General features: G+C 39.9%; 4 protein-coding genes across 8 annotated transcripts in view; 3 read left to right on the top strand and 1 right to left on the bottom strand.

Moving 5' to 3' along the window:
* LOC148846569 (membrane magnesium transporter-like protein) overlaps nt 1-6,250 on the top strand; it is a 10,891-nt gene extending 4,641 nt beyond the window's left edge. The window contains exon 4 of the mRNA XM_088953483.1: nt 5,860-6,250. Coding sequence (XP_088809609.1) covers nt 5,860-5,953 — 94 coding nt within the window. The 3' untranslated portion in view covers nt 5,954-6,250. The remainder of the gene's footprint in view (nt 1-5,859) is intronic.
* Nucleotides 6,251-10,015: 3,765 nt separating this feature from the next.
* LOC148846568 (Pectin lyase-like superfamily protein) lies at nt 10,016-13,252 on the top strand. The gene is made up of 3 exons (XM_088955804.1): nt 10,016-10,534; nt 10,630-10,857; nt 12,172-13,252. Exons 1-3 carry the CDS (start codon nt 10,340-10,342, stop codon nt 13,213-13,215), a joined length of 1,467 nt encoding a protein of 488 aa, XP_088811930.1. The 5' UTR covers nt 10,016-10,339; the 3' UTR covers nt 13,216-13,252.
* A 6,587-nt stretch (nt 13,253-19,839) lies between these two features.
* On the top strand, nt 19,840-21,028 carry LOC148846567 (putative E3 ubiquitin-protein ligase ATL45). The gene has a single exon (XM_088955043.1). The coding sequence runs from the start codon at nt 20,331-20,333 to the stop codon at nt 20,883-20,885; it is 555 nt and encodes a 184-aa protein (XP_088811169.1). The 5' UTR covers nt 19,840-20,330; the 3' UTR covers nt 20,886-21,028.
* Nucleotides 21,029-26,426: 5,398 nt separating this feature from the next.
* Nucleotides 26,427-71,511, bottom strand: LOC148846566 (ribonuclease H2 subunit B). Of its 5 annotated transcripts, none has more exons than XM_088953478.1 (13): nt 71,020-71,449; nt 59,296-59,343; nt 59,127-59,158; nt 58,309-58,364; nt 55,328-55,396; nt 54,859-54,960; nt 54,527-54,603; nt 49,161-49,284; nt 30,283-30,347; nt 29,161-29,230; nt 28,455-28,527; nt 28,275-28,362; nt 26,427-27,163 (listed from the first exon to the last, which is right to left on the bottom strand). In XM_088953478.1, the coding sequence occupies exons 4-13, from the start codon at nt 58,355-58,357 to the stop codon at nt 27,041-27,043; spliced, it is 840 nt and encodes a 279-aa protein (XP_088809604.1). In that variant the 5' UTR covers nt 58,358-58,364; nt 59,127-59,158; nt 59,296-59,343; nt 71,020-71,449; the 3' UTR covers nt 26,427-27,040. The 5 variants fall into 5 exon arrangements, with proteins under 5 accessions (XP_088809604.1, XP_088809608.1, XP_088809603.1 ...); XM_088953482.1 differs by having other exon boundaries at nt 59,127-59,192; nt 71,020-71,184; XM_088953477.1 differs by lacking the exons at nt 59,127-59,158; nt 59,296-59,343 and having other exon boundaries at nt 71,020-71,511.
* Nucleotides 71,512-71,861: the final 350 nt, after the last annotated feature.

Below are 71,861 nucleotides of genomic sequence, written 5' to 3'. Positions count from 1 at the left end.
TAGAGGATCTGGTCATTTTGTGGGAAAGGGGTCTTCAGAATATAGGTGTAACTGGGTGAGGTTCTGGGGTCTTCTTGAACTTCAGTTTGTATTGTTAAGTTTTTTGTGTAAATTTATCTATTTGGGTGTCATCTTGACACCCTCACAGGATGTACTTTATCTTCTTTTTTTTTTAATGAAATCTTTCTCTTTACTCTTCAGAAAATATAAAAGCATGCCATATATGAATGAGACCATTTCTATTTGAGAGATATGAACTACTGATGATTATCCTTTAATCCAGCTCCCTTTTTCTTAGGGTGTCATCCAGAACTCCTATTCTATGTTGCCCAGGCTTTCTTTATGTTCAGTTGAGAGAACGCTAACTTTTGCCATTTGTAATGAATGTCCTTCACATACTTATTAATTGCAAGTAACATATCCATACTTATTTCTTTTTGGTACAGGTTCTCCTTGATGGAGATATGGGCAACTCTAAAACTTTCTTCTCTTTGAGAAGACTCAAGCAATGATTGTATTCACTCTTTCCACCTGGAAGCTAAATGATTGCTAGATTAAACTATCCAGGTCAGGACAAGTAGGGTCCACGCCTTTCCCAAGGCTTAGTAATTTGGCTTGGCTAGGAGATTTTAACCGGCTTAGGATTATTTTTACAATATCTTGAGGAAAAACGTGTTTCTCTGTTTTTGATCAGGGCATTGACTCTTGTTTCCAAGGCTCACCTTTGTTTTCTACTGGTAGTTCATGCCCATTGCTGGATGGAGTGGTGGGTTTGGGGGCCTCTTGGATCTGTCCTGGTCAAATGCTGCTTTTTATAGGAATGATAAGAAAAGAAGAGGGAGTAGCTTTAGGAGCTTCTATGGCCTTGTTATCAATTGGTCCTGATCTCTAAAAGATGCTGGGGTTTTTCTCTTCTTTTTTTTTCCTTCTTTTTTTGGTACAAATCAGCGAACAAAGGCTACAGATTTGTTTTTTTTTTTTTTGGGAGGGGGTGGGGTGGGGGAGTGTAGCGCATCCATAAATATCTATATATCTCTATTAATTGATAGATCTGCCACATCCTACATTATTCAATCAATTTGCCAATTGGCTAGCATCCCTATATGCATGGGAGTAATCTATTTGGATGTTTGCTTCTGGAATCTCCCTGCAATCCTCTATTAGAATCAATATAAAAAATGATGGGTTGATTCTTCATCGGAGGTTGTCTATGATTATTTTCGAGTCTCCTTCAATCCATCCTTTATTTTGATGCAAAGGATTTTGTATTTGGCTTGACCACTTGAATGTCAATTTAGCAGTAAACCATAAAGCTACATTTTGTTTTTGTATCTTTGTATATTCTTAATGAATTGTTTTAGTTACTCACCTGAAAAAAAACAACTACCAATGTTACTTCTCTATAAGTATGGTGCCTTGTACAGGATCAAAGGTATGACCACCATGCCTTTGACACTAATACCACCACACTTACCATTTCAAAAAAGAAAGAATAAAAGAAAATAGTAATGTTAACATTTATTATAAAATTTTATCTTCTTTCTCTAATTGCACTATTTATTTTCTTTAGTGGCCATGGCTCTAGTGACCTAAAGGGTGCTTTTCTAATAATTCTAGCAGTGTCTAATAAGTGATGAAATATATCGTGCGGTATTTTCATATTGATTCCACACCTCCCCTATTCCTCTTAGGCCTCATTTTCATGTTTCTGGTTATCTCAACTTCTTTAACTTGTGGTATTTCCATGTTTCTGGTATTTTTATTAGGGGCAACTTGGGTTGGTCCAAGTTAGCATTTTACACTGCTTCAGGCTCGGGCCTTTGGACTGGGCCCATCCAAATTTTAACAAAAGGCCAACCCAAGCCTGCCCAAGTTGCATCCCTAATTTTTATGTTTTTTGGGAACCATTCAGTTCAGAGTGTGTCATCTCATCTACTTTGAATATGGATTATGTAATTTCATGTTTTCTTAGACTGGATGATTTTACTCCATTCCAACACAGTGCTTAAATACCTAGGTGATTAGGCACCCTTGGCTGGGTGCCTCACCCAAACACCTTGACTTGTAGCAACTAGCTGCCTGTCTAGGCAACTAGGACCTGCCTAGGCAACAAAAACGCCAAGGTGGGCACCTTATTTTATTATCATTTATATTCCTGTGTCTTATTAATATGTGTGTGATACATTCTATTATATACTACATATCATTGAAAAGATTAAAGGGTTTTGAGGAGAGAAAAAGAAAGAAAGAAAGAATAGAAGTATAGAGAGTTTTTTTTCCTATCCTCTCCCTCTCTCTCTCTCTCTCTCCAATTAAATAAAATTGCAAATGCATCCTTTTTTTCTATAATTCTATTTTACTGGCCATCTTGAATTTTTATCATATAAAGTTAATAACCTTCTTTAGTTGCTAATTGATATGACATTGCTCTATTAAATACTTATTATAGTAGCATTATTTTTGAAAATAATGAAATTAACATATTTAAAAGATTTTTATCTTTAAATATGATGATTGCTATTTTTTTCAATTAATATGCATGCCGAATGGTATATAAATCCAGGGAACCAGCCAAAAGTTAGTTCTTTATGGTATAAAATTCTTATTGCCTAGGTGCCCACCTAGGCGACCAGGCAACTAGGTTCCCCAGTGTCACCTAGAATCACCTAGATGCCTTGACAGCTATGTTAGGTAATTCAGTGTATCTTACCAAAAAGGTAATTTGATGTAAAGAAAAGGTTTCTGTTTCTATTCAGGTATGAAGCAAAATATGTGCAAAGTGAGGCAGGCAACAGTGATTTATGTGATCGAGACTTGAGTGTCCTTCAAAATCAAAGGGTTAGGGGATTCAGATTCGTGCATTTGATTTCAATAACTTTCTTCATGATGATGGTTTTCATTAGATAGCTTTGAATACCTATTTGAACAGAAAGAAATGAAAGAAAGGTAAAGGCTTAAAATTGCTTGTACCAAATTAAAGGGGTTAAGCTGCAACTAGTGTGGTCAGGTGAAATCAAGTTGCTAGTGAAATGAAAATCGCCAAACTACGATTTAGAGTAGATTTGGGGTTGGATATGCTTTACTTTTCTACCACTGATTACGCAGTGATATTATTTTTTTGAGAGTGGGCCTTGGCGGAATGGTTGGGTTGCTCCATTGTGACCTGGGTGACCAGGGTTCAAATCTTGGAAACAGCCTATGCAGAGGTAAGGCTGCATACATCTGTCCTTCCCCAGACCCCACATTGGTGGGAGCTTCATGCACTGGGCTGTCCCTTTTTTGGACAAGGAACATTAAAGATATTTTAAATTTTCAATGCTGAAGTCAGGGGAAATCAGGTGGTGTTGTGTTCCATATTTTGGAGACTTTTGTTGGATAGAGAGATTGAGGAACGCATTATTTTACTTGGTAAGCTGGAGCTTGAATAGATTTTACAAGAGAGAATGCTATAGGATGGTGAATGGAGTGCAGAAATGGGATGTTCACTGTTTGATCAAATTATAAGGTGTTGATTTGTAACCAAGTGGAGTGATATGATCTTAGGGCTGTTTGGGGCAACCCTATTCCCACTAAAGTGAAGCCTTTGCTAGGTTAGTTGCATGTGAAAGATGGTGAGAGTGCAGCTCTTCTCTGTAAGACATCTGAGATCTGTGGTCCAACCTGCAAGAGAAAATAGAAGAGAGGATCCAAGCCACACAGTCCACTAGTGCACTGTGCAGAAGGGAGCTTTCTAATCCGAATTGGGCTGAATTAACTGGAGGCTACTTGCCCTTCGTGGGTCTGTTCTCACACACGTTTTCCAGCATTCTGAGATGACATATAGAGGTCTAACCTAACATTTCTTTCCCTATTTTTGAGGTGAGGAACGTAACTGATTTGCATGTTGGGAGCAAGGCATTCAACAGACCAATTCAAGCCCCTCCAGATTGAGACAAGTGTCTCACTGACCAAGGATCTCATCACTTGATCATCCAGCCTACACCAAGCGAAATTGGCTTTCCATTGACCTACTAAGAGCATAATCCAATAATAGTAGTTTCTCTGTGCTTGTGAAAAATATTTTCCAGGAAACAAACAACCAAATAATTTTTTTTTATTGAACTAGATTGTGTGTGAAAGTGTGGCATAGAAATAACCAATTTTCTATCAACATGTGTTTTATCACATGGCCACTGTATTTTCCAACATGTTGAGTGTTAACAAACAAGGACCCATGGCCACTCTTCATCAACAAGGACAAAAATTTTAACTGATCTTTTGAAAAAAAAAAGGATTTCATATGGCAACATTTGTTGTGTAGAGAAAATGAAGAACGTTTCAGGCACTCATTCATTCATTGCAGTGAGGTGGCTATTTTTTCTAGATTCTTCTTTAAATTATTAAAGATGCAGATGAAGGTACCATATAATCCTGAAGAAATCATTTCTGGTTAGCCAAGCATTCCAGGAAGTAGAAAGGTGAAGATTTTCTGTAGATTCCTCTTTTTTTTTGGGGGGGGGTGTATAGAGGGAAAGAAGCAGAAGAATCTTTGTAGGAGATCAAAAAGAGAGTGTTGGTCTTTAAGGAACATTCAGAGGTGTGTCAAGATGCTTTTCGATAGGCATTGGGGTCTCTTGCAAGCAAAATCTTTGCACACACTGAAAGGAGCATCCAGTTGCACATTGGGAATGGGAACATCTCCCAATGAATTTCACATACATGTTTGGGAGATATTTCCGATGTGCATCTGGATGTGCGTAAGAGTTTTTGCTTGCAGGAGATCCAGGCTTTTTGGATTTAGTCATTCTTAGGCCCTGTTTAGAATGGCTTCTGCATTTGGGGTGAGTTGTGTTAAATGAGCCACTTTGGTTGAGCACCAGCTTTCCGGAGGCCCAACTTGGAATGCCAGAAGCCACATCCCAAAAGCCCTCCCAAGTGGGCACTTGTTGAAGTAGTGGTAGTGATGCCTTTGTTGTAGCTGTTGATCTTTTAGAATCAGTATGGGAAGAATACAAATACGGATATGTACAGTGCAAATACAAGGTTTAGAAATACTGTATACAAGGCTTTGCACCATACATAGTTGTATTTGCACTCTTCCCAAACTGAGCCTCAAGTATTTCCAGTTCGTTGTATTCCTTTTTTGGTGACTTCTTATCTATACTGTCACTCCATGTAATATTTTTTATTTTTAATAATATTCTCTTTTGATTTACCATAAAAGAATATTTTCACTGTTTGTGTTGCCTCTCAATGTTCTCGCAAGCTTATGTCAATGTAGCTTAATTATATCAACAAACTATGTGTATCTATTCTTATCATAGATCTGTCTCCTTTTTATGTTCTTTGCCATTCTTTTCAACCTGTCAAATGCTTTGAAATTTTGATATGGGAAAATTTATCATAATCCAAGCCTTATCCCAACTATATGAGGTCAGCTGATTGAAAATTAAAAAATAAAAAGAACAAATGGTTTTTGATATATTCCGTTTTCCATTTCATTGAAAACTTGGGGTCTCAAGTTGTAAATCCTTTTTCTTTACTCAAACTGTAATGCATAAGCTCCTCTAGAATGGGGATTAGCAATTAGAGAAGAAGGCATTATTTGATTGGCTGCCCTTCAAAGTTGTCCTAGGGGAGGACCTGGTTAAGAGGTGTTAAACTTTGCCAGGCCCAAATACAAAATGATGCATTTGAAGAATTGACTACCATGGTTTACTGGTGAATATTTTTGGTTACTTGATAATTGTTCTGGTTGAGATTGTGTGAAATGTTTGTCTGCGCTTCATGTTGAATAATTGTTTGGCAATTATCAAATATAGGATATTCTAATTGTCAATAGTGGTTATCTAACAAAGGGTATCTTATTCTGCAATGCAGGATAGTTTCTTTGCCTGATAATCTAGACTTCATGGTCTTTAATCATCGCGGCAAGGTCTTTCCCTCCAAAATGGATTTGAAGCTGAAGCGTTGAGTCTTCTTCTAAACCTAGATAAAATCACATGTTCTGACTGCTGAGTTTTCCCTTTCCTTTTTTCGGGTTTTTTTTTGTGGGTGGGGGGTGTTTAATTTGGTGCTAAGAAAATTTTCTATTTATTGTTTGTGCTCCTCTGAGATAGGTGATGTGATGCTGCTCTGGATGTAATTTTACACTTCATTGGTTATTAGCTTTTGTTTATTTTCTTCTAGGATATTTAAGTGAGCAGCCAATTATCTGGTGTATTTCATGCTTAACTTTGTCACGAAATTAAAAGCTCAGATATTACGCGCATATGGGGTTGTTTTATTTGTAGATAAATTGTTATGCAGGGGTTGGGCCTTAGGCTGTGTTTGAATTTTGAAAGAAAAGGTAGGGATTTCCTTTTCTTCCAAACCAAACACACCCTTAAAGAATTAGCTCGGATGGAATCAGATAAGAGGCGTTTAGGGTTTGAGTTAGCGGTAACTGGACCATGAGGAAAACGTTTTATCAATTATTATTATTATTTTTATTATTACGGAAAAGTACGGATAAGCTTAATGCATATTTCTGAATGACACTGCTAATCTATAAACATTTAAAATGGCAAAAATCCACATTACCCGCCCTGTGAATTGGTATCAATTTCAAGTTGGTACCTACCTCAAATGTATTTTGAGCCTAAAACTTAAACCTTCTTTCACATTTATTATAATGAGAATAATTATTAGGGTAAAAAACTTAAACTTTTCCTCATATTTATGCTAAATACTCCCATGTCCCAGGAATCTGTCAAGATCTGTTTGTTTGTAACCTCACATGCAGCTAAATACTTTTTTTATAAGAAAGATTGGATTTCATTCTATTTTTCAAAATTTTTATGATACTCATGCTAAGCTATGGGCATCGATGGTGTCAAGAAAAATTGAAAGTTGGATGCTGCAAAAATTTAAAATTAGTCCAACACCAAGGCGACAGAGAATAATGAAGTGTTAACTGAGAATAACCACTATAGAGTTGATGTGAAAAAACGTATTATGCTTTCTTTACCCAACTGTAGGCCAATGATGAGTGTTGATTTTAAAAACTTGAAACGCCATGGGGAGCTGTTGGGCCCCTGAATGAATTAAAAAAAAAAATGTAGACACCAGGAAAATCAGTTGAATGATCATACCAGGAAAGATCATGGGCAGGAAGAAAGGATATAAAAACGAAAAGTTGAGAAGAATATATTGGCGATAATGATAAGAGTGATTAAACCAGAAAAGGAATTTGTCTAAAACTCACCATGAGTTGTCAGCATTTTTCTTAAACTCACCATGTCACTAACTTGACATTAAACAAACTAACGGGTGTTAATATATTACCATTTTAATATTTAGACATGGAAAAAGGAAAAGTTCAAAAAAATTAAAAACATAGAAATTATAAAAAATATATGGAAACTTATAGAAATTACAAACAAAATAAAAATTTATTTTCAAATTATAGAAACTATAGAAATTGAAAAAGAAAATCAGAAAATAAAAATTGTAAAAAAAAATACTAAAAATTATAGAAAAACACAGAAATTGCAAATAAATAACAAAAGATACAGGAAAATTTATAGATTGTAGAAAATAGAAAAATGTAAAAAAAAAAACAGAAATTATAAAAAAAAAACATTGAAAATAATAACAAAACACTAAAAAGCAAAAAAAAAAAACAAGAAAATTGAAAACTGAAAAAGACCAATTTTCCTCTAACTCACCACTCAAGGGTAATTTGATCATGAAAACTTAACTTCACACTGGAGTTTCTCTGTAAAGAAATAGAAAAATCTATTTTTAGGAGGGACACAGTTACAGAATGAGGTTGAAGATCCATCAGAAGGGGCGTATGCAACCCCGATCTGGGTCCCTTTCTACTTGAACAAAACAAGCGAATGATTGATTTCCTGTGGTTGTAATGCCCAAAAAGCTTGCAGCTGGGAATCCCATTGCATTTGGGACTTGTCGTGACTTATGACTTGGCATATTATAGCAGCAATTAACTGCATCTTAGGCCACTATAATCATTCAATTCCTATTCTCTAGCATTCAACTAAATTTTCAGTCAATCTAAGGTTTTTTTTTTTTTTCTGATAAGTAATTCAATCTTGGGTCAGTTTGAGAATTCCACAGGGTTCTACACAAATGAGTTGGAGGTCTAGAAACAAGAATTAAGGGAAATGGACCCAAGAATTGGAATTGATCTTCAAAGCAAAACCAATAGAAAAGAATATCCCAACAAAGCTAATACTTGCAAATTTTGAATTTAAAAATAGGAAGTCATTTTTCTCACACACATACACAAGGGAATTCTATTTCCTTTCCTGGATACCAATTGCTTTCACACAGACACAAAAGGGAATTCTATTTCCTCGATTAGTCAATTACCAAGCAAATGGAAAATGTAATTCGTTCAAAACCTATTTCAGAAATTTGGTTTTCTGCCCATCCAAATAGAGTCGGTAAATATTCACTAGATCCTGCACTTAACTAGGAAATTAGGCAACATTGGCAATTTGGAAAGAAGTAATTCATTCCTTTCATTATTTTTGAGGCCACATGTTTAAAATCTAAAATGGATTGCTTTCATCAATGGCTATAGAAATGACCAAGCAATTCTAAGATTCCATGAGATGAAGTCATTCCATTCGTTATTATGATGAACTCCAGTAGAATCCATTTTAAACTTACAAGCTTTGCACCAACACTAACGCGTTAAAGGGGGTGTTCGAAAACATGGGTGATTTTGTTTTTGAAAAAAAACAATTGCCATGTCAGCAAAATTGACCCGTTGAGTGTGGTTTCCAAACAATCAAATTCACCCATTTAATAAACACAAATCAAATCCATAAATATTCCCATTAATCATCACAAAATGGAGACTACAGGACTAACACTCGTAGGTGAAGTTCGGATTTGGTCCCAACACAGAGATCAGATTTAGTCCTCACACCATCCTCACAATAATCACAATCATGCATTATGAATGTGTTTTCATTCATGGAAGATGTTCCTAATGCACGCGCGGCAAACCAATTTTGTGTGGACAAAATCCTGATTGAGGAGGTAGTTGGCAGGAATGGAGGATTTAAAAATCCATAATAGATGGTAATATAATGGTGATAATTAATGGATTTAATTTGAAATTTGAATTCTAACAAGACCATAGTCCATGTGCAATTAAGCATTAACGGTCAAGACTCAAAATTCCTTTGGGAACCTCCTAAATTTGACCCTATCTAGTATTATTCACCTTTTCAATCTGAAGCAATACTGCTGGAGATTTGTGATGCAGTGCAATCTGATCTCTTCCTGTTGGAGCACAATTAGGATGTAGGGTTAATGAGGTGGTCTGGCCGAATTGCAAAATAAGAATGTCAGTGTTTGGGGTACTTTACTCGATGTGGACATTTCAATGCTTTAGTTAGTGGTGTAGAGACTTAGAGAGGTGAGAGTTAGTAGAGAGTTTAGAGAGCTTACTCGTGCTATCTTGTGAGGCTAGAGGTGAGGCCCTTATATAGGCAAACTGCCGTGGGCCTCACAATACATGCCCGAGATCATCAGCCCATCTAGACCAGAGTTGGTTTCGCATCTAAGATGGATTCTGAGAAAGCTGATAAAACTTACCCAAGTCCATCCGATTCAAACAATGAAAAGATAAAATCCATTGACATATGTTGAGATCTTGAGAATATCTGACAGCTGGCTTGCTTCTAGAAAAGGAGATTACGTACTTAGCACCTCGGCAGGTCGGTGGATGTAATGAACTGATTGGGCCTCGGCCTAGCTGAGTGTCCCGAGGTGCCCAATGTGACTGGTATCGCTGAGGTGTCACCGTGTCACTTCGTTGTTCCACGTGTCACCATATTATTTGATGGGCCAAAAATTGTACGTCCCTCATCACTTGGAAGTCTCACTCTCATAAAACCAGTGGTTGTTTGTCGCCGGCGCCGAGAACGGAGGAGTCATTAGCAAGTAGTCTCGTCTCGTCACTCGTGTGTTGTGAGTAAAAGTGAGCCACTCTAACTATAACCGCATAACCGGAACAGTTAATAGAACGTGTGTTCCCTGGGGGAGAAGTTGGTTGTTAATGGAAGGAATGTATCTCTATCACCATTTATTCAGAATCCGAAGCTTCTTGGTAACTCACTGCCTATACCTATAACAAAGGAAAAGCAACCTTTGGAAATTGGAGTTTCTTCCCCAAATTAATATACCACATCTCAACGCAAGTCGCAGCTTTTCTGTCACAGACTCACAATCTAATAAAAAACCTCTCTTTCTCTCTTTCTCTCTCTCTCTCTCTCTCTCTCTCTCTCTCTCTCTCTCTCTCTCTCTCATGCAATTCTCTGGATGTTGAGAAGCATAAAAAATGAAACCCATTACAGTTACAGCTTTTTGTTGCATTCTGGTGTTCATGGTGCCAGAAGCTACTTCGTCGTCCATCCTAGGCCATCGGTCGTTGAAAGTATACCAGGCTCGGTTTGAAGCAACGGCAGCCGCTGGTGGATCAACAGGGGCTGTGAATATTTCTGCTTGCACTGATCCTATCAGTTGTGTGAAGAAGGTGAGTTCAACTGAAGGTTTTTTTTTATTGTTTTCGAAATTTATGAGTTGGGTTTCATGAATGAGATGGTGTTGTTTCATCATGTTGTTTGTTAGAATGGGGGAGTATTCTATCCCATTGGATATGGTGCTGACCCAACAGGAGCGCAAGATAGCAGTGATGCCATACTGGCTGCCCTGGATGATGCTTTTCGAGTGCAAAATGGATTGGTTTTGCTTCCTGGAGTGAATGATTTGGGTGGTGTATTGATTGATTTGCAAGGTGGAAACTATAAGATCAGCAAACCCATACGCTTTCCTGCTCAGGGTGGAGGCAATGTTGTGGTAAGAGCTCTCTCTCTCTCTCTCTCTCTCTCTCTCTCTCTCTCTCTCTCTATTTGGCGCATTTTAGCAAATAAATGCTTTAAAAGCTTCGATCTGTAGTTGCATTCTCATTTCTCTCACAAAGGAGCATCGAATGATTCAAATAAAGACTTGGGACTCTGTGAAACTTTGACTATCTTACAGCTTTGCTTTCTTGTAAGCCCAGGAGATACTATTATTTTATTTTTTTCAGACCTTTATGCATAAACAATGAAATAAGCACTTTCTTTAGCTTTTCTCCTCTTGCAATTGGTTTCTTTATTTCTCCCATGTAAGCTTTTAAAAGTTAAAAACCTGCTTTCAATAAAGAGCCCAATCACCAACACAAAAATGTATATATTCTCATGATGAAGACAGAAAACCCGTTAAAGAAGATGGAAACTGAACTTTTGGAACGTCCTATGTGATTTCAAACAACCTTGGAGATACCCCCATTGTGTTTCTGAAATTTCAGAGCTTTCATCTCTGATTTAGTTCTGGGGTTGGCGGTTGGTATTACCTGCTTTCTCTTTGCTTTTGATTGGAACTACTTTCTTAGATGGTTGATACATAGCATACACCCAGACCCAGGTTGAAAACCCAGGATATATATTGGACAGCCTGTCTTGTTCTGTTAAAGAGAAAGCCACCACGATCCATCATAGAAAAGAACTATTATTTCTGATTAGGGTTACTTTTCTCACATTATATATAAGAATGGTAGAGCAAGTTTTTTTTTTTTTTTTCATTTTGTTTTTCTTTTCTTTTGAACAGAATCCAAATTAGGGACAAAATGCATTTATCTTTGAGTCCTAAACAGTACTCTTGATAGAAATAGTTCTGGATTGTTTGTTGTACTGTGGGCAATCACCAAACAAAATACAGTACCACTCTTGACTGAAATAGTTCTGGGTTGACTGTACTGTGGAGTATGGGCAATTCAAATTAGTTGTGCAATGTGAGGATCATATATTACATAGATCAGGCACAGATCCATATATTAATGGAGCAGAAAGGATCCTTGTTATATGGCACCAACAATAAACAAAAATGTTGTTATGTTATATGGCCATCAGATCCCCATTAAGAGGAAAATCAGAGATATTGCAACTGTTTTTCCCCCTTCAGAGGTGAACCTAAAGATACATATTTCTTAAGGAAAAAAAAAAAAATTTAATAGTCACTGGGAATGGGAGAGGGAGACATAAAATTAAACCTTACCTCTCGGAAGTAATTGTTAATTGGATTTTTAGATCTAAGTGATAGTGAAGGATATTCTTAACAACTGTTCTTCAGGTGCAAGGAGGGACATTGCGAGCATCAGATACTTTCCCAGGTGACAGGCATCTCATAGAATTATGGTCAACCATGGCCGATCAGAAATCAGCCCAAAACAATGTAGGGATCTACTATGAAGACATCACCTTCCGAGACCTGCTCCTGGATTCAAACTATCGAGGGGGTGGAATTTATGTCGTGGATTCTGCAAGGATCCGCATCAACAATTGCTTCATCATCCACTTCACAACCGAAGGTATCCTTGTGCAGAGGGGCCATGAGACCTTCATCTCAGGCTCCTTCCTTGGGCAACACCTAACAATCGGTGGAGACAAAGGTGAGAGATGGTTTTCAGGGACAGCAATTGATCTTGCTAGCAATGACAATGCAGTCACTGACGTCGCCATCTTCTCGGCCGGAGTCGGCGTCGTCCTACGCGGTCAGGCCAACATCCTCACTGGGGTACATTGTTACAACAAGGCTACATATTTTGGTGGAATAGGAATACAAGTGAAACTTGGTGGCTTGTCACAGACTAGGATAGATAATTGCTACTTGGACTACACTGCAATAGTGATGGAAGACCCAGTTCAAGTCCATGTCAGTAATGCATTTTTCTTAGGCGATGCCAACATTGTTCTGAAGTCCATTAGAGGACAGATCTCAGGACTGAACATTGTGGACAACATGTTCTCTGGAGATCCAAACCATATGAACCCAATTGTGCAATTGGATGGGCAATTCACAGATGTTGATCAAGTTGTGATCGATCGGAACAATGTCAATGGCATGGCACTGAAGTCGACAGTGGGTAAACTAACAGTAGCTGGAAATGGGACCAAATGGGTGGCTGATTTCTCATCGTTGCTGGTGTTTCCAAATAGGATATGTAACCTACAGTACTCGTTTTACAGTCGAGGAGGATCAGTTTTCTCAGCTCATGCAGTCACAAATGTGTCCAACAATATCGTGGTTGTGGAGAGCGACAAAGCTGTTGATGGGGTGGTTTCCATGGTTGTTGATCAAGATCTAAGAAGAGGTGAGAGGAGCTTTCTGATGTAAAATATGTGTTAAATGAAATATTTGCTGGTTTTTTTTGTGGGGGAAATCTGGGTTCTGTGTCTCGATTTTGTATACATGACAAATCCATACATAATAGTCAATTCATGAGCAATCAAAGTCGAAAACCATGCTCAAATTAATGAATACAATTTGCTGATCAGTCCACAATTGCTAGCAAACTCACGAAAAGTTACAGTTGGAGAGAGTCAGAGAGGCTCATTTTGTATACATGTTTTAAATCTGTAGTTCAAATTCAAATAATGGAGCCCTAACAGTTCATTGCAATAGAGCCCTAACAGCTCCAAATAGCAATTAATACTTTTGCATCAAGTTAAAATGGTCCATCAATTGCTAGTTGTTACCCCTCCAAATAGGAGGCATGGAAATCCTGTAAATGCAGGCTCTCCATGGTGATAGTGGGCCCCACGTACACCTTGATGTGTGTGTGAGAGAGAGAGAGAGAGTTGATGGCCTAGTGTAAGCAGACTCAAATAATGGGCTGAGAGATGGGCCGGAATTGGTTACATGATACATCATTAGAGGATTCATCAGATGATGGAGTAGCTAATGAAGAAAAAGAGCTGTTATCACAGGAAATAGAGGAAGGCCTTGTTCTTTTGGTCTGTTTTGCACCCCTGAAGTCCGAAAATCAAAATTCCTTCAGACTACTTCAGACTATTATTTTAAGACCTCTTATCACTTTAGTCGAAACGTCAGACCTAGCAATATTCTTATTTCTTTCAAAAAAAAAAAAAAAAAACTGATTGATTCAGTGTCATGGTCTACCGGGCTGTTACAAACAGTTGGAGAGGCTATTTTCAGCACCGAAAGACCAAAAGTTTCATTTGAAGCTTTGAGCTTTTCAACTTTTTTTAGTCTTTCTGCATGATCATCTTTGCATCTTTTGCTCTACATAATACCAAATGAAAAAACAAACCTTTTTTGGCAGTTGGGATCAGGTAGATACAACATTGTAAACATGTCAAATGAGTATTTAGAATTTTTTTTTGACACCTGTCCCTTAAAATACCCCCAGCCTACCCTTGAAAAAGATTAAATCCCACTTTTGATAATTGTCACGATATTTATCAAGAGCTCATTAACGTTCTTACTTTATTGTGCCTATTAGATCTAGTCCCCTTTTTTAGTCTTTTGAGCTTCCCACAGATCAAAATGTACATGGAAAAGACGCACCAAATACCACCTAAATAAAAGCATTCTTATTTTTTGTTCCCAAAATGCCCTTCACACCTTTGTGCTGAGTGTTATAACCAACAAAGATGAATCGGAGGGATTAGAAATCAAGCTTGACATATGATCAAAGAAAAGGGTAATAGACAACCAAATATTCTAAGTACAGAAGAGTGTTAGTGTAATATGAAATAATTTCTCTCATGAAGAATGGGTAGTTTATTTATGAGAAATACTGTTGTTTCTAGTTTCTAAGGTCCAAAATGAGCACCCTAGAGAAGAAGATGCCAAAAGAGAGAGTTTTGTTATATAATATAGGGAGAACTTAGAACTCTAGGTCCGGCTACATTTCTTCTTCACCCTACAAATAAAGGACAAGCCACAACAGCCTGACACTCTACACCAATCACCTGCCAACAAAATACGTTTCAACACCCTTCCAACATCATTTGATATTGCACATAGTGAGCCCTAGTTTCATAATAAGATGTGCGGTGTCAGATCAAGTCAGTAAGGTGTTGGAAAGAGTTTTGTTAGTATAGGAGATCCCAACTGTTTATATTATAGTTTCCTCACTGTTACGGACCTAGCCTCTTTTAACTTCTCGCGCGGCACTTGGGCAGTAATATGTCGCTCTACAAGTCAATCTTCCCTGCTTAGAACACTTCTCTTGGCTCTTAGCCAATTCATACCTCACACTGAGGCACACACTTAGGCAACAAAGGCGTAAAGCACATAAAGAAAGAGAGATGGAGAACTCAAAGAACTCTTTACATTATTCAAGAGAGGGATACAATGCCTGATTGCTTGCTTGCTTCTTCTTTTCTGCCTTTTCAAATGAGGGAGTGGATCCCCTTTTATAGACACTTCCACCTCTTTACAGGATTTTTCTAGAACATTATTGTTCTAAATTTGCTTTTAGACTTCTCCTACTTCTAGACTTATCATAGTTCCCTTATGTACATGAATACTTTAGAAATGCTCTAAAAGAATGTAGAAGTATATAAGGCTCAAGGGCATTCATGAGGCTTCTAGAATGCTTCCGGAGACTCCTTGAACTCTCTTGAAGTGTTTTGGGGCTTCTAAAAGCTTCTAGAGTGTTCCTAAAACCTCCTCCTTCTCTGTAGGGTCGAATCAATCTCGTCACTTCGTGACATGAAGCTCTAATTGAGATGGAATCTCCTGAAAGCAAAAATTCTGCAAAGGCTTTGAAAGCAAGAGCGAGCAACATCCATGAATTTAACATATATGTATGAGAGATATTCCAGCATTCATCTAGATACCATGCTTTCAGGAGATGTGGGCTCGCTATAATTATGTTCTTGTACATGCTGCAGCCTATTTAAATACTACCAGAGTCACTAATATGGTATGAGTGCTTGTAAAATCTATGTTTAAAGTAGCTTTGATCATCAATAATATAACGCTTTCTAGTGTCCTCTTTGTTGGACAATAAAAACCTAATTCAGGGACCTCACCTAACAACTTAAGCTTTTAAGTTGAATGATTCTTTGAGATGAGATCTCAAAGCTTATTTGACCAAGCAATCTAGTGTTCAATACTCGACGCCCTATTATAAACTGCACTCTCTATTTTAATTGCCCGGTATGAAACCTTGGTCCTGAAATGCCTTCCATTTCAAAAAGCTAAGTCCAGATAAGCTGAAAGTGTTGGATGTACTTGTTAGGGGCTGTGTAATCAATGATAATGCCCCATCGCCACTTAATGCCCGTTTGGGAGGGCGTTCACGTGGCGACTTCTGGCTTTGCAAGACAGCCCTAGATGAAAAACTTAGAAGTTGTTTTTGATGAAAAGCCCAAATATGGTTTCATTGAGCTTGCAAATCAACTATGCAATGATGCCAATTCTAATAGCTTCTCCAACGCAGCTCAGTCAATATAGCTCAATTATCACTGAAGCCCTCCCAAATGAAATCGGATTTGGTGCTCACACTGTTCTCGCAGTCCTTCAGCTATGCATCCGGAAGAATATTTCCCATGAATAAAAAGATACAAGCTTGAAGATATTCCCAATGAATGACTGAAAAGTGCTGTGAAAACAGTGTGAGCATAATTTTAATTACAAGAACTGAGTGCCCCCTCCTTCCCAACGGATTCTCCATCTCTTGCTTTTGTAATTAATTTAACACATCACATTAATTGATTTTTTATTTCAAAGGGTGGCATGTTCATAATTCACCATGGGGTCGCTGAATTGTTTGGGACCACTATGTTTTCTCTTTTATATTGTCGGTCCCACAGCCAATAAAACAGCTATCAGTTTCTAGCTAATCTCAAATTAATGTAAACACCAGATTGGGGATATATAGTGGGATACTGCAAAGTTTACAGGATTAATTAAGGTTAGGGGTGTCAGTTGGACTGGGTCCAATCCGATCCAGTCCAATGTGAGTCCATTATAAATGGACCAGGTCCAACCAGGTCCAATCCAATCCAATGAATGTTTTGGACCAGTTTGGATTGATCCAATTCAATGTCTAAACAGCCCAATCTGTTCAAATTCATTGACATATATATTCTTATCTTATATCAATGACCAGATATTAACTTAGTCCAAACCAATCCAATATAAATTTGTTATAGATGGACCATGTCTAATCCAATCTAGTAAATATTTTGGACAAATTGATCCAATCCAATGTCTTGTTGATCCATCCAATCCATCCAAATTGATTTTAGACTGGACGGAGTCCAACCCAAAACCGATCCATTGGCACCCTTAAGCTCACCGCATCTCAGAAGTACTTAATTCTGTGCACCATACCCTTTCCGTGTAGAACCTGACCCAACACCTAAAATTGAGGTATCTTGTCTGCCACGCGTGTGTTATATTGAGGTGGGGTAGCAAATCTTACAACCACTACCTGGTTGGAAGGATAACATTATCCAATTAATATATTATACATACCTTTACATATACAAAATGTCTGCAAAACTTTCCAACTTTTGTCCTATCACTTTTGTTTGATAGAATTTTGACCCCTTATTTTTAATTACTTCTTTTATCTTCATTAGTTAGACTAACTTCAGATCAATCTATTATTAAATCTTTGTATTACATATACGCTTTTTGAAGGTTGCCTTTTGGATAAGCTTCAGAATTTGTGTTTCTAAATCTCAATGCATAAATCCTCAATTTTAGGCTTTGTGCATTGGAACTTGAAATAGATTTTGACTTCAGATTTATAATTTTTTAAAGCAATTCTTATCGAATGCTCAAACAACTTTTTTATCCCCAAAGCTCCAAACTAAAAGCTAGAACCTAATTAATTACTAGTTCTGGAATGAGTTTATTTAGGCCATGTTTGGTTTGCTGCTCTAGGTGTTATTCTTTTAATTCTTGGTTAGGATGAGTAAGAATAGGCAAAAATGAATAATATTAGAACATTTTGTTATAAAATTCTTGTCATAGATGCCATTTTTTTTCGGAATGAAAAATCAGCCCATAACATAAAAATTGAAGTAACTTGCAACATGAAAAATAATCATGTCTCATCTTACTCATTTTCATTCTTTAAAGAAACTCTATACCAGCAGTTATAAACTTCCGGCATAGGTCTACAAAACCACCACCATAAATGTTTATTGGCAGACTGCTGTGGAAACTTATGCCAACGAGCATTGACCGCTAGCCATCCACCGGTAGACATCTATGTTGACAATTTTGAAGACCTAAGCTGATGGTTTATAACCGCTAACACAATTTTTTTTCTAAGAATGAAAATGAGCAAAGTAGCATACTTACTAATTTGAAAAGAATTCATTTTCAGGAAAAAAAAAGTGTTTGGTTCATAGCAATATTTTCTCATTCTTGTTAGAATTTCATCTTGGATAAGAAATAAGAAAGTGAAAGAATGAGAGTTGAACCAAACATGGCCTTAATTTCAAAGAATTCCAAACAAATAACATGCATGCATACTTTCCAGATGACCCTCTTCTTCTATAAGGGGAACAAGAGTAGTGGCTTCTTGTACATGAACTATGACCCATTAAACACAAAGGCCTTCTTGGTTCACGGGAATAGAGGTCTAGAATCAGAATCAGAATGATCCATTCTGATGTCAATTGTTTTGTTGGGCAAAATCAGAATCCCATTTCCATTTTTGGTGGAATGGCATTTCCCCATTTGAGGGAATTGGCCATTCCTTCCCCTCCTTGGAAACGAAATCTCATTCCAGTAGCCAATTCCAATTCTCATTCAGATTCCTATATGAACCAAACAGATTATAGGAATAGGTCATTCCATTTCTAATTTTGAAAGATTTTGATTCCAATTCTAAATATAAAGCAAACGAACCCTTGGATTATTAGATATACTCCTCATGATCAATTAGCTTTAGCACCAACCAAGCATCTCCACTCATCTCTAATTTCTTGTTCATCAATACTAGCAAAGAAGTTGCTTATGTAGTTATGTCAACTCACTTCACAGTAAAAGTAATGCCTACTGGAATAAGGAAATGTTTGATAGCATCTTAATGCTGAAAAGAAAGATCAATAAATTGTAATCATGGTTAATGTAATATAATTCAGTCACTGGTGGGACATGACTGACTGATGTGCTCTCAACAAGTGGTTTTACACGTGGCTTTCGTACAGACAGGATGCGGGGAGATCGACCAAGAGAGCAATAACCATGAACGACACACCACACTAACACTACAGAGGTATATTTCCCTAAGGATTTGGTCTCCACATTATTATCCACTCTTCCCCATGTACTAATCCATAATGTTACAACATATACATGATTATTTTCTAAGTTTTTATAGATCATATTATACTTAGAGTCCGTTTGGTTTGTAGTTAGAATCAGAATTTACATTTATTGAAATTGGAACTGAATTGGTCTCTGACTCTACTCCCATAGCTTGTTTGGTTTATTGGAAAATCCGAATTGGAATTAATTGGAATGAGCTCTCATTCCCAAGAGTAGAGAAGGAAATAACCATTTCTTCAAATGAAAGAATGTCATTCCACCAAGAATGGAAATGGGATCGACTTTCAGTGTATGGAATGAGTCATTCTGATTTCAATTCCAGATCCCTATTCCTACAAACCACATGATTGCAATGAGTTAATTCTTTAACAGTTATGTTAGTTGAGAATTTTTCATGAAATCCAACTTGTCTCACTGCGTACGTAGGAGCTAATTTAAACCAAAGATCCATTGGTGCGTCTTTTCTCTCCATGTCTTGATCAAAGTAGGAAAAACCTTAATTAGCTTTCTCTGTCTTTTGAAAGATTTCAGTAACCCCATGACATGAAGAGTATCAGTCAGAGAGAAAGAAAACAGAACAAAAATAGAAAAAAAAAAACACTCCTTTACATGTAAGCTCATTCATGAATGGCTTAGTTCAAAAGAATCAATACGCATCTCACAACTTTTTAGGGGTTGAACGTTGAAGTGTACTACCACTCTGTGAGCAAGTTTTCACTTGAATCTCTATCCAAACACCTGCCTCAATTATTCAGTGATTAACACTTCAAAATCTCTCTCTCTCTCTCGCTATTCCAAGAATTCTTTCCAATAATGCAATTATTACTGCTAACAAGTAATAAACATCCCTTTACATATACGACAAGTTTAAGGAAAGCACAACTCTTTTTAGAAAAGGTTGATGTGTTTACCTATTCACCTATTCACTGATGAGAGAGAGAGAGAGATGCCTTTGCCTTTAAACTTTAGAGCGCATAAAAAAAGGTAGCTAGGCAGTGGGTTATCAGCAAGCATATCCCATATATGCCACCATTATACATCATTCTATCAACACCTTCCCAGATCCATTGAAGCTTAACTATCTATCATCAATCACCCAAATTTGCTTATTTTGCTTTGGTTTACGATGTGGGTTTCCCTTCTCTTCCCCAACTCCTACGACTCCTCATTCTCCCTTCACCCTGATGATCCCCTCCATGGATGAAGCAGTAGTCCTCCCACCACCTCCCACCCAGAGCCCCACCGCCTGCATCTCAGCAGCTGTTGAATCCGATGAACCCACGTCGCCCCTGGATTTCAACCTTGTGGTCATCGTGGCCGCCATGCTCTGCGCACTGGTCTGTGCACTCGGCCTCAACACCATGCTCCAATGCGTAGTTCGATGCACCCACCGTGCACTCACCGAGCCTCTTCACTGGGTTGCATCACGCCGCCTCAACTCTGGTCTCAAGAAGGAAGACATGGTGGCGCTCCCCACTTCTACCTACTATGCAACCTCCTCGCCGGCCGCCGGCTCATCACCTGCAGCAGCCTCCACATCCAGCTGCGCCATTTGCCTGGTGGACTTCCTGGACGGTGACAGGGTAAGACTCCTGCCTCTGTGTAACCATCGCTTCCACGTTGCCTGCATCGATACCTGGCTCCTGTCTCACTCCTCCTGCCCTACTTGTCGGCATCACCTCAAGTGCAACGATTTCACCACCACTGCGGCCCTGCAGATTGTCACATCTGCAGCCTAATGAACCTCTGTTGATATATTTACATATCATCTAATCTAATAAATATATATTATTCAGCTCAAGAGACTTCCCTAAGGGTGAGAGTTCTCTAATAAATTAATTAATAATGGTAATTCAAGTTAGTTTCAGTAGTTGGGCTTCAATTCCTATATCTTACTTTGAATTAGCTTACTTTTTTCATGTATATATGGTATGTAGCTAGCTCACAGCTGAAAGCATGCAAGCTAAGTGTATATATACGTAGCCATGACTGATTCAATGGTTATCTTTAGATGTTGTGAGACTCTTAGATGGAATTTGGCAACTTGGGTGTGACTGAGGAGATGGATATAGATTACCATGTGAAAGCCACAACCAGTAGCCCAGTAGGGAAAAGCACAGTTACTTGGGGTGGTCCTGATTCCATTAGGGTGCTCTCACGTGAAGTGTCGCTTTCTAATTGTTGGATTGGCATCAATTAAAGGGGAATAATGCTAAATGGCACTCAATTCCTATCCATGTTTGGTTTCTGTCAATGGGATTCCTGTTGCCAATAATTGGGTGTTGCATAAAACGACACCCCAGTAAGATAAAAACTGATGAAAACATGGATAGAAACCAAACATGGATAGTGGGTGATCGCCAGTGAAATCATTTTCTCTGGGGGCGGAGATAGAGCGTTTTCAAGGAAATCAGTTTTTTTTTTTCATTTATTTATTTATTACATGTTCTGACTTCTGATTATCAAAAAGAACAGTTTCCCCTTTATTCTTTTCAGTTGGACATCACATAAGAAAAGAGAATTGATGGAAAAGTTTCCCATCTCAAGAATTGAATTTGAAACGTCAAAAGCTAGTTTCCAACTAGATAACAAAAGATGATTACTAAAAAATATACATACATATATACATGATTCAAATTGATTCAGTTGGTAACATAGTTTGATTGTGTTGGGGAGACTTCACTATGGGTCCATCAAAAATCCCACCTTCACTATGGTTGGGGGTGTTATGCTCATATGGGTCTATCAAATCAAATTCCGACTGTAATTGGATATTGAATAGTATAATTTAATTGAACTTTATTGGATAATACTTAAATTTTATAGTGTCAGCTATGAACAAATTTAATTTTTTTTTGAACTGCATTAACAAATTTGGTTGAATGTAATGTTTTTATTAAATTCTCATAGGTTAAAGTTTCACATATAATTTTCAATTATTCATTTTGTTGATCATGAAATACAATATCATTAATGCCATTTCTGATTCATTTTAATAATAATAAATAATAACATTTTGATCATTTTAGTTTAAATCATTTATACCATCCAATATCTAATTATTGCAATCCAAACTCAACTCGAATTCAATATAAATGCAATGAATAATATTAGATCCAAATTCTAGCATAAATAAAACAAAATTGGATATATCTATTCAATCCATTTGCAACCCTAGGGTTATGGATTTGGGGGATGTGATACCCCATTGTGTGGCCCTAACCCCATAAAAAAGGGTTTAACTATGATACCAAAAAGATGTGATACCAAAAAATAAACTTGTGGCCAATCAACTGGTATCATAAACTGGTAATCAATTAAGTGGTATTTATCAAAATTCAAAGGTGGGAAGAGTGTAAATTTATACCATCTATAAAAGTGCAAATAGGTGTCCCTGGTTCTAGAATTTTCATTGGATAACAAATGCCCCCTCTCTAAAGTTTGAATTGGAAAACAAGCAAAGGCAAAAATGTTATTTGACATCTTTATTTAGTATTACTTATTTGATAAAAAGACACAAGTACTTCTTTTGTTCAATAATAGGAAAACAAGCTATAGCAAAAATGTCATTTTACATTTTTCATTTAACGCTTATCTATTCCATTATTAAAAGTGTGAATAATAGTATGTAACTTTTGTTTGACTAAATTACCCCAATTTTTTAATTTGGTCCTTGTGTAATTTTAATGATGGAAATGTGATTTGAAAAACCGCTTTTCTCCTCATTCAATTTCCTCTCATTAAGTTTCATATTTTAAGTATTAACTCTAATTTACATTCATTTAATCCTTTTCTTGACTAGAATACCCCTATTTTTTAATTTGTTCCATCATTGTGAGGACACAAAATGTAATTTGAATTACTACATTTCTCTTCATTCAATTCCCTCTCATTAAGTCTTATCTTAGGATATTACTCCCATTCATTTATTAAATCCTATATTTAAGATATTACTTTTACAAAATAAAAACAAATAAATTCTATCAATTAGATCTACATCTAATATTTTTAATGATATAAAATACATGTTTTACCCAAAAATAGAATTATATTTCCATTATGGTGGTGAGTAAGTAATTCAACCATCTGGGTCCAGTGGGTTAATTCATGATGTCATAATTAAATAAAAAACTTTTAAAAATGTTGGAATGAAATATAAATTTAAAATCAACCTAAAAATAAAAATTATGACAGATCAACAATTCAACCTTTTGAGTCAAATATGTCAACCCTTGATATCATAATTAAATAAAAGATTGAAAAAAATATAAAAACACAAAAAACATTATCTAATAGTACAAATTTTGTAAATAACATTTGGCACCTATCTAATATTTTATATTAATCATATTAAAGAAAAATAAGTGTAATAAATAATAATTACTTTATTGATGTTGAAAATAAATTATAAAAATTTAAAACCATGGTTTTCAAAACTGGACCGGACCGGACGGTCAGACCGGAAAAATCATGATTTCCCCAAAACCGTTGATTTTGGTTAGCAAACCGCTGAACCAGCTAGTTAACTGTTCGAATGGTTTTGAGTATTTTTCAATTTTTTAAATTTTTTTAATTTTTTGTTAGAATAGGCCGACCGTTCAGGTCGAACGGTAGGTTAACGGTAGTTCGACCCGATAACTAGGCCCCTGACTGGTTTGGTCGTCAGGCCAGTTTTAAAAACCATGTTTAAAACCAACCCAAAAATGAAGTTGTTTTCCTAGTTGTGGGTCAACAGTTCATCCTTTCGGATCATATGTGTCAACCATTGATTTCATAATTAAATGATAAAAAATAAAAAGAATGATAGAAAAATATAAAAAATGGAAAAAGATAAAACACTATAGAAAACATTTAAACATATATATAATATTTTATATTATTCATATTAAAAATTAGATATGATGAACAAGAATTGTTTTTAACTTGTACAAAATTCAACACTAAAAAGATAAATTGTTTTCCTATTTGGTGGTAGACCAATTCAACATTTCAAGTCAAATGTGTCAAGTCGTTAAGTTATAATTAAATAATAAAATTTAAAAAAAGATACGAACACAAAAATATACAAATAATATATAAATTATGTAGAAAACATTTGGACATCTTTCTATATTAATGAACCATAATAACTGTGACAAATAAGAATAATTTTTATAAACATAGAAATATAAAAAAATGTAGAAAATTTTGGAAACATATTATATACTATCATCATTATCACAAAATTTGTCACGGGCTTACATACTAGTAGAGTATAAATACAAATATGTAGAGTGTGATTTGGCCTATACAATGCAAAGTTGGTTTAGTTTTGCATTGATAAATTTACTTTCTTGCCAAATGATTTTTAGTTGTAATGGGTGCAAACCCATCTCAAATTTGAAATATGTCTTTTTAACATTGATCGAGTTTGAGTACAAAGTTTACATCCTGGATGCAGATTTTGCTCTCATTTTAGATGCAAATGCTTTGAAATTTGTGAAAACTGCCACCTTCGATATATAAATGCATTCATACCAAACACCAGCAAAACTGAACCTGAGTGCATATATGCACTCTTCCCAAATGGAACGAAAAGTAGATTGAGAAACATTTCAGGTATCTATACTATACCCGTCAGAGTTGGAAAAGTTAAAAGTTTCTAGGAAAATAATTCAACAGGGAATGAGATTCATCTTTGTTTTTCGGGTGATTCTGATGACAGACCTCAGTGGAAACATTAGCCAGTTTACTTAAAATCGCCCAAAGTTGGTGGGGATGTCGCTTTTTCTTCTGCTCTGATTTTTCTTTGTCGAACTTGAGGTCATTAAGGAACCACTTGATGAAAATTGGGCATCTGGACTTGATTTGGTTGTAAACTTCAACCGAGGATTATATTGAAGAGCAGAGGAAAGTGTCGATAGGGACACGAACGAACTCCAAAACATTTGAATGATTTAACAGACGACGTAACAATGTGTGGAAGCAGTGAAGACTTTCACGCCAACCACACAATTACGAGCATGACTAATCATAACTTGGTCGAATTTCCGAAGAAAGTGATATCTCAGGTCAGGAGGTTCATGAATCAAGAGACGAGCCCTCAATTAAATGAAAGGACTGCATGTCAAACACGATTCTGCTGTTTTTGTATGGATGGTAATGAAATTCTTTTGGTAGGGCGTGGTTTGTTTCTAGTGCAAGTTCTGTTTATATTTGTTTCAGATTTTGTTTTATTTAAATCAGTGAAAATCTATGATGCAGAAAAGCTATGGTATGAAACAGTTTTGACCAATTAAAAGGCACCCAAGAATTTTGATGAATAACACCATATTCCTTAACACTTTTATGATTTTGGTTTATTGGTCAGTTGTTTTTTGGATATCATATCTTTTCCATATCATAGTTAAACCCATAAATAAAACCTAAGAGTTAAGGTTGTGTTTGGTTGCAATGTAAATCTTATTTATGTTGATGCAAAATTATGATAGTGAAAATGATTTGGGTGCAAATTATGATTTACTTTTGTTTTAAATTTTACCTTCATTTGTTTGATAGCAGTACAAAATGAAGTAACCTAAGCCTTGAAGCATAATTAAAGTAAAACCCAAAACAAAATTAAACCAGTATTTGCATTCTTTTAACCAACCCCATATAATTGAGATATGGCTTAGATGATGATGGCATAAAAAATGAATTGAAAAGGAATGTTGTGAGAGAAAGGGTCTAAGAGTGAGAGGTCAAGATCTAAGGTCAAAGGAAATGATAAGATATAATGTTAGAAATACAGCGTTTAAATATGAAAGGGATTTATCTTAACCTCAGGATTTGTTTGGTTACTTATTAGTGGGGTCAATTGCAAGGTGATGGTAGTAACTAGTAACAATGTAGTAGTTGCATTGCATAATGACATAGGAATATTTCCATCATCTCTAATGATATGCCCACTACTTTCCATGATTAATGCCTTGATGGGTTTTGGATTCTCTATTTAGGTGGCAGGTTTGTTTATGAAATCATAGGTGTTGAAATGATAAAAATTAAGATATTTGATGGAATAATTTACAATTAAAATGGTGAGATCTCTGTTCTGAAAATGCAGAGAAATATAATATTACTTAATTGTTTGAATTCCAAAAGTTACAATAATGCTAGAATAAGTGGAGTAAATGAAATAACATGCGATTGTATAGTCTTTATGAAGGGAGAATAGTATAGAAGTATGTATTATTTAGTTAGGATCAGAAGGATTCCCAAGACTTCCATAGGTATATGGTTAGGTTAAAGGCTTGGATGATGATGAGCTAACGAGTAATGAACCATTATCTCTTACTTCAGCATTAGCTTACAGTTAGTTACAAGGCAAAGCTTGTTTGCATCTCAGAATTGGACCAAAATGGGTCCACATTTCTGATATCGAACTAATGACTAATGTCAAGAAGGGTCGGCACAGAAAAGAAAATATACCCAGCAATGCTTGCAAAGTCTTGCATATTCCTCCACCTTTGTCTCAACTAAACTAGAATTTGATTTTGATCAATCAGGTTCCTCACCTCACTTTGTCACTTGTACATGTGAGCAATGCTTTCTGTAATGGAATAAAGCACCCTAGCCAACTACCATGTGCTCTATGTCCAGCGGTACCATATCAACCTTGAACTGTAATAGAGAGGAATACTCGGGATCCGCTTGGTTTACAGGAATAGGGGTTTGAATTCGGAATCAGGATGGCCATTTAGCATATTCTTCGGCTTCTAGTGTTACAAAATTTCCCAGCCCTAATAATCTTGAGCCAATTTACAATCTTTGCCACCAAATAGATACTTGAAACTCAGTTGCCAAGTAAAGCTATGGCCACCAGATGCAAGATCCAGATTCCCAATGTCAATAAGTAGCATAATGCAAGATCCTGCGCTCAACTTCCTCTTCTTGTGGCTCTGCGGAACATGTCTTTAATGTTTTGGGAATTTGTTTCCATCTTCATCTTCTTTGCTTGTTTTGCATTGCTTGAAGTTTTCTTGTCACTCCCGCTTTTTACCTGACAAAATAAAAAACAAGTAAAAGGCAAGTTTCAACCAGGAATTAAAAATCAGTTACCCAGTCTTAGTCCCAGCTATCTGGGGTCTTGGGAGGGATGAAGAAGATTTGGTCCTAACCCTTGGCTTTTTTTCCTTTTTTGCACAAAGTGGATGCTCTTAGACTCAAATCCACCTTTTCATTCTTGTCAGCCCGAGGTTTTATAATTAACCAAGCAATGGCCTCTAAATGAGGGGAACTAATTACCAATCAAAAAACTGAACTAATTCACACAAATTTCAACCAAATTGTAGGCAAATGTGTTGATAGTTTCCTATCTATGATGTAGCTTGAGACATGGGTACATCAGTTCCTGCACATTCCAACAGGAATTGTACATGGAGGAGTTGCCAGCACAAAAATGATTTCAAGATATACAGAAAGAAAACATGCATGTCAATATGTCTGTATGTGGTTACACAGTCTAACAGGAATTGTACATGCAGGAGTTAACAGAAGAAAAATGATTTCACGATATACAGAAAGAAAGCATGCATGTCAGTATGTCTGTATGTGGTTACACAGACTGGGGACATGAAGGTGGCCCTCTTAATCATCCATCTGGATCATTAAGTACAACCCAACTGGCCATAGACCATATAACATAGCGACCTGCTACTTAACTGTCATACAAATAAAAAGATGACTTTTTAGGTGACCAAACTTTAGTTCTTGATTGAGCAGTTAAAATTGCCTGATTAAAGAGTGGTCAGTAATTGAACATACCAGTTCTAATGTTCAGGTGAGGGAAAACAATTTCTCTCCAATCATGAATGACAGATGTAGCCAGTGAGCAGTGATCTATTGCAAGTTGAAGGATCTAGAAGAGATGGGGGCAGGCCAAAAAGGACATGGACTGAGATGATTTGAGGGTCAATATTTTAACAATGGAAATGGCACTGAACAGAATGGTATGGTGGAACAGGACTCATTAGCCAATTCCATTGGTTGGGAATTGGGAGTTGGGACAAGGCTCAGAGAGTCAAGTTGTATAATGCAGTAATGATTTACAAATAGTATAATGATTCAACAAGATGAATGTAGTGAATTTATTGCACACAGCTATCACATACCTGCGAGGAAGAACCAGAAGTGTTCTGTGGTGTGGTTGGAAGGATTTCACATGCTGGTACTTTTCCAGACACCTCTTGTAAATCGAATCTGCAAGATACTGAGAAATTTAGACCCAACTCAAACATCTAAATAACACTGTTCTAGACAGGTAACAGATAGTTGCTCTTTCTATAGCTTACTTTAGATGACCACACAAAAGTTTTAACCAGGGCTCCTTCAAGTACTCTCCTAACAATAAGACCACTTCTGTCACTGCACCAGTGATAGAGAATGAATAAATAAGTGATAATACAATACAACAGCAAAAGGAGTCTCATTCTTGCAAGTTGAGCACCATTTTGTTCTCAGCTGCTGATAATATGAAATTCATATATGAAGCAATTATTGATATACACATGTGCCCTCTTGCTGAGAAATACCAAATTAAGCATATACTTCTGTTTCCAGACCCCCACCCCCCACCCCACTTTGAGATAGCAACAATTCATTGTGAACAAACAACAAACTGTCAAGGACAAACTTAAGGAATTAGGTGCTTTAACAGATGCTATTGAGTACTGAAATGGGAAGAGGGACTTCAATACTTGTCACACAGCTCAGTGGCAAAAGCTATGCCTCAGACTCAGGCCCAAGAATTTCGACAAGGAAAGACAACAATGGCCATCAGAGCAAGGAGGTCTCGGCATAAATGAACATAAAAAATCAGATGTCCAATGCCAACCCCATTAGTCTATAAGTAGCAAAGCAACACCTTGAAAATAAGGAATGGATACACAATCCAAGTATCCAACAGATCCAACAATGATAATCATCTATGCAACAAAATGATCGAGATGTAAATGGATCTAAGTTCTATCATTGAGAATTTTCTTACTGAACTCGTACATGTATCCTTCTCATCCAAAGCAGCATAGTTTTTGTCAAGTGTGGGCAACGTCAATTTTAGTTGGTGCACCTGTAGCCAGGAAAGAGAACAAGACAAATGGCAATAGTTGAAGTCAACAAATTTTTAGATAAAGAAACCAAAATGAAAAAGGTGAAATTTTATTTATTTAATATTGCCTTCTGCTTTCTAGCTAAAACTGTGTTTCTTATCATCTTTTTCTTGGAATTTGAATTTTAGCTTCCAAGAAGATACATAATTTACCATTTTCTATTGAATTTCATATTTTCTTTTCGTTTACCCAAATTGCTCGTTTCATCAGTAAAAGATACAAAATAAGAGTAAAAAAATCGGGGTGACAAGAATGATAGTTCCTTTTCCTTAACATGTCAGTTTCCCAATTCAAGATGGGTGGTTCCTTTACTAAACATTATTGGATGGAAAATGAAGTGATGGAAATTAATCTGTCATGAGTGGATCCCTATAAGAAGCAAATACAAAATGATGTGAGACCACACAGTAATTAAGAAACAATAAAGATTGAAAGGCTTACATGAATATAAATTTCCCAAAACCAAAACCCAACTGTTTTTTGCTGATTATGACCAAATGATTGGAAGGAGCAAATTAAACAATAAAAAAAAAAAAAGTGGAGAATAGACTCTTGAGAACAGATGATCAGGACCAACCAAGTGGAGCTCCTAATTGGGACCTTGAGTATGAGTACAAAACCTACATATCATTGTCATTGCCTACAATCTCGTACTTTTTTATAGCATTTGTATGCTGTTGAGTGGTCAATAAGTTCCAATTTCTTAGTAGTTTACTCATTAAATTAAATAGATCTTGTTGAGCAGGAGAAGGAGAAGAAAGGAGGAAGGAAGAAGAAGCAACTGAGTTGAGGCCTCAAAAGTTCTGCTTCAGTCGAGTGAAGCATTGTATTTATACTATACTGGCCGTACAACACAATAGGACTGTAAAATTACAAAAATACCCCTGCGGGTACTAAACCTGTGTACAGTACATATAATACACCTGCCAACAGATCTCAACAACATAAAAGAACAGATTCCCTTTAGGTAATATTAATAATGATAAATGCCAAAAACAGGCAGGAGGCAGACCTTGTGGCATAACCAAGCTAAAACTTTGGAATCATCCAGCCTATAGAATTTTGTGGATCCAATTTCTGCAGAAGTAAAATGGTAGAAATTAGCTATTCAGTTCAAGTCATCCATATGAGCTACAGGGAAATTTTTTCAAATATAAACAAATAACAAATAGGATTATGATCTCGGTTTCTTACTTTGTTCTATAGCATTATTTTACTTTCTCAAAATCAACTGTGATTATCAACTATTTATCAAACCCTTTGCTTCCCTGATGTTGACCAGACTTTTTTAAAGATACAAAATATTAAAATAAAAAAAAAAAAAGAATACAAGAAAGGTGACAAGTAGTCACCCGAAAGAAGAACATGACAAATGTAACTGAGAAACCAAATCCAACCAACATAACCAAGATCTGCAACACCTACCCCACACCTTAAGCTGAAGAAACAATGAGAAAGCCTTAGACTTCAAATTCGACCCTCCTAAAGCACCAACAGACAACCTACTTCCCAAACAAAAACACCCACCCAAACCAAGAAAAAAAAACAAAACCCTCCAAAACTGAATGACATCTAGAACTTTCAACCACATCCAACCCCCAAATCCAACTTGGACTTCATTACTTGGCTCTTAAAATAATGGCTGCTACAAACTTACTCCCTCTCTTCTTGAAATTTTTTATTTTCACCTTTTTGACCAGCACCACACTAAATACAATTCCTCTCAATCTTGCAAAAGCCTTCAAATCCAGGAAATTTTGCCAATACCTTAACCTTCTAAATCTATTCACCACATTAGCGTTCTTCTTAAGGTTTTTAGCTTCTTTAGTACTATCATTAATTCTCTCCAATTCCAACACAGCATTCTTTTCAAAGATCTTGAGTTCCCACTCCCTCACCTCCTTCCCCATCAAGCCCCGTAATCCCAAATTTAACTCGAACCTCCTCTACCCCAACATTGAAACCCTCCCCATCACGGATCAACTCCTTTTTCTGCTCTCTCTCTCCCTTTCCTCCAACTCTATAAATGTCTTCCATGCAAAATCCGCCCCCCCCCCACCAAAAAAAAAAGGAATAAACCAAGTGTTTTGCTCACTACTGGAACCCAAGCACTCCCTCCAAACCCAACAATGGGAGTGGAGCAGGCCACCACCAATCAGCATTTCACTAGAAGACAGAAAAGGTAGTGTGTAACATGCGGCAGAGCCCCCAGAGTTAGTTACACTGCCACCAGAAGATATTCTCTCCATGATTGCACACACGTAGGCCAACTATATAAGGCCCTAATCATGTAATAAGCAGTGTGAATGAATATCTCTTTTATCTCTCTATCTCTCCGAGTCATTTTCTTCCTACCCTTCCCTCTCTTCTCTCCTTCATCTTCTGTTTCAGGAGGTTAAGCCACCCTCGAAGGGGCTTCCGAGGTGAGCGGTAACTCATCAATCGGTATCAGAGCCAGGCTATACAGATCATAGGCTTCACGATGCCACAGACACATTCCTCTACCATGGATGATAGGGTCAACCAGCTTGAGGTTGGATTCCACCAGGTGTTGAACGAACTCAGGGAACTCAAAGTGGTCGTCTCAAGCTTCGCCTCTCAGCAACAATCCGGCGAGACCAATCACCCAGCAGGAGCGGAAGCCTCTGCTTCCAGCAACCAAAGAACAGGGTATTACCCCACCGGAAAAGTCACTAAGATCAACTTTCCCAACTATTCCGGTGGAGATCCCATTCCTTGGATCTTCAGAGCAGAAAGATTTTTCGAATACCACAAAACGCCCACACACCAGCGTGTCTCCATCACTTCCATTCATCTAGAAGGAGACGCGATTCTATGGCTCCAGTGGTATTGCCAAAATCATCCCCAAGTAACTTGGGCGGAGTTCACTGAAGCTTTGTGCATCCATTTTGGGCCAACAGCGTTCGTGCACTACGACGAGCTTATCACTCGGTTGAAGCAGACTGGAACGGTAGCAGAGTACTAGCTCGAGTTCGAGCGAATGGCGACCAGGGTACACGGCTGGCCAGAGAAAGCCTTAGTAGGATGTTTTGTGGGAGGCCTCAGAGAGGATATCCGTCTGGAGGTGAAGGCTCTCCGTCCGGCGACTATCATGGCTGCGGTGGGATTGGCTCGCCTGCAAGAAGAAAAAATCGACAACCTACGCAGAGCCAGCAAACCGACCTAGCCGAATGTGAGGACTCCTCCACAGGTCGATCAGCAGCCCATGAAACAGGTTGGGGATCATCAGAAGCCCATCTTGCCCCGACCCACTATGCCCTTCAAACGTCTCTCATGGGATGAGATGGAGACCCGGCACGAAAAAGGCCTTTGTTATAACTGTGATGACAAGTTTGAACCGGGCTATAAATGTCGGGTCCAGCAAGTGTTTCTCCAACAGACAGAGGAAGAGCCAGAAGAGACAGAACCAGAGCACTTAAATGACTGTGAACTGATTCCAGACGGACAAGAACCTAACAAGACCGAGATCTCCTTACACACCCTTATGGGCCTCAACTCTCTTCAGTCCATGCGAGTAGAAGGAAGATTGGTTGGCCGGACCGTGATGATTTTGATTGACAATGGCTCTACCCTGAATTTTATCACTTGTCATTTGGCAAGGCAACTAGGTACGACTATACAACTCGCTCCTCTCTTTTCAATCCATGTGGCTAATGGGAGTCAAATGTCATGTAATGGTGTATGTAAGAAGGAAAAATCCTCATACAGGGCCATAATTTCGTGGTGGATCTCCACCCATTGGATTTCTCGGGGGTTGATATTATTTTGGGGATTCATTGGTTGCGTGGCTTGGGCCCTACTCAATGCGATTGGGCCAAAATGACTATGGATTTTCACCAGGATGGCCAGACTTGTCATTTACAAGGGGTGCGGATGGGCCTCCAAGGATGTTGGACAACCCTTATTTATGCACTTAGGCATCCGGCCCACAGTCCCAATTCTGGACAACCAGGGTTGTGTCCAGCCCACAGGAGCCCAACACGAGGCCTTACGATCGATACTTGATCAGTTTGGCAACGTATTCAAGGAGTCGAACCAATTACCTCCACCCCGAGCTCATGATCATCAGATACCTCTCTTACCGGGTTCTAAACCGACCAATGTGAGGCCATATAGATACCCTTACTTCCAGAAGATGGAAATTAGAAGGCAGCGAGAGAACTATTGGAAAAAGAGCATATACAGACCAGCACCAGCCCTTTTTCATCCCCTGTACTCCTGGTGAAGAAGAAGGATGGTACTTGGCGCTTTTGCATAGATTACCGGGCCATCAAATTACAGTGAAGGACAAGTTTCCTATACCCCTCATTGATGAAATGCTGGACGAGTTAGGAGAGGCACGAGTGTTCTCCAAATTAGACATGCGGTCCAGGTATCATCAGATTCGGGTCCACCAGGTTGACATCCACAAGACGGCCTTTAGGACCCACGATGGCCATTATGAGTTTTTGGTTATGCCTTTTGGACTCATCAACGCCCCCTCCACCTTTCAGGCCCTCATGAATGGCATCTTCAAGCCATTCCTAAGGCGATTTATTCTGGTGTTTTTCGATGATATTCTGGTATACAGCAAGGATTGGGACACACATATGGAACATCTGAAACTCACCCTCACAACTCTAAGGGGGCACCAACTACATGCCAAAATGACAAAGTGTTCCTTTGGACAAGGACAAATTCAATACTTATGTCATGTGGTTGCAGCAGGCCGGATCATGGCAGACCCAGAAAAGGTAGACACCATCTAGAAGTGGCCCAAGCCCACTACTATATAGGCGCATCATTAAGGGGGATGGGCTTATGGTCGCCCCTCTAACGCATCTATTAAAGAAGGATTCCTTCGATTGGGCTGATAATGCCCAACGAGCTTTTGAAGACTTGAAGATAGCAGTTTCTAGCCCTCCAATCCTCACTCTTCCAGAGTTCTCTCAGCCCTTTCAAATAGAATGTGATGCATCGGGTGTAGGAGTAGGGGCCGTCTTGATGCAGAAAGGGCATCCCATTGCTTATTTCAGCAAGGCTCTCTCAGCAACTCACCAAAGTCAGTCCACTTATGTCAAAGAAATGATGGTTGTGGTAATGGCAGTGCAAAAGTGGCGTGCATACCTATTGGGACGCCAATTCGTTACAAGGACAGACCAACGAAGTTTGAAGTACATAGCAGAGCAAAGGGTGCACAACCCGGAGCAGTAAAAATGGCTTAGTAAATTGATGGGCTTTCACTACCTCATAGAATATAAGCCTGGGCTCGCAAACAGAGTAGCTGATGCCTTGTCACGAGTGGAAGAGTTAGCCCATCTGACCTGTTCTCAACCCAGTTTTCCTTTGTTTGAAGCTATACGGCAAAGAAGCCAGGTCTGATCCGCAACTGTAGGATATTAGAGATAAGTGGAGTCAAGACCCTTCCCAAGTTGTTGGTTGCCAAATTGTGGGGCCTGATCTTTTCTTTAAGGGCCAGTTTGTTGTTGCCCAGAATTCAGCCCACAAAGCTGAACTGCTAAGGTTGTTTCATGACTCCGCCTTGGGGGGGACATTCAAGGGTGCTACGGACCCTAAAGAGGCTCAATAGCCACTATCATTGGGTAGGAATGCGTAAGGATGTATTGCACTATGTATCCGAATGCCAAACCTACCAACAGCAGAAATACTCCTCACAGTCTCCCATTGGCCTTCTACAACCCCTCAAGATTCCAGAGCAAGTGTGGGAAGACCTCTCCATGGACTTCATCACGAGTCTTCCTTGTTCTGCAAGAAAGGAGGTTATCATGGTAGTGGCTGACCGTCTCACCAAGTACAGCCATTTCTCTGCACTACCTTGCCCTTACACCACAGCAATGGTGGTTGACATCTTCATACGAACATCGCCAAGCTGCATGGAACCCCAAGATCCATTGTCTCAGATCGGGACCCTGCCTTCCTGAGTTCATTCTGGAAGGAATATTTTCGGTTGCAAGGAACCCAACTGCACCCCTCCACAAGTTATCACCCACAGACTGATGGACAGACTGAAGTTCTTAATCGATGCTTGGAAGCCTACCTTAGATGAATCACAGGGGAGAAGCCTCGATAGTGGGCTCACTGGCTTCCGTGGGCAAAATACTGGTACAATTCGACTTATCAGTCGGCTGCTGGAATGACACCCTTCAAAGCTCTATATGGCAGAGAACCCCACCCCCATATTACCTTGTGAATATGGGTCATCCAAGGTGGCAGATGTAGAGACCCGTCTACTTGCGAGAGACGAGATTCTTAGATTGCTCAAGTCCAACTTGACAAAAGCCCAACAACGAATGAAGGCCCGCTATGACTCACCACCGCCCACTAGAATTTCAGGTGGGTGACTTCGTTTACCTTAAGCTCCAACCTTACCGCCAGATCTCGGTAGTAAGACGGGCTTGGCACAAGCTAGCACCCAGGTATTATGGGCCTTATAAGGTTCTGGAGAGAGTGGGCCTTGTTGCTTACCGGTTGGACCTCCCTGCAACCTCAAAGCTTCATCCAGTGTTTCACATCTCACTTCTTAAGAAGGCGGTGGGAAATCATACTCCTATCTCATCCAACTTGCCCCAATTCACTGAAGAAGGGGACATTGACACGGAGCCTATCAGAATTGTGGATTTCCGTTGGGTTCGACGAGGTGGTCAGGTTGTGCCATAAGCCAAGGTAGAATGGGTTGGGCTTCCTCCAGATGACGCCACTTGGGAACCTTATCTAAGGCTAAACGAGAGGTTTCCGAACCTAGACCTTGGGGGCAAGGTCAGTGCTAAGGGGGGAGGAATTGTTGGAACCCAAACACCTCCTCCGAACCCAACTATGGGAGTGGAGCAGGCCACCACCAATCAGCATTTCACTAGAAGACAAAAAAGGTAGTGTGACACGCGACAGAGCCCCCAGAGTTAGTTACACTGCCACCAGAAGATATTCTCTCCATGATTGCACACATGTAGGTCAGCTATATAAGGCCCCGATCATGTAATAAGCAGTGTGAATGAATATCTCTTTTATCTCTCTCTCTCTCCGAGTCATTTTCTTCCTACCCTTCCCTCTCTTCTCTCCATCTTCTGTTTCAGGAGGTTAAGCCACCCTCGAAGGGGCTTCCGAGGTGAGCAGTAACTCATCACTCACTTCCACTTCCTTATCAACCACCAAATCCAAATTCACCAAGCTCTCCACCATATGTGTTTCATCCAACATAACTTCATCCTCCTGATTCCCTTCCCCATCAATTTCAAAATCATCTTCTTCCCTTTGGCTTAATTAATGTTCTTGTTCTGTAATTTTGAATACCGCTATGCATCTTAACACTGTCCACTGCCTTATCCTCTTCAACCTCTATTGACTTCTCCTTCCCTGACACACAAAAAAAAAACAAAAAACTCTTTTGTGTTAGTCATGAGCATCTCCTTCACCCCTGAAGAATTCCGCAGTCTCAAGCCAAACCTCTTCAATGCAGTTCGTACCAACTTCTTTTACCATTTCCACCCCTTCTTCCCTTCAGACAGACCCACACCAAACAAAATCAGCTGAAGTGGGTAGTAGAAAACCAAGAATTAAGCAAGATGCAAAGCCTGCTAATACCCCTATTGATGTTAATCATAGGCTGGGTGATAATGATGAAGAACCTTTGAAACATGTAAAACAGATTCAATGGTTAGTGGGAAGACTACTATACCTATCCATGACACTCTAATATTGCTTATGCTACTGGGGTTCTAAGTTCATGCATTCCCCTCAAGTACCACACTTGGGCCTCATTCGTTTCACAGATTCTAGTAGGGAGGAAGGTCGGTCAATGAGATTGTGATTCCCATTGACCAATGTAAAGAACACTATGTAGTCCCCACAGTGTTTGTATGGCAGCAATATTTCAGTTAGATATGATAGTGTTAGTTGGTAGTTAATTCAGCTTTATTATTATTTATTTCTTATTCTATTTGCCATGTAAGCAATAAGGGAAATTCAGCCCTTTTACAGTTAGCCAATAGTTATAAATACTAAAGAGAGGGTCGGCAGAAATTATGACCTACTCTCTCTTTTCTGGAACTCTCTTCGTGTACTTCTTTTCTTCCTCTCTTCTCTTCTTCTTCTCTTCAAATTTTCATCCTTTTTTCTTTTTAATTCAAGAACTGATTGTAGTCTAGATCGACTACTTGGTATCAGAGCCGACCTAGAAGCTCTTATGCTAGTCTGATTAGGCCGACTGCATGAGAACCACCTAGGTTTGGAAGTTTTACAACAAGGAAGGAAGATTGGCTGATTCTTGGAGGTTACTGGTAGTGTGCGGCTGCTACTAAAGAGATTGTAGAAGTCTGGAAGAGTTCTAGTAGTCAGGAAGAATCAAAAGAAGCTTCAGATCCTCAAGATTAGGGTTTTGCATCAACCAAAAGGCGGTGGCCAGAGGTTTTTTCATAAAGTAAGCTTTTTCTTGTGATTCTGTTCAGAAAAGATAATCTTAGTTTAGTCTGAGAGGTGCGGCTTCAGAATTTGTGTTTTCTTTAGGGTTTTGAGAGAAAACCCTAAATTTTAGAACTGTTATTTGTTCATATCAGAATTTGAACTGGTTTCATTTAGAATCCTGTTTTCTGTGTTCTTTGGAAGAACTAGGCCGGTTGCTATAAGTTGTTTGGGTGTTGTTTCTCCTATTACAGTAATTAAAAAAGTTTCTTTTATTAATTCTTGATCAAGAATGGAGTTCAAGAGTCAAGGGGAAGGTGTTTTTGGGACTAGCAATTCTGGTAACATGTCTGAGAATACCTTTCAGATTACAACAGTTAAGTTTGATGGATCAAACTACCTAGAATGGGCTCAATCGACCATGATAGCCATTGGGGGTAGGGGAAAACTGAGCTACTTGTTGGGAGATGTGAAAGAACCAACTAAGGAGGACCAAACCTATACCAAATGGGTTCAAGAGAACTATTTGGTTATCGCATGGCTGTGCAACTCTATGCAGCCACATATCAGTCGAAACTATTTGTGGGCGAAAATAGCTAAGGAAATCAGGGATGTCATGAAAGAGACCTACTCCCAACCCCTTAATGTTGCTAGGGCTTATGAACTGAAATGTGAGGTTAACAACCTTAAGCAAGGAGAGAAACTAGTCTCGATTTACTTCTCTACACTGAAATCTTTGTGGCATGAAATTGACCACCTGGAAACACTTGAGTGGAAAAGCCAGAAGGATGCACGGACTCATAGAAAGTAGGTTGAGACTAATAGGGTTTTTGAGTAACTAGCTGGTCTGAATCCTGAGTATGATATTGTGAGACAACAACTGCTGGCAAGAGACAGTGTGACCCTATCACAAGCCTACTCCTTAGTGCACAGTGAAGAGACTAGGAGAAAGGTTATGATGCAGCATCAGCCCTTCCCACCAGCCTTGGCAGTAGTCAAACCTAAGTCCGGGGGTGATACGAAGAGGTATATAAAGAAGGAAGACAAGCGGGATCTAATATGTGAACATTGCAAGAAACCCAAGCATACTAAAGATACCTGTTGGAAGTTGCACCCTCATTTAGTCCCAGCAAAACTCAGGAACAAAAGGGATAATGCTAATATGGCTGTTAATACTGATTATGCCTCCTCATCGGGCACAAAAGATACACCCCTAGACACCCTAGCTGCTGTCTGGGCTGCCCTGCATCAGTTGGAAAAGGAAGTTGGCAATTCGGCTCAATCATCTCAGCCACCATCAGCTCCCACATTAGCTTTGCTCATTTAGGTACTTGGGCCTCAGCTTATCATGCTTCAGCTCCAGGTAACACTGAACATTGTTGGGTAATAGACTCAGGTGCATCTGACCATATGATTGGCTTGCCATCACTGTTCACTACCTATCACTTATCTTCTGGCAGAGATAAGGTGTCCATTGCTGATGTTTCCCTTGTTCCCATTTCTGGCAAAGGAGACATCAAGTTGTCTAATGCCATATCCTTATCTTCAGTTTTGCATGTTCCTAAGCTTAATACTAATTTGCTTTCAGTCAGTAGCATTACAAAACATCAAAATTGTTCAATAACCTTTTTCCCTGACCGATGTGTTTTTCAGGACTTGGAGACAAGGTGATTGGGACTGGCCGTGAGATGAATGGGATCTATTAGTCAGGTTATGCTTTGGCATAATCGAGTCAAAATCAAAATCTTCAGATCCGATAATGCGAAAAAAACTTTGCCAACCAATTAGCCTCCTATTTGCTTGACCATGGGATTATCCACCAAAGTACTTGTCCTCATACACCACAGCATAATGGGGTTGCTGAGAGGAAGAATAGGCACATATTGGAGGTGGCCAAAAGCATCATGCTTAACTCCAATGTGCCTATTCATTTCTGGGGAGATGCTATTCTTAAAGCAGTGTATCTCATTAACCGAGTTCCTTCGCGGATTCTTGACATGTGTTAAGTGGGCTGATTTATGTTTAGTTTGTTTTCTTTTAAATTAAGAAGTTGTTGGGCCTTGGGCCCATTAGTCTTTTATTTTTAAAAGAATTGTAAGTACTTAGTTGAGTTGCCGCCCTATTAGGGGCATCTTTGTAATATCCCATATTTAATTTAATTATAAATAGAATGAGGGGCTGGCGGCTAGGGTTATGCATCACTATCCTTAGTCGACCTTCTTCTCCTTTTCTTCCCTTTCCTCTGTCTATTGCTGAAACCCCCAACTTTCTCCTCTTCCTTTCACAAGAAACTTGGCCGAAATCAGCACATAAGGCTTTCTACTTGGTATCAGAGCAGGTTGAAGGTTCTTGAAAAGATTCACTCCTGCAGCCCTAGATCGGCTGACTACATGGAGATTTAAGAGGTTGACCGAAGCTCTCAAGTAAGCCTAGTTTTTGGATTTTCTTAACGGATCTGTATGCCTTGTAGCTGGTCTAGGGTTTCTCATCAGAATCAGGAAAAACTGGAGAAAGGGGAAGAGTCCTGATTTTGTTGGACTCTTCAATTTTGACCTAGGTAGTGGGGCCCTAACTTTTTAGGGTTCCTCTAGGTTTTTTGTAAAGGGCGATTCAAGTTCCATGTGGTTTGGAGGCTTCTAGAGAGGGCAGTTGCTTTTTCTCTCTCTTCTCCCATCCCACCGAAAAGGAATCTTTCGTGGGAAGAAAGTCCAGGACACTAAAGGAGTGTCGTTGGTTCCAGAAGGCATTATGTTTGTTCTTGCTGCATTTTTTGGTTGTTTTCTATACCTCTTTTGAGACACATGGAGGGACACAAAGTTGAATATAAGCCCGAGAATGAAATGGGACCAATGGAAGGTGGTGCTAGAGACCCCTTCGGAGCTGGGACCATTATTACAATTAGATTGGATGGTACAAACTACTTGGAATGGTCCCAACCTGCAAATATGGCCATTGAGGCTCGTGGAAAATTGGGGTATATTATTGGTGAAGAGGTGAAACCCAAAACTGGAAACTCCTGGTGGGTGCAGGAAAATTATATGGTAATGACATGGTTGTGTAATTCTATGTTACCACATATAAGTAAAATTTTTTTTATGGACAAACACTGCTAAGGAGATATGGGATAAGGTTGCAGAAACCTATCCACAAAGGGAGAATGTTGCTATATCTACACCTGGAGTTTCTAAGATTTCCGAGAGAAATAGGGAGAAGAGGCACATGGAGTTCATGCAGGCAGGTCAATGGAGGAGATACTTGAAGATAGAAGCAAAAAATCTCCTGTTCGAAGAGATGAGAATCAAGGGGAAGGTAAGCCTGAAGGTAAGGGAAGCGAAAAAGGGTACAATATTGCTGGAAGGATTAGAAGTGATCGAGTGGCTGAGAAAGTTCATAGTTGGAGCCTGTTCAAAAGGTAAGCAGATAAACTGGCAAGATTTTAGTACACTAGAAGGGAGAAGATATGTTGTTGAATGTAAAAGGAATAGAAAGGGGTTCTTCATAGCTTTGGCTGAATTTTTTGGTAAGGGACAAAGGCAACTGGTGTGTCTACCAGCAGGAAAACAGAACCAAGGCTGGGGGGGAGTTGATTGGTTGCTCAAAGAGTTCTTAGCTCAAGGAATAGCAAATGAGAAAAAAGCCTCCATAAGGGAGGAGAAGGATTATCTCAGTAACAGCAGGGTACAACAAGGGCCAGTGGTCATGGCAAAAACAAAAGGCCATTGCAGAATGGTGGGAGGTCTAGAGAGAGAGGAGTGGGATAGTAAGTTTGTGAATACAAGCCAAGGAAAAGGTTAATGATTGGAGGGTAGTTGACTTACTGGCAACCAGGTTGAAGTTGAAGATTGTTTTCATAGTAACCCCCTTCGATAACTGTAAAGCCATCCTAGATCCATTAGAGAATGATTTGGAAATATTAGCTATCAATGTTCAGGTTGAGTTCGGATCATTCACAGTCTTCAAATGGAATCCAACTTCCAACTCCAAGGACCTTTTTGTTGAAGATGGTGTGGTGGTGCGTGTAATAGGCTTGCATTCCATCTACGGAAACAAGAAATAGCAGAGTCTATAGTTGTGTTGTGTGGAGGAATCTTGAAAGGTGCTTTCTGGGGCGATCTCTATTTAGTAGCAATCCTACTAAATGGTGTGAAGCCAGAAGAAATTCCACGAAAGGTAGAGGTACAAACAGAGGGGAGCTTTGTCTCTGTGTGGTTAGCTTCCTCCATTGAAGCAGGGCTGTGGAGGGAGGCTCGTTTGGTAGGAGGGGAGAAGGAGGAAGAAGCACTAAAAAGGGCCAACAAATTCTAGGAAGCCAAAAAGTTTTGGGGCAGTTGGAAGGTCAAACCTGGAGAAAGCAAGAAGAGGTTATAACAAATGGCAGATCCTTTGCGCAAGTGGTGTCAAGGGAAAAAGACAAAAAGCTTCAAGTGTTGAAAGGGAGAAGGCTGTACCAGCAATTTCAAACAGGGAAGGTTGCTGGTTCGACCATTAAAACAGGGGGGGCGTGACTCTTTAAGTGGTCACGTGGGACGAAAAGAAGGGCCCAATCGAGTGGATCCCATTTATGGTGGGCCGGAGAAGGCTTCTCAAGTAAAGGAGTTGGGCTCCTATAGTCTTGAGCCCAAGGCCCATTATAAGACAGATGGGCCGAGGGACACGTTAAGTAAGCACGTGACTGGGAGGAGGGATGAGTTGATAGACGAGATAAAGTGTCTATCTTCTTCAACCCCGAACCCTTCCTCTCGACCGAATAGATTAGGCGCAAAAAAGTCTCAAGACTCGTAGTCTCGAGGCTCCCTACAGTGAGTCCCTTCCAACCTAGCGAACCGTCTCTCACCAGATAGGTTCAACCCGAGATACCTGAAGCCCAATGATGAGAACAGAACAGGGCTTGAAGATTGGTTGAGTGAACAGAACAACAATGACGATTCTGATAGAGACGAAACGCTAAGTTTGGGAAGTTTGTCTCCGAAAAGCAACAAGGATCTTCTTGAAACAGAAAGTTTGTATACAGAGTTGTTGTTTTTAGAGGAAGAGACTGAAGAGGCAGGTGGCGAGAAGACTAGGAATGGTGAAGAAATTGGTTCTAAAGCTATAAAAACTCCTCCCTTCGTCGAGGGAGCTGACCCTGAGTCTAATGAATTACAGGATGTTGGTGGAGGGGGACAAGAATCGGCCGTGAGGATGGATGCAGGTATTCCAATGTCGGAAACACAGAGAAAGGTTTTCCAAGTGGGTAGGTCGTCAGGAAGCGATTCTTTCACCATGTCTACTTCACAACCTTGTCCAAAAAGGGGAACGGCTTTAAAACCATTTGCCGACGGTCAGCAAGTCATTTCCAGTGATTCTAGTCCTACCCCCGTTCTTTCAGGTATGGGTGTCAATTCTGTTTTAGGTACTGACTTGTTTGCTATGCCTGTAACAGATATCCCAGCTTCCCATCCAGGAGTATCTGATGCAAGAGAGAGGGTGATAGTGGAAGGAGGAGAGAGGGTGTTGGAAGGAAGTAGTAAGGGGGAGGCGGATAGAATTTGGGAGATGAACTGTACAATGATGGAGGAACAAAATAAAAAGGAAGGACTCATAGAAAGATGTTGTAGCCAAAATAAGTGTGAGAAGGGTAAAATTCTTTCTCAAACATTGGCTGGAAAGGATGGAGAAATTGGGAAGGGGGGGGAAAGAGGAACAAATAAGAAAAAAAGATCTGAAGTGGATAGGCTAATTTCAGACATTGAGGGGGATTTAGAATTCAGTGGTAGAGGGGATAGGAGGAAGGGCCTAAAATGAGGAGAATATGGCCTCTTATTGGGTTCCTTTGCTATTTTGTATCGATGAAAATTATTAGCTAAAATGTAAGAGAGTTAGGGAGTGCAAGGAAGAGAAGGGCGATCAAAGACCTACTCCGAAGGGAAAAACCTGATATTGTGTTGTTACAAGAATCCAAACTGATGGAATTAGATGGGAGATGGGCTAGGAGTTTTTGGAGGTCTAGAGGTTTAGGTTGGAGCTCGTCTCCTTCTTGGGGAGCCTCGGGGGGGATTGCAACACTGTGGAGGGAGGATGTGGTGGAAGTAGTGGAAGAATTGATAGACAGATTCTCAGTTTCTATTAAATGCAAGAATGTAGAAAATGGGTGTGTATGGGCCTTAACCAATGTTTATGGCCCTAATTCCTATAGAGAAAGGAATGAGATGTGGGAGGAACTATATGCGATCAAGGGGCTATGGGATGGTCCTCGGTGCCTGGGCAGAGATTTTAACGTCATTAGATTCTCTGATGAAACCAGTAATCCCCAGTAGGTAATCTCAACAAGCATGAGGAAATTCAATGGTTTTATTGAAGATTGTGAATTGAAGGAAATACCTTTGTTGCAAGCCAGTTACACATGGTCCAACCTTCAGGAAACTTCTTTGTGCTCGAAGTTGGATAGATTCCTTTTTAACCTTGCTTGGGAGAATAGCTTGGAAAACCTGGTTGTTAGGGCATTACCACGGGTCACCTCCGATCACTGTCCTATCCAAATAGGAACTGAGTCTTTTCCTATAGGACCCAAACATTTTAGATTCAAAAATATGTGGCTTACCCATCCAGATTTTGTGAAAAAAGTGAATGAGTGGTGGGGTGAGGAGGAGAGGGGGGTAAGATGGAAGGGGATCAAATTCCATAAGAAATTAAAAAGGTTGAGAGCCAAAATAAAAGAGTGGAATAGATATCAGTTTGGTAGAATTGAGGAGCAAAAATTGGGCCTAATCTCTCAAATAGAGAATTTGGATGTAAAGGAATCTCACAATGGGCTGACCGACGAGGTCAAAGTGCTAAGGAGACAATTAAAAAAGGAGTTGGAAGAAGTGTTATTGAGGGAAGAAATTAGTTGGAGACAAAAATCTAGACACAAGTGGATTAAGGAAGGCAATGGGAACACTAGATTCTTCCATGATTTGGCAAATGGGAGACAAAGAAAGAATTTTGTGACCAAGCTAGAGATAGGAGAGGAGGTGATTACCAACCAGGATGACATAGCCAGAAAATTTGTGGGCCACTTCAAATCGATTTATAGAAAGCCTTTGAGTGAGAGAACAGTCATGGAAAGGGTGGATTGGCCAAGAATTGATGAAGAAGTGGCAAGGTGGCTGGAAAGGGATTTCGAGGAAGAAGAGATTAAGAAAGTTGTCTTTCTAATGGATAGATCAAAGGCTCCAGGTCCAGATGACTTTACAATGGGTTTTTATCAAGACTATTGGGAGGTGTTGAAAGAGGATCTAGCTGAAGACTTTAAGGAATTTGTAGACAATCACACTATAAGCCCTGGAATTAATGCCACCTTTTTGGCCTTGATACCTAAGAAGAATGATGCCAACCACCCAAAAGATTATAGGCCTATTAGTCTGGTGACAAGCATCTATAAAATTCTGGCTAAAGTGCTCTCATTGAGGATCAAAACAGTCCTCCCTACCATCATTAGTGAAACTCATAGGGCTTTCATTCAAGGACGACAAATAACAGATCAGATTTTAATTGCGAATGAGTGTGTGGAGGAAATGAAAGGGTCTAGTAGGAAAGGATTCATTTGTAAATTGGATCTTGAAAAGGCCTATGATTTGGTGGACTAAGAGTTTCTATTAGAGGTTATGCGAAATGGTGGATTTGGGGACAAGTGGTGTAGTTGGATCTTAGGGTGTATCAGTACTTGTCACTACTCTATTCTGGTAAATGGTACGGTGAGGGTTTTTTTCCAACTTGCAGGGGTGTCAGGCAAGGGGATCCACTTTCACCCTTCCTTTTTACCTTAGTAGCTGATGTGATTAGTACGATCATTACTAAGGCTGACAACGAAGATGCCATTAGGGGTTGGAGAATAGGGAGACACAGTCCCCATCACCCACCTTCAGTTTGCAAACGACCTAATGATTTTTTGTGAAGGAGGTCTTAGTGAAAAGGTAGCAAACCTAAAGGAGCTAATAAAAGGATTTGAAAGTGTCTCTAATTTGAGAATAAATCTAGAAAAGAGTTGCATAGTAGGTATAAATTTGGAGGTAGGGGAGGTCGAGGCTATTGCGGAGTGTCTTGAGTGTTCCACCTCTGCTTGGCCTATGTCATATTTAGGGCTTCCTTTAGGGGCAAATCCTAGGGAGAGTAGATTTTGGACCCCAGTGTTGGAAAGTTTGAGAAGAGATTAGTCTCATGGAAGAGGAACTATATCTCTTTAGGAGGAAGAATTACCCTAATAAGAGCTACCTTGGCCAACTTACCTACCTATTATTTGTCTGTCTTTAGGATACCAGTTAGGGAAGCTAGGAAGCTGGAGAAGTTGATGAGAGACTTCTTATGGGAGTCAGGACAAGAGAGAAATGATCATTTGGTTAATTGGGAAATTGTCTGAAGAAGTAAAGAAGAGGGGGGTTTGGGAATTGGGAGGGTAACTAGAAAGAATCAAGCTCTGTTAGGGAAATGGTTGTGGAGATGACCTTTGGAAAGAGAGAGACTGTGGCATGAGGTGATGGGAAGCATTCATGGGAGGTCAAAGAATGGATGGGATGCTTGTGTATCGAGGCAAGCTAACCTAGTAGTACTTTGGAAGGCTATTCACAACACCTTTCCTCAATTCCTCAATTTTATCAGATATGATGTTTGTTCTGGCAACTCTATCCTTTTTTGGGAGGATATTTGGGTAGGAGACTCACCGTTAAAGGATTTGTTCCTTTCGCTTTTTTCTATTTCCTGATACAAAAAAGAGGTGGTCTCAAAATTTGTCTCACCTTTGGGGACACCCTTAGATCCTACTTGGGATTTTGGGTTTCGTAGAGGACTTAGGGATGCTGAAATTGAGTCTCTTTCTTTGTTGCTTGGGTGTCTTAATCAGGTTTGTTTGGATCCCTCCAAGCCAGATAAGAGGGTTTGGACTCCTAGACCAATTGGAACCTTCACTTGTGCTTCTTTTTTCAAGTCCATCTCTCAACTTCCTACTCACCAACCCTTTCTATCAAAAGAAATTTGGTGTAAGCCAGTTCCCCCAAAAATTATGGTTTTTTGTTGGGAAGTTTTCCATGGGAAAGTAAACACTTTAGGCAACCTACAAAAGAGAAGACATTTTCTATGTATTTCTCCTAATTGGTGTATCCTCTGTAGAGCTCACGGTGAGGATTGTTACCATCTATTAGTATCTTGTCACTTTTCTGCAGACTTTTGGGCTTGGCTACTTTCATTGTTTGGGGGTAGTTGGAGTCTACCAATAGAAGTTCACATGCTCTTCAACCATTCTACATTTTATTGGCCTACAAAAATAGGGAGAATTATGTGGAGATGTGTTCGTGCTGCCTTGACTTGGACTCTTTGGGAAAAATTGAATCTCAGAATTTTTCAAGATAAGGAAAGGAACAGCCAAGATTTGAAAGACTGTGTGTTAAACATGGCAATACATTGGCTGAAGACCTTGGAAATCTTTCATCAATTATCCTTTAATGACATTTGGAGAAATTGGTCAGCAGTAGCAAGGTGTTCATCTTTAAAGGCCAAATCAATTACAAGCTGGTCTCCACCCGAAGGCTCAATTAAGTTGAACTTTGATGCAAGCAGTATGGGTAATACTTATTCGGAGTGGGGGGGTACTTTGAGAAATGAGAATGGAGAGATTTTGTTGCTCTACTCAGGTCCTTTGGGAATTGGAAATTCCATCAGGGCAGAACTTTTAGTTGTTGTACAAGGGGTCCAATTTGCAAACCAATTGGGGGTACAACACCTAATAATCGAGGGGGATTCCAAAGTGGTGGTGGGTTGGTTGAAAATTTCTGACGAGGCTATGTGGCGATACAAGAATGAAATGAAGAAATTTAATTGGTTGACAAGGAATATGTTGGTCACTGTACAGTGGGTGGGGAGATTAGCAAATACCTTGTCAGATGTGTTAGCTAAAGCAAGGGGTAAATATGGAAGAATTATTTTGGACTCGGTTGTGATTCTTGTTTTTCTTTCCTAGTTTACTTGTAAGTTTCAAGGAGGGGTTGTAGCTTGCGCCTCTCGTTGGGATGAGGTATGAACTCACTCTAATTTGCTTATGAATTAATAAACTTAATATTATTCATCAAAAAAGGGAGAATGTTGCTAGGGCTTATCAATTGAGAAATCAAATTATTGCCACAAGGCAGGGAGATAGATCTGTTGCAGCCTATTTTTCAGTCCTTAAGACCCTGTGGCAGGAGATCGACCATCTAGACACCTTTGCTTGGGAAACCACCAACGATGCGGCTACCTATTAAAGACATTTAGAGAAGTATAGGGTGTTCAAATTCCTTGCTAGCCTTAACCCTGAGTATGACATTGCACGACAGCATCTTCTTCCTAGGGACAGTGTCACTCTCTCCCAAGCATATGCCTTTGTGTCAGGAGAGGAGTGCAGGAGGGATGTAATGATGAAAAATCTCGTTTCTGACCAGTCTGCTATGGTAAGTGCTGTGAAATTTAAACAGAATGGCAATGAAAACAAAAAGGAAGACAAAAGGGACTTGGTCTGTGACTACTGTAAGAAGCCTAAGCATACAAGAGACACTTGTTGGAAGCTTCACCCACATCTTGTGCCGACCAGATTGAAGAATAAGAAAGGAAATGCACACATGGAAGTTACCGGTGATACTCCGCCCCCCCCCCCACTACAGCTGCTTTGGAGTCCGTTGCAGTTGCTACAGTAAGGGCCGAGCTTGAGAGGTTTGGGTTACTTCTGAATCAGAGGGATACAACTAGTTCTAGTTCAACCGTAAGCGGACAACAAGGTACAGGTAGCACAGTCGTAAGCGGACAACAAGATATAGTTGGTCCATAAACACCTTTTTACTTATAAAAAAAAATTGAAAAATTACCCATGGACCAGTTTGCTATTTAGAAAACGCAACCATCTGAAAGTGGAAGTTTATACAGATGTAGATAGGGCAAGTGTTCTGGATGATAGAAAATCCATCAATGGATACTACAACTTCGTGGTTGGAAACCTGGTGACATGGAGAAGTAAGAAACAGAGTGTAGTTGCAAGGTCAAGTGCCAAGGCTGAGTATAGAGCTATGGCAAATGGGGTAGTTGAAGTACTATGGTTAAGAATTTGTTAAGGGAGCTCGAGTTAAATGTTGCCAAAAAAATGCATCATGCTTTATAGCTCTCAGCTCCCACCACAACATACACACAATGAAGCTCCAAACAGTTTTCCCTGGATACCCCTTGCTTTACTAGGGTATCAACCAAATCATTTGCTGAACAATTAACCCATCTGAGGCAGTAGCTCCAATTTGGAAGTTATCCTGATATCTTCCATGTGGCATATGCATATCTACATGCATATGCATGTATAATGTATATGATATATACATAGGTATACACATAAATAACAATTCTTTGGAATTTTTCCATCTAATTGATGCAAGAAATTTAAGTCACAATGACAGAGAAACACAAAAACATATATAATGTGCATTTGAGATACTAAGAATTAGCCACCTTTTATTTCACAAACTATTCGCATGGAATCCTCTGAAACACACAATAGATGCTGATATCCAGGATAACCACTAACAAAGAGTATCTCATCTAAAGGCCTGAATTTCCCTTGATCATTTGCCTTCTGCACTTGAAAGGCAGGTTGACCCAGTAAATGTTTGAGCATATAATTAAAATCATAGTTAAACATAAAATCAACTCCTATATACTTCAAACTAAAACAACAAGAAACAAGAAAGAAAAGTAATAAATAAATACAATATTGAGGCTGGGTTCAAACATTAGACAAGGATGCTTCCAATTGAATTTAAATGAGGATGCCCAAAAAGGATAAGGAACAATGAAATAGAGCAAACAGTTGGTTTGGTATGATTTAAGGGGCTGAGCTTGTTATCATAAAACAGGTCCACACTCTATTCATAAAAGATTCATAAGTACAGCAGCTGAGGTGGAAGCTAGAAAGGGTCAATGTGGATTTCCATCTGCCCTTTTAATGAGACCACTTTCAGCCAAGTTTTAAAATGTCAATGTTGGTGGAAATATAAGCCATTGAATTATAGTTAACATATCAGAAATGTTAGAAACTTTGTATGAAAATATTGTAAAAACTATAGACATGGTGGAAACATTGTGAAATATGCAAAATATAGAATGCTATTTCATGTAAAAGATAAAAGATGCATATACAGACCCTTTTAAATTATTTGCATTAGGTGAGTTTGCATTAGGTGAGTTTACAATTAAATTATATTTTTGGCATTAGGTGAGTTTTAAAATGCATATACAGCTCTGATATTTTTTGCATTAGGTGAGTTTATAATTAAATTGAACTTTGATGGTTGCAGATTCAAAGTTCTAGTATTTTTGGTATTGGGTGTTTTAGAAACCATGGAGAAAATTAAATTTTGTTGTTTTCTAGACCAATTGGTGTTGGGAACTCTACCAAAGCTAAGTTATTGGCAATCTTGCAAGGTATGATACTAGCTAAATCTCTACAGCTTGGAGAGCTAGTGATGGAAGGTTCTTATACTATTGTGGGTTAGTTAAAAAGGAATAAGAGAAAGGATGGAATGGAGGTTGTTTGGGCTCCACCAATTGAAGGCTTTGTTAAACTGAACTTTGATGGGAGCAGTCATGGTAATCCAGGCCCTTTCTGGAATAGGAGGGGTTTGGAGGGATGGAGAAGGTAAATTTATAGCACTTTTTTCTGGCCCTATGGGTATGGGTGACTCCCTCAAAGCGGAACTGCTAGCAGCAATCCAAGGAGCGCAGATAGCTGGTGAGCTAAACTTGACAAATGTGGTGATTGAAGGGGATTCAAAAGTAGTGATAGAATGGCTAAATAATCCAGAGTCTATAATTTGGTGCTACCGGCCTGAAAGGAAAAAAATTTATATGGTTTATCAGCAATATGAATTTGAGGGTACAATGGGTGAGGAGATCAGCAAATGAGATGGCAGATGCTTTGGCTAAGCAAGGGGTGGAGAGGTCTATTTTGTTCAGGGCACATTTGTAATGTGATTTCTTGTTATGCATGAGAGGCAGCAGCTCGTGCCTCTAAGGGATGCTTGTAAATATATGATATAAAGCTTATTAATAAAATTCAGTTATTTATCAAAAAAAGGAATAATGTGAGGTCTTTGAAGTACAGATACATAATGATAGAGATTGAACAGCTGGTTACTTCCTACAAGAGGGAACCCATCCCAAAAATTTGCTTGTTGTCTCTAGTGGGGTTGATTGGGGTTTTTATAAGGGGACTTAGGGATGTGCAATGCTCTTTTGTGGTTGATTTAGGGCCCGTTTGGTGCGTCTTTCCGCACGGTCTTTCGGCTGTTTACTAGCTGGGTAGACCGATTTTCGGTCTATTCCCATTTGGTTCGCAGAAGATCTAGCTGCCAAAAGCTGAAGCGCCAAAAAGACGCGAGAAGCCCATTTTGGGCTGATTTTGGGAAGCTCCAAATGAAGCTTTTCATGTTTTCGAGTCTTATTCTCGTGCGGAAAGTCACAGAAAGACTTACGGGAAGACGTCTATCTGCCAAACTAGCTTCGGGCTGCTCAGATCTTCATGCAAAAGCTCAATGCGTCTTCTGACTGTCGGAGCTACCAGAAGATCTTCCCAAAAAGACTTGCCAAACGAGCCCTTATTGTCCAAGTTGAGGGTGTTTTCTTGATCTTTCTTGTGGAGATAGTCGTATCTGGAGTTCTGGACATCTATTCCCTCTGGTCTTTTTTTTTTTGTGTGTGCCCTCCTTTTTTAGTGCTCTTATTCGGTCTACTACCTTGGGTGCTTCCTTTCTAGTGAAAGAAAGTGTGGAGTAGACTAATACCTCTTAAGGTTAAGGCATTTTGTTGGGAAGTAATTTTAGGGAAGATCAACACTTGTGACATGCTCCAGAAGAGGATTCCAAACAAGTGTCTCTCTCCCAGCATCTGTATCCTATGTAAAGTTATCGCCTAGCAACGAGTCTCTTGTCCTTTTGTGAAATGCACTTTGGTGTGGTTGTGCCCTCTTTTTGGTTGCAAATGAGATCCCCCTCAATACGTGATTAGTTTATTTAACCCCATCTTCCTTAGCCTAAAAAGAGAGGAAGGATCATGTGGAGAGTTACGAGAGCAGCTATACCTTGGACTATATGGGAGGAGAGGAATGACAGAATCATCAAAGAGGTCAGCAAAACCATGGAGATAATCATATAAAGTATTACAATAAAAGTGGTAGTGTTGTACATTGGATAAAAACAATAGAGATCTTCAAGAACTACAAAATGGATGACATTGTAAGAGCTTGGGGAGTAATAGCAGCTTCTTCACCAATCAGCAGCCAAGTCCATAAAGAATGGAAACCTCCTACTACTGACAACAGGGTGAGGCTGAACCTTAATGGGATCTCTCTAAGAAACCCAGAACTGTCTAGAATTGAAGGGGTATTATGGATGGAAATGGATCACTTTTGGCTTGTCCCTTAGGGATCGAGGATTCCATAAAAGTAGAAATTATGGCTTTATAGCATGGATTTGAGGCTAGTTAAACGATTAAATCTCAGAAGAGTGGAGGTATAAGGGGATTCAAACTTCAAAGCTAGTAATATGTTGGTTGCAAAGCAAAAAACAAGGAGTGTGGACACATAGACAAGCATTAAGGAATATTAGAATTTAGAAGCATAGCCAAAGAAGTCGAAGACACCTTTTCTTGGGTTAAAAGGTGTGCAAATGGCTAGGCAAAATTCTTTGCCAAGCATGGGGCATCAAGGAATCATTTGTTTTGGGTTGTATCGTAATATGGATCTGCTGACCACAACACATTGCTGGCCACGTTCATCCAGCTGCACATTGGGAACATCTCTTGTACTTTATATTGCCAATATTCCTGATGGGCAGCTGGGTGAACATGGCCAGCAATGCGTTATGGTCAACAGATCCAGACTTGATAAGGTCTGCAAATGGCTACAAACCATGGATGCTTCCAAGCACAGTTCACAATTTTGATACCAATGGACATTTTTCCATGCAAAGATGGGAAATTTCAGGGATATTTTGCTAATTTTACTAAGATATTTGAAAATTCTAAAAATATGAAATTACTCAATAAACCTTCACAAAATTGTTAAAAGAAGTATAATTGCACATTTAAGGTTCAAAAAACCATAGCAAACAACTATATAGATCAATAAGAAAATATTAAGAGACTTTTTTTATAAGAAACAATAAATTTTATAGAATAAGAGGAACCCAACTGCTCAAAGAAAGAAAAAGCAGCAGCCAATACAAGAAAACAACCAAGCTTTCAACAAAAAAGAAAGAAGACTACTCCATCCAAGAGCCAGAAAACAACAAAGGAGCCCAAGCACGAAGAAGTTAGAGATAACAACCAGCCCCGGGCAGCCCCATTCCAACTTATTTTTATCCACCCCTTACCTAGCTAGAGAGTCAGCTAGATCATTAGCACATCTAAGCACCCAATTGAATGGGATGCTCAACAAGGAAGCCAAGGAATGTATCTCACCAAATGCCTGAACTTCCAATAGTATTCTGCCCTGCCTTCTCATCCAAAAAAAAATAATGGTTTGACAGTCACCTTCTACTTCAACATTCTCATGTCTTTCAAGCATAACAATTCCAGCCCTTGGATTAGAGCTGTCAACTCACCCCCCCCCCCACCCCTCTTTGATAAATAGCTTTTAACTCAGCCCTTAGGGAGTTTCCAAAACCAATAGGACCAAATAGCTCAGAACCACCCTTCGGGTAAAACCCTTGATTACACTACCAATACCTGAAGCTCCTGGGTTACTGAGGCTACATCCATCCATCCAAACTTGGTTTAACAGAGCCAATTGCTGGAGTGGACCATCTGACCACCCTGCCTTGTTTCTTTCCTGGAAATCAGCAATGACTTGCCAAAGAATTTTTTTGTCATCTTGTCTTTTAGCCATCTTCTCTTCATCGCGTATGTCATTTACTTGCCAATTTGACTTTAGTCTTTTTTGCTACTATATATTTTAATTAGATAAAGAATTATCTTCCATAGTTGTGTGCCTTTTTCTTTTTCTTTTGAATTACAATGGCTTTGTAAGTAAACCATATCAAAATAGTAAGCCAATGATCTAATCACCAAATCCCCACTTGTTTTTATCTTTAAAAAACTATGATGGTTCTAATAAAATATCAGAAAGTTTCTAATAACATTCCAAAGTTGTAACTTGTAAACCTTAAAAGTATAGTCTATCAATGAAATCCGAAAAATTGTCAACATACCGACAAAATATCAATGATATCAGAGGGAAAGATTCTTGGAAAATCTGTATTTCTACCTAGAAAAATGGGGAGATTTCAGGAAAATTTCACCAAATCTCGCCAATATTGTGATTTGTGAACCATGGTTCCAAGGTCTGTTAATAGCATGATAGATGCATTAGCAAAACAAGGTATCAACAAACTTCAGCTGTTCTAGGTTTGTCAGAAGAAAAAGTAAAGTGTAATTTGCATTGCTGTGAAAAGTGAATCACATGTAGGTGGAGAGTTGTGGGGAAAGGGAGAAGAGGATAGCAAGGGCTAGGCCTAATGTTAGGGTGCTCGGCACATCTCCACTGTATATATCATACTTCTTATAAAATTAATATAATTCACTGTTTTTGAATGGACTAAAAGACTTTTTATTGTTAATTTCCTAATTCTTTTTCTTAGCACCAGTCCGGCCTTTTTGATGTTCTGTTTCAAGCTTGAAACAGCCTCAACCAGAAACCAGACTCCCACCTCTGGCTACATCAATGTGGCAAGACACTTCATCTTATTCCAGGCTCAACACAACAGAATAATCTTGCCTTATATAAAAAAAATTGTAAAAATCATTACATATGAGCATCATACCTTCATTCGAGCTTCCTCAAAAATAGGCAACAAAATAAAAATAGGATCAATTGGAGTAGCTGTATACAGGCGCCCATCTGTACATAGACAATAAGCAAAGGATGGTTGTTAAAAACACACAAAAGATAAGAAAAGGGGGTATTGCATTGGGAAAATCTCATTTTTTATAAACCAGGGTTGTTCCTAGTGATACGACAAAAGATACCCATGTTTATGATTATACATCAATCTTTTAAAACAGGCTCTTCAACTAATAACTAGGGCATGCCCTCTTTATCGAAATTGGGGTGCACCTGCATCATACCTTAGAAAATTTAATGAAAAATCCATACCTTCACAAACATAATCACCTATGAACCAAGACCCGTACGATTGCTTGAACCAGTGAAACTCTTGAATAGATCCATTAATAAAGAAATAAGATGTTGTATCTCCTGACAATTAGTGAAAAACAAATCATATAGTTACTGCCAAACATTTAGGGATTTCAAGTTTTCACATATTGAAAAAAAAAATGGGAAGGGTTTAATGTTCAGATTCATTTTAAATGTGTAACTGTTAGTCGTTCAATAAGACAAATATTGACATAGAACAATTGAATTTGGTAATAGGTAACCAACTAAAACCCATGCATGCTGTTGATAATTAACTTTGACCATACAAGAATAATGCTTGACAGTTTGCTAAAAGCTTCCAAAAGTATAAAAAAAAAAACAATCAAATTCTAGCTACAACATTTCCTCCACAACTTTAACGTGTTAGATGCATGAAATTTAAGTAAACAAAAGCTTATCAAATCACCTGACTTCGGATGGCGGAGAGACAAGAAACATCCTTCCCCATTTCTAGCTGAAATTGTAGAGTCAGGTTCTGCAAGATGTTTGAATTTTGAGATAATACATCATTAAAATGAAATCCAAATCCATAAATATAGCTATGCAAAATGAACACTGCAATAATCCAAAATAGTTAATATGTACATCATCATCATCATCGTCTAAGCCTTGTCCCAAAATAAAAATAAAAAATAAAAAACTAGGTCTAGTTGTACTCAAAGTGAAAAACGGCTTTTTTTTCACTGAATCATTTAATGCTGTTCTGTAAGCTATTTACTTTTAGTTTTCAGCCATGCAATACAAAAGATGGTGTTCTATACAAGGTTTCATCCTTAAACAACAAATAATAATAATAATAATAATAATAATAATAATAATATGATGACGATGACGATGATGATTGTATGCAAGTCGCACGTGGATGTGGATGTAAATCTCAGCCATCACCGTTGATCTTTGACTGACTGAGCATGTTTGAATAATGATAAAAAATGGGCATGTCTTTCTAGACCCTCTTAGTTTGGATGTGAGATTCCCTCATCCAAAAGGTTACTTCACTTGTGCTTCCTTTTTTAAGGCCCTTTGCTCTTCCCCGGGACAGTTGGTTTTTCCGACCAAGATATGGTCTAGACCTGTTCCACCTAAAATTATTATCTTTTGCTAGGAGGTGTTTAATAGAAAGATTAATACCTTGGACTACTTGCAGAAGAAAGGCCTTTCATGTGTTTGTCCCCTAACTAGGGTGTACTTTGCAAGGCTAGTAGTGAGGATTGCTCCCACTTACTTGTATCTTGTTCCTTTTCTAGTGCTATTTGAGTTGGATTTTTTCTTTGTTTGGGTGCAGGTGGAATCTGACCACAGACTTAAGTCAGTTGTTTGATCCTTCTTTTTTTTGTGTGGCCTACAAAAAAAGGAAAAACGATGTGGAGATGTATTAGAGCAGCCGCCTTGTGGGCAACCTAGGAAGAAAGGAATGAAAGGGTATTCAAGGAAAAGGAAAGAAGCATTCAGACTGTTGAGGATTGTCTCTCAACTAGGGCCATTCATTGGTTAAGAACTATGGACTTCTTTCATACATTTTCCTTTGAAGATATTTGGAGAAACTGAATAGCGGTGGCTAATAGCTATACGAGGAAGGGCAGGGAATCTGCAGTGTGGATGTCTCTGCCTGAAGGTTGGGCAAAGCTGAATTTTGATGGTAGCAGCCAAGGAAACCCAGGCCCATCAGGGATAGGAGGGGTGCTGAGAGATAAGGAAAGCAACATCTTAGCCTTGTTTTTAGGCCCCATGGGAACATGAGACTCCAATAGAGTTGAGATTTTAGCAGCTGTACAAGGTATTCAGATTGCAGAACAATTAGGAGTTCAGCATTTGGTAGTTGAAGGAGGCTCCAAAATTGTTGTGGGATGGCTGACAGATCCAGCTTCAGCTATGTGGCAACACAGAGACTTATTGAGGAAAGTCAATTGGCTAACAAGAAACATGACTGTTACCTCTCTTAGGGTGGGAAGATCAGCAAATACCTTAGCGGATGGGTTAGCTAAGCAAGGGGCTTCAAGGGAACATTTATATTGGGCTGCTCTATAATTTTATTTCTGTTTATTCCTGTTTTTAACTTGATGTAATACTCTGTTAGAAGAGGTAACAGCTCGTGCCTCTTCATGGGTTTCCTGTATTGCCTTAATTTTCTGGATTAATAAATTATCTTCACTCATCAAAAAATAAGGGCATTTTAGCATGAGTTTTCCTGTGGCTTGTGGACCAAGGAACTTGTCACATGGTATTGCTTATATGGACTTTGGACTAAGAAACTTGCCATGTAGACATTATTATATAATAATTGCAAGAAAAAATACCATAAAAATAGGGGAGATACACAATCCAAAATGTGAGAGATGCATTGAATCACCCATGATGTCATGTTTGCATCAACAAAAACTTTCCTAGATGAGAACACTAAAATTCATAGTTTTCTAAAAAAATCCCTCTATTTCTGTTCCTGAAACCATAGGGTTTGTGATTCCATGGCCACAAACCCATGTCAAAGAAAGGCAAACTGTGGTTTCATTTTCTAAAACTGGACAGAACACAAAAGCAACCATCAACCAGGCAGCCGCTTCATAGAACTAGTAAACCATCATTCATTGTTTTACGATTAAAGTCCTTATTTGAATCTCCCTATATACCTATGAGTTTGTATTAGTTTTGAAGCAGTTGGAAGTTGTTTGGATTAGTTTTCAAGTTTAAATTGCAGTATGTAAAAGGAGGGGCGAGCCATTATGCTTAATCTATAAATAAAGATTAAAATTAGAATTCTAGAGTTGATTTAATGAAATAAAAGTTTTTTATTGACGGTGAAATAAAAGTTATTTTGAAGCTACTTGTGTATAAAAGTACAAAATCTCTCTCTCTCTTCTGGAGGTCAGAGGTGCAATCTTTTTTTTCTCTCCCTTCTAGTTGTGTAACCTTTCTTGCTTCTCTATCTTCTCTATTGCAGATCTGAATCTCTTTCTCTCATTACTAAGAATCTTAATTTCCCTCTTCTTCCAACCACATTCATTCTGGTGGGACTTTTCTCATTCTGGTTCTACATCACGTTGGTATGTGCGCATGTGTGCTCCTATGAAGTTACCAAAGTTCCACAGGTGCCAACACAAGTTATTGAGTGTTGAAACAGTTGGTGTCAGACGCTTCTATTAGCCATTTTGGTCACTTTGAAACCAGCAAAGCAAATCACCATTCAAGGGGTCATTTCAAAATGCCAGGGTACTAATTAGTAAATACCAGATAAAATCCCAAATTGCATTTTGGGTAGGATTCTTTGAATCACTCAAACTATTACAGCGCCTGAAAATACACTCTACATATGTAACGTAGGTAGAGATTGACGAAGTGATTAAGTCCTAGCCAATGAATTTCAGTAAGACATGAAGGGTGACAAGTTACCAGGTGCAATGACAATGCGAGTTTCTGCAACGTTATCCCACCAAGCCATATCTTTTCTGCAAAACAAACGACGAAAAGAAAGAAGACTTTCAGTGAATAGCAACTGAAATATCAACAGTTGTTTGAAAATAAGCACGATGGTCAAGTCCATGTCAAACAAGATTCCCAAATTTGACTACTAATTATCAGAACTGCACATGGAGAAGGAGAGGTAAAGAGATAGGATACTTAAGGAAGACAAAATGAATACTCTAAAATACCTGAGTTTAACAGATTTTGTCTTTATAAAATATTTCGTGTATAAGAAGGGATGTTGTTAAGAAGCCGCCAGAGATTGAGCTTTCGCGTTTCCACTTCACAGAGAAAAAATTCCTCTTATAAATTATAACTTATAACAGATAAGGAGAAGAAGGGTGAAGAGCGGGAGAAATTGTCTTTCGATGTTTGGTACCACCTTTTTTGAGATTGAGGCAATTCGAGCAATCAAGCTCAGTTTGGTAGTTTAGGGTAAATTGCATGTTAGTGCTCTATACATTGCGATAGTTTCACTTTAGTATCCGAACTTCAAAATGTATCATTATATTATCTCGGGAAATATCCATTTTAGTACCTTAAATTTTGGGGGTAGTGTAAAGTTAGTACCCCATCAAATCAAACAATCACAATCACTGCAGTATCCAAACTTTCAAAAAGTGTCAAGTTAGTCCCTACCGTTAACCGATCATCAGTTATCTGATCATGTGACGACATATACAACTTAAATTTTTGAAAATGTCAAAACTATCCTCCAAAATAAGATACTGTTCATTGTCTTCTACCTTGAGACTGAACCGGTTGAGGTGTAAAACCACTGCCGTAAATAATAAAAATTAAATGTCACTATCCTTGAAAAAATAACAGATGGAATTAGTCCAAAGTTAATGGAAAGAAAAATCAGAGAAAAAGCACAATGAGTTTAAATGACGATATAATCGACAAACAATATACCTGAAGCAGCTTCCAAGGTGAATTAGGCCGGCAGATGGGGTCAGCAACCTGAACAGAAGATATAGTCTCTGATGAAAGGGAATTTGGCCCGACCTCGTAATCAAGAGACACGTGGACGTAACTCGGCATATATGACAAACTCAACATGATCAGATCAGCACGTGGACATGACTCAACACGGGTGACAGCTCAGCGTAAATCAGCTCGGTACGAAGCGAGCTCAGAAACACTAATACCCCGAACTAAAGTCACTTCGGGCTAAGATTGTCCCAGTACCAGATCACGACCAGGATAACGGGACCAAGTTCATCACAGGTCAAGCTCGAGTAGGTGACTTACCCCGGGCTCGAAGGCACTTCAGCATTCATGACAAGGGTAGACTTGAGCACGAGCTCGAGAAGCGCGTCACCAATTAACTCGCTATCAGGCAGCTCGCCTACCATTCGGGTCTCCGCTTAGCAACCTCGAGGAACACACCTCCGTACTTTGTGTCCCATCAGGACTGCACTTGTAACGGTAATATTAGCTCACCAACTCCCCGTTCTGACGGGAAGCGACAGTGTTACCGTTTGGCGGCGTTTTCATCCACCTAACGCGCCGCATCAGGTCCCATCACTGCAGGGATCCAGTGACCATTCCACCTACCCACCTGGGCTACAGTATATAGAGACACCCCCCCCCGGGTGAGGATACGTTCTATTATCTATTTGATTATGTGTAATCTTTGCTCTCTAGCTCTCTCACTATTATTATCTTCAAGCTCTCTACTATCACTATGTTCTAACTTAGCCATCGAAGTATCCTCGCCAGGTGAGCCACCCCGAGATCTCTGACTCTTCTCTTTCAGGAACCTAGTTCTCGTCATTGCTAGCAACCACATCAGCATCCAGCAGGGAGCAGCCGGATTACGCCACATCAATTGGCACCGTTTGTGGGAGTATTTGTTACTAAAAACCTTTTCATCTCCATTCCAAAAACCTAAAAACTCAAAGTCAAACCCATGGCTTCTTCCAGCAACGCCGGACAGCACACAGAGGCAAATACCCCCGGAGGCAACCCCAGTTCCCAACTGCTTGTATAGGCCAGTTCACCATACCGATCCCCACGGGTGGGATCCCAACACCTGTTGTGCCCCAACCAACTCAACCTATGAACACCCCACTTCCCCTCGTAGTGGGTGCGACCTCCGTTGAACCATCTATAGTTCCCCCCAGAGGACAAAACCAACTGGTATACTGTGTGCGGGCTATCCAAGCCCAAATGCAACAGGTTCAACAATTCCAGCATTACCAAAAACAAGTTCTGCACCACATGTACCAGCAACAGTTCCCGCCACTGTAGCAGAACCAGCAACCAACCCCGCCTCAGTGTCCAATCACCCCAAGCAAGCCTCGCCACCAAAGCAGCCATCCTGGCCAGGGAGAGACCTCCCAGGTCTCATCTTGCGGCAGGAGTGAAAGACAAGTCCCTCGCCGCGAACTTGAACCGAAGTATGTACTCCTGTTTCACCTCGCTTGGTCCGTGTAGAACAGCACTGGCTCCGCTTCCTTGTTGATTGGATGAGCCATCTACGTGGAGGATCCAGGGCTCCTCGTCCCAAATTGGCCTCACTCTGACCGAGGTCGGTGCCGTGCTGGTTGAAGGGGTACGGGACCTCGCATATATCCGGACCGCAGCCTACCAGCAAAGAGTAGCTCGGTATTATAACGCCAAAGTCAGGAAGAGACATTTCCGTGTAGGGGACCTGGTCCTCCGAAAAATTATGGTACCCAAGCTCGATGTAGGTAAGCTCGGACAAAACTGGGAGGGTCCCTACCGAGTGAAACAAATATTCAGGGAAGGTACGTACGAGCTCGAAACCCTAGAAGGAGAGCGGGTACCTCAGGCGTGGAACATCAGCAATCTAAGGCGATACTACCTCTGATTACGAACTGGAAAGGCACCAGCCCCAGAAACAAGTAAGCAAGCTTTAACTCTCAGATTGTGTTTTCTAGCTCGCAGTCTACTATGAGAGTACTAACTTAGCCATCGAAGTGACATCACTGGGTTGGCCACCCCGGGTCCTCTGACATCTAGTTCCTTACAGGTCTCCAAGGAGCGAACTACGGGTCCCTCCCAAAGCCTAAGGGCCATAAGAAGACCCAGTTGCCACTTCGGCATGGAAAAAGTTCAAGAGCGGACTACAGGTCCCTCCCAAAGCCTAAGAGCCATAAGAAGACCCAGTCACTTCGACATGGGAGAAGTTCGAGAGCAGACTACGGGTCCCTCCCAAAGCCTAAGGGCCATAAGAAGACTTAGTTGCCACGTCGGCATGGGAGAAATTCAGGAGTGGAGTATGGGTCCCTCCCAAAGCCCAAGGGCCATAAGAAGACCCAGTTGCCACTTCGGCATGGGAGAAGCTCAGGAGCGGACTACGGGTCCCTCCCAAAGCCTAACGGCCAAAAATGTCGAACTAGCAAGGACCTAGGCACTGCATAAGACCCGGTTACCTCACTGGCACAAGCAAGCTCCTAATACCTAAGGTAATGACAGCTCGGGTATAAAAACCCTACGATGTCTATTCCACCCCAGTTACCCTTACTCGCTATCGTGCTCGGTAACCCAACAGTTCGAGGTAACCTACGCCGTCCGAAGTATCACCATCGATCATCCTTGTTCGTTGCAAGCTCAGTAGCTCGATAGTTCGATAACCTATACATTAAAAAATTGCCTAGCTCGGAACTCACTCACACTTTGGACCACTTGGCACTCAAGATTACTCAGAAAAATGTATATATTTCATTGGCCAAAAGGGGCAAGTACAAGAATTTTACTAAAATTCGAGCTCAACGGCCCGGGAGAGTACATCCACAGTCCAAAAAGAAAGAAAAAGAGAACAAGCCATCATGCAGAAGGGTCTGCCACTTCAACTTCGGTGTCACTTTCCTCCCCGAGGGAGTCGGGCTCCTCCTCCTCTGCCACCTTAGCCACCTCAGGGTCCAAGCCTCTCATCGTAATCCCGCCAAGGTCGAGATCAGGGAACTCCTACCGAACCAGATGTCGGGACAGCTTGAACCCAGAGCGATAGGAGCTCGAGCTGTATTCGACCTACAAGGCCTCGAACTCCGGGGACTCCTTGAAGCTTTCAATAGCCTTCTTCCTTTCATCTGCAACAGTGGCCTCAAAGACTTCGGCCCGCTCTCTAATCGTGGCCTCGAGGTTCGTGGCCTCCCGCTGGAGCCTCTCTTTCTTCACAATCAACAAGGAGATTTGCTCCTCCTGATTCATGATCAGCTCCTTTTGAGCCTCGGCCCCCTTCTTGGCTCTAAGAACCTCACCCCGAGTCAGGTCCAGCTCGCGGTGGAGCTTTTGCGACTTCGCCCTGGCATCAATAGCTTCCTTTGTGCGGAACGTAGCTTGACAGGCCAGCACGTGACCAACCGTATTAGCCTACCAAAAGAAGACTAAGGTCAACAAAAAAGGAGAGAAAAAAGGAAAGAAAAGAAAAGTACTTACCACCATACAATGATTGGCAACTAGTCCCAAGAGAGTGCCCGGAGACATCTCAGCCCACTTCGAGACTTCATCTTGGAAGATGGCACCCTGACTCTTGCACATGGCCAGAACGTGGTCCATAATGCTCTCCTTCACCTGCGGAAGGTAACCCTTCGAAGTAGCCTCCACCCCCACAGGCGTGGACGAGCTCTCAGCTCCCTCATGCTGAGCCTCCCCCGAAACCTCCTCGGGAGAAGCAGGTCGGACCTCTTCCGAGAGAGGCTCAGCGAAGGCAGGCTCAGTGGAGGCGGGTTCCACGATCAAAACCTCGGGAGAAGAACTGGCCTCCTGGCGCAGCCTCTTTGCCCTCTTCTTCTTCTGAGAGCTCCTCAGAAGACTTTCTACATTAACTGGCATACTGCAAAAAATAAGAAGCAAGATTAGCCATGAACTAATCAAAAAAAAAAAAAAAGAGAGAGCAAAAACCCAAGGCAACCTACCAGGACTCAAGCCGGCCTGCACGAGCTTGTCTTCGACAAGATAGTCCGAGCAAAAGAAGTTGAGCTCCGCCCAAGACATGAGCGTTTCCCTTGTTCTCAGGCCCAGTCTAACACCAAAAACCTGAATTGCCGGCCTCCAATGGGTTGGGAAAGGCCATCCCTCGAGGTTACGGACCACGAAGTAATCCCGCTTCCAGGCTGGGATCTTATTGGGGAGTTTGTGCAATAACATATAGCCCGAACGGAGAGACAAGTAATAGGTTCTCCTGTGCTCGGGAAGAACACAGGAAGAGTTTCTCTTGATTGACAAAATGGTAGAAAAGGTGTCAAGGTCGAGAGGAAGACAGTACTCATTAAAGAGTGAAATGGTCCCTACTACATTACGGACAGAGTTCGGGTGTAACTGGTCTACGGTAATGTCAAAGGACTTCAGGACCTCCACAATCAAAGGGTGCAAAGGAAGACGAAGACCAGCCACGAGCTACTCTTCAAAAATCACGATCTCATTGTGATTGTGTTCCCAAGGGAAGTTGCTTGAGGGGAGACTGTAAGAAAAACTCCCTCGGGAGGTTGTACTGGCGAACTAAAGCCGGAAGTCGGTCCAAAGTCATTGTCGAAGGGCCAAAGTGGTCCGGCACCCGACCTTGGTGAGAAGTGGATGCCAAACTACCCGAGGTCTCTCGCGCCTCCCTAGGTGCCTGAACCTCAGAAGGGTCGCGGGCAGCCTTTGAGCCCGGGGTAGCCTCGTTCTGGCTACCAACTTGGGCCGAGGAGCCCTCCTCAGCCTCATTAAGAAGGCTATCGAAACTAAAGGAAGACATGGAATTAAATGGAACTGAATGAAACCAAAAGAAAAACCGAACTAGGAGAGGATGGCGAACTAGAGAACCCGAGCTAAAGAAGCCAAGCGTGACCTCAGATCGAAGACTAGTAAGCTTGTGGGGAAGAAAATGAGTCTCGGGTCCTATTTATAGCCACTGTACTGAAGAAGCAACGGTCAAGATCAAAACAATCTGACGGCTCCTAAGAAAACCAGTTGCACGACCCTCGAGATCGAAATCAGTTTTGCACGCCTTTTGGCGTCCACGGAGTTCATAGATTGTGTGACGTCCGCGCATAAACCGCACTAGGTCAAGTCATGAACTCCCCACACTAAGTCAAGACCCTAGCTCGGGGAGTGGAGGGCAATTGATGAAGGGGAATTTGGCCCGACCTCGTAATCAAGAGACACGTGGACGTGACTCGGCATATATGACAAACTCGACATGATCAAATCGGCACGTGGACATGACTCAACACGGGTGACAGCTCAGCGTAAATCAGCTCGCTACGAAGCGAGCTCGGATACACTAACACCCCGAACTAAAGTCACTTCGGGCTAAGATCATCCTAGTACCAGATCACAACCAGGATAACGGGACCAAGTTCATCACAGGTCAAGCCCGGGTAGGTGACTTACCCCGGGCTCGAAGGCACTTCAGCATTCATGACAAGGGTAGACTTGAGCATGAGCTCGAGAAGCTCATTACCAATTAACTCGCTATCAGGCAGCTCGCCTACCGTTCGGGTCTCCACTTGGCAACCTTGAGGAACACACCTCCGTACTTTGTGTCCCATTAGGATTGCACTTGTAACGGTAATATTAGCTCACCAACTCCCTGTTCTGACGAGAAGCGACAGTGTTACCGTTTGGCGGTGTTTCATCCACCTAACGCGCCGCATCAGGTCCCATCACTGCAGGGATCCAGTGATCGTTCCACCTACCCACCTGGGCTACAGTATATAGAGACACCCCCCCAGGGGCGAGGGTACGTTCTATTATCTATTTGATTGTGTGTAATCTTTGCTCTCTAGCTCTCTCACTATTATTATCTTCAAGCTCTCTACTATCACTGTGTTCTAACTTAGCCATCAGAGTATCCTCGTCGGGTGAGCCACCCCGGGATCTCTGACTCTTCTCTTTCAGGAACCTAGTTCTCATCGTTGCTGGCAGCCACATCAACACCCAGCAGAGAGCAATCGGGTTACGCCACATCAGTCTCCATGTCCCATGAACCAGCTTATCTGTGAAGAATCTTCGGTCTCAAATGCCATCTTGAACCTCATTCCTGGACACCACCGGATCCACATTGTTGCCTTTACAGTTGAGGCCTTCACATAGAACTTTGGATTGCTTGCTCTTGGAAAAACCCCACACCAAAGTTTGAATTCCCACCATTGACATTTCTCATTAGTTTGTTTTCATCTTCCCTTAAGAAGATAGAAAAAAAACCCCATATGGCAAGACACAGTTTCCAGCAACTGGAGGGGATTCTGGTCTACTGCCAACACCTCTTTTTGCCCTTCGGATTCCGACACAGAGCTCACCATTCTCTGCTCTCAGGAACACGATTGAATCCCCTGCAATGAGCTTCTTCTGATTCACAAAGGTACTCTATCCTGTTGTCAGGAGGTGGCAACGTGGTGTACCCCTGTAAATATGTCGGAATTTCCAAACCTCGCCATGAACATCCTTAGCAAGAACAGTTTGCATAGGAGGATCTGCAGAATAGTCGAGGTGGGGGAAGATTGTCTCAGCACAGTACTGAGAGACAGAGACACCACCACCATTGTTGGCATCAGATTGTGTTAGGGTCTTTGCAAAAGAGGCAGGTTTCTCTGCAACGACAAATCTGTTACTTCCAAGAACCCCATCGTCATCATAGTCAGGTTCATCATTCCAAAGGGGTAGGTACCAACCTTATCTTTGCATAAACCTCATCTGTCTCAAGGTCCGCCAAGCGCAAAAAAGGCAATGGTTTTACACCTCAATCAGTTCAGTTTCAAGGTAGAAGACAATGAACAATGTCTTCTTTTGAAGGGTAGTTTTTTTTTTCAAAAAAAAAGTTATACATGTCATCATGTGATCAGATAATTAACGGTCGGTTAATGTTAGGGACCAACTTGACACTTTTCAAAAGTTTGGGTACTGCAATGGCATTTGAAAGTCCAGGTACTAACTTGACACTACACCCAAAGTTTAGGGTACTAAAGTGGAATTTTCTCTATTATCTCAATCCTTAAAAACTAGGGAGAATGACGGTTCAGCCCAGGGTCAGAATTTTTAGGCCCAAAGTACATTTGGTGTGGGTGCCAGATCAGAATTGATGCCAATTCACGGGCGGGCATTGGTGTATAGAACGGGGATTTTTGACATTTTGAGTGTTTATAGATCTGCGGTGGAATTCAGAAATCTGCATTAAGCCTGTCCATACTTTTCCATAAAAACTACCAGTTTAGTCCAAATGACACAAATACCCTTGTTTTTTAATAGTCAAGAGAATCATAATTTTGACATGGCCATGTTTAAATCCATTTTTTTCCTTAATTGGGCACCACTATTCACTTTATGTTTTAACCTTTCTGTCGAGGAATTAGTGCTTTCTCATGAAAAAGTTACATAGAAAAACATTACCGGAGAAGAGGGATTTAGATTGTTGTCATTGTAGTCCCTTTTTTTCCAGTTATTCAATCTATAACAAATGGGTATAGATAGTCATTGTTGTGGGTACGGGTGGCAATAGAGTGGCTTGGGTTTGGGTTAAGCTTCAACCCAATCCATTAACACCCATTAAGAACTTATTAAAATAAAATTAAATGGGCTAGGTTCAACTCAAACCCACCTTAACTCAATCCAACACACCCAACCTATTAATCTTAAGGGTTTTAACCGTTCAGTCCACCCCTAGAAATCATAGCTCCACCCTAGGGGTGGAATGAATCCTGACCATGGACTGATGCCAAATCCACGGGCAGGATGCGGTTTATAGGGGGACTACTAGTAGACTAGGAGGTGGCTGTAATTTCATATTTCTGAGGGGGAGTACAGTCTACTTATCCCTTAATCTTTTAATTCATTAAGACATACGTAAATTGCAGAAAAAACATACAAAATGCAAAAAATAACAAAAATCATGGAAATAACATAGGAGATGAAGAAAATAACAAATTTTACAAAAATAAAAAATAAAAACAGCATAAATTACAAAAAAAAATACAATATAAATTACACAATAATAACAAAAAACATAGAAATGAAAAACAAAAATTACATAAAAAATAAAAAATAAAAACATAGAAATTACAAAAAAAAATCACAAAAAATGCAGAAAACATATATTACAGTGAGATATAAAAAGATGAGAATCGATTGTTCTCTCTATATAAATGTAGAATAATATAAGATTGTTTTGAGGTTTATCTTGACTCCTAATGATATATTAATATTTCAAACACGTTCCGGTGAGACCCTACAATAGTTTATTTCCAGAAGATGGAAACAGTTCAAAATCAGGGCAAAGCTCAGTTGCAGCATTCTAAAGTTGCACACACCACCAACCTGGATGAGTTGAAACTTAAGAAGGATAGGGTTGACCGTTGGTCATTGTGCCTCTATGCCAAAATACTGGGTGAGGCTGAACCAATCTCAACTGTGATTGAGAAAGCTAAGGAATGGGGGGTGGCAAGTAAGACTGATATTCAGTTGAGGGTAAATATCTGGTCTTGGTCCCTTGGAAGCCTAGCTTTAATCCATTTAGAGCCAATTTTGAAACAGCTGATCTCTGGATTAGCTCAAGTCTACCGATTGAATGCTGGTCCAGAGATGACCTTGAAATAATCTTAAGAGATGTTGGTGAAGTTCTGAAATTGGATGACGACACTATTAAAATGTACAGAACCTTGCATCCTAGAGTGTGTGAGAGTGGATAACACTAGGCCTTTCATCATGGAAATTCCTCTCACAAATGAAGAGACTCAGGACAAGATTAAAGTTTTTTTAAAAAGTATTTTTTATTTATGCATCAATTGCAGGTGGCATCGATATAAGTATCATGACTATCCAAAAGCAAGGAAGGAGCAACCAGCTGATGGTTGGGTTATACTAGGCAACAAAAAGAAAGAGTTAGTTCAAAAAAATAAATTTGGTCTGAGACCTGGGATCTCTAAAGTCACTTGTAGACACCCCATTTTTGCACCCTTTGTCTTTTTGCAGCACTTTGAGCTTTAAGCATGCTTCAACTGACCTCTCAGCCAATTTGGGGGTATTTTTGAAATTTTACAAAAGTTTGGACTTCAAGGATCCAAGACCATAGGTACGTAGAGCCCAAAAATATGAATCCGATGACACCAAGATCACCCAAATCTGACATCATTTACCCCTTCATCTTAAGACCCAAAGCCGAAATCGATTTCATTCGTCCGCTCAGAGTCATTTTGATCCAGAACCTCATTTGAGATCAAATCAAAAATCCGAGATCATAGGTATGTAGAGCCCAAAATCCAACGACACCAAGACCACCCGAGTCTGACATTGTTTACCCATTCATCCTAAGACTCGAAGCCAGAACCGATTTCGATCGTCCAATCGGGGTCATTTTGATCTTGAACCTCATCTTACATCAAATCAGACATCCAAAACCATAGGTACATAGATCCCAAAAATCCAAAACCAATGATACCAAGATCACCCAAATCCGGCATCATTTACCCCTTCATCTTAAGACTCGAAGCTGGAGCCAATTCTGATCGTCTGATTGGAGTCATTTTGATCCTGGACCTCATTTCATGTTGAATCAGAAATCCAACACCATAGGTACATAGATCCCAAAAATCCAAGTCTGCCAACACCAAGATCACCCAAATCCGACACCATTTACCCCTTCATCTCAAGACCCAAAACTGGAACGATCGGGATCATTTTTTATCCTGAACCCTATGCCACATGAAATCTGAAATCCAACCTTATTCATAGGTGGATAGATCTCAAAATTCCAAGTCCAAAGTTACCAAGATCATCCAATTCCGACACCATTAGCCCCTCCATCTTGAGACTCGAAGCTAGATTCGATTTAGGCCCTCTGTTTGGAATCTCTTCACAACAACTTCGAACCTAGGGCATCCAACGACCATATCCTTCCTCTCAACTTCTAGAACCGTTTTAAAATCCAAAATTTGACTAGTTAGGAGCCTCCAATCAATCAAGCCAATCACCAAAACTGGGAATGTCCAATTTAGGTAAATTGGTGAAATCTTCCACTTATTGTCTTGATTGATTGAGAGGATCTCTCTCAAAGCTGTCTTGACAGTCCCTTCCCTCAATCAATCTCTCTCCAAAAACCCTTTAAACCTCAACAATTGATATTCCTAGGCTCCCTATCTCAGCCCTCCATTCCCTTCTAAAACCCTTCTCAAAAATCTATAAATACCCCCCTTCCTCACATTTTAGACACACAATCCAACTTAGGGAGAGAACTCTACCCCCATTAGCTTAGAGAATACCCCCCTCCCTTCACGTCCCAAGCAGCCCCAAGCTTCCCTAACTCACGTCCTAGACTCACTCCCCACCATCTCCAACGTCCCTAGAGTTTCTCCCATATCATCTAGAAGCCAAAGAACACCCCCAGGTCATGGATACATCCAAGAGAAGAAGCATGTAGCGTTCTTGAAGCAACAATAGTGCAGTAGAAAAGAATCAGTCATCCAGCCGTGTTCGTTTGTCATTTGGGCCACATAACTCATATTTTCAGCCTTTCACGATGATCGAGGATTCAAGATTAAGAAGCTTCTAAACTTCACATAAGGAGGAACAAGCTGATTTTAGCTGAAGTCTTCTCCAAGGTATGACACTTGTTAATTTATCTAGTTTCTTGTTAATTTAATTAGCTGAAGTGTTTTAATCATGACACAAATTCTTCCCATCCAAATTTCACATGTCCCTTTTTTTTTCTAATCAACGTTAGGCCTTCTCAACCGAGTTCCTTTTTTCTTTCTTGCATTGCATGCTTTAGAATATAGGTAATTTGATCATCATCATCCACTTTAGTTTGTCCATGCTAATTAAAGACTTGGCTTTATTAGTCGGCATTCATTTAGATTGATAATTTGTCAAGCTTTTCTTTTATCTTTATCCTTGCACCATTAAAAGAGTAAACACATAGTCCATCACTTAGGATTTTGTTAGTTTTCATAGAGAATAATTAGTTTTTAATTCATGTATTCTCCACCCACTTGTTTCAATAATATCAATAATAGGTTATGACTTGAATGTTTTAGCTAGATATTTGATCATTCTCTCTTCATTTTATATTGTCACTTCTTTAGTTTTTTTTTAATTGTTTGAATATTGTTTGTTTGTTACTATGAACGTTGGGAAAATACCCCGGCAGTGATGGGTCTCCCAGGACTGGATTTTGAAAATAAATTTGAAATTAATGGTGACTCCATACCATTCGACCCGGACAAGGCAGACAAATGTGGGTAAGATGAGAGAGAGAGAGAGAGACGGAAGGGGTTAGCACCCCTATCTCTGGTCAATGTGAACACCATAATCCCTACTCGCATGGAAACTGGATTGAAGACTCGGATACTCTAGTAGCTCGAAAGAGTGCTCCCTTCTGCATTCCCAGACCAATCCCTTTTGGACGCAAGGGCCTGAGCAAAAGGATGAGAAATTGCTTCCTCACCCCTTTTCTATCAGAACCCCCACCTCGGGACTCAGCTGAATGGTCTGAGAAGAGAGGAAGCGTGAACCTCTTGAACTCCAGAGAACCCACAAGCCTCAAACTGGGAAAAACAAACCCAAGAAGCAAGAACAAAAACTGCAAATAAAAACAGAGGGATAAACTAACAAATAAAAAAAAAAAACAAAAGAGCGCATAATTAGAACTACAGTTGAAAAACTAAATACAGATATAAGGTAATCGAACTATACCTCTTGTGACGTGAAATGAGAAACGTTGATGCAAGAGAATGTGGAAATCTTGGCTTCTCGATGAACTCTTTTTCAGCAGCGGAATCTCTGCTTTGGGTTCTGCTGGAAGCAACTTTTCTCTTCAGGTTTGGCGTGGGCTGAGGCAGAACCTTCGACTGTTCCTTTTTTTTTCAAGCTCTCTTTAACAATCTTCCCTCCTCTCTCTAGACCTTCGACCAACCCTCTCTATTTTCTTCTCTCCCTCCTAGCTCTCTTTCTCCCTCACCGATCTTCGTTTGGTATCGCCTCTCTCTAAACTCTCCATTCCGCAGCCTTCAGGCTTCCCAAAAAGAAAACGGCGAGAGTGAGACCCCCTTCCCCACTTCTCTCTTCCTAGCTCTCTTTCTCTCTCACGGACCCTCTCTATTTTCTTCTTTCAGAGTTTTCTCTCAGTTCTCCATTCGGCAGTCCCAAAGGAAAATGAAGAGAGAGTGAAAGCCCCCCTTCCCCAGCTGCTTCTTTTTTTAGACCTCTCTATTTGGGAATAGCGCCCGGAAGGAAGGGGGGTTTTGAACAAAAACTGAGAAAAATGGGTGTTACAATAGGTAATGTAGGGTTTGGGGGTATCGACTTGGTATTTTTTGGAAACATGAGGTAATCTGGGAATCAGGTTAGGAGGAATTCGGGTAACTTGAACAAGGGTATTTTGGTAATTCTAGTGCTTTTTGAAGGAGGGGCATTTTTTGGAATTAGGCCAGGGTAATTTGGGTATTGGTCAAATGGGTAATTCGGGTAATTTTAGTCAAGGGTATTTTAGTGATTTTGGTAGGAGGGGTATTTTGGTGATTTTGGTTGAGGGCAAT

This window comes from Nelumbo lutea, chromosome 7 (genome assembly GCF_056320005.1).
Source record: "Nelumbo lutea isolate HS-2025 chromosome 7, American lotus-T2T, whole genome shotgun sequence".
NCBI classification, from domain to species: Eukaryota; Viridiplantae; Streptophyta; class Magnoliopsida; order Proteales; family Nelumbonaceae; genus Nelumbo; species Nelumbo lutea.
The sequence above is the reverse complement of the archived record's forward strand: the minus strand, read 5'-3'. Positions and strand labels throughout refer to the sequence as shown.

What these genes read in the sequence shown, in the direction of transcription:
- LOC148846568 (XM_088955804.1), top strand. Translation starts at nt 10,340, where the DNA reads ATGAAACCCATTACAGTTACAGCTTTTTGTTGCATTCTGGTGTTCATG. An exon ending in CTATCAGTTGTGTGAAGAAG is followed by an intron (nt 10,535 to 10,629) that starts GTGAGTTCAACT and finishes GTTGTTTGTTAG; the next exon opens with AATGGGGGAGTATTCTATCC. An exon ending in AGGGTGGAGGCAATGTTGTG is followed by an intron (nt 10,858 to 12,171) that starts GTAAGAGCTCTC and finishes ACTGTTCTTCAG; the next exon opens with GTGCAAGGAGGGACATTGCG.
- LOC148846566 (XM_088953477.1), bottom strand. Translation starts at nt 58,357, where the DNA reads ATGGCTTGGTGGGATAACGTTGCAGAAACTCGCATTGTCATTGCACCT. An exon ending in TTGAGGAAGCTCGAATGAAG is followed by an intron (nt 49,285 to 54,526) that starts GTATGATGCTCA and finishes TTTCAAGTGCAG; the next exon opens with AAGGCAAATGATCAAGGGAA. An exon ending in CTTTTGTGTGGTCATCTAAA is followed by an intron (nt 28,363 to 28,454) that starts GTAAGCTATAGA and finishes AGTATCTTGCAG; the next exon opens with ATTCGATTTACAAGAGGTGT.
- LOC148846567 (XM_088955043.1), top strand. Translation starts at nt 20,331, where the DNA reads ATGATCCCCTCCATGGATGAAGCAGTAGTCCTCCCACCACCTCCCACC.